We start from the raw sequence: 72,089 nt of genomic DNA, 5'->3' as shown, positions 1-72,089 counted from the left end.
ACATATATATTTTCTTCAGACATAATCATGGATTTAATGAGTCAATGTGATGTTAAACTCATCAGATTTACGGCTAGAACTAGAGTACATAATCTCTAAAACATTAGAGATTACATAATCGCCATGAAGGACGAAGATAGTTTATGTAGAACGATTCATAGAATGATGATTATGCTTGAGGTATAGATTGCGAGGTTGAGACATGGATTGTTGATGGTACTGGTGCTGTTATTGATGGTACTGTTGGTGCCGGTGATATTGCTGAAACTGGTAATTTTTGCACCATATTCTCCAAATTGATTACTCGAGCGCGAAGCTCGTTGACTTCTCCCATTATTCCGGAATAATTGTCGGTCGGAACGAGCGGATGAATAAGATTTAGAATTATGGATAGAATATAATCGTGGCGAGATACTCTGTAATGATTGTGAAAATGGTGTTTCGAATGCGTTCGCCGGTAAGTGCTTCAGGTTCTTTGCCAAGAGGTGAATTCGGTTGATGGAAAGGATCGCCTTCTTCGCGTCTCCATTGATTAAGTCGACTACGAACACATAAGATGAATTTATGATGATCGATTGGTCGATCCATTCCGGTTATACTACTTTCGGAGCTCAAGTGTGTTTCCATATCGGAATAACTGTCGGAATAACTATCGGAATAGCTATTGAAATCTGAGGGACTCGAACTGGTTGAGGGATTCATCTCGTACGATCAGATGAAGGATTTTCGATAAGAAATAGATTATAGGATGTAGATTAGTACCCTGCAATACATGATTTACATATGCATATATAATACTAAAATCCCATAAATTACGGAGGAATCTACGGAAGCTGTCAGACAAAGGTAACAATAACAGATACGCTAAGATATGAATTTATCTATACACTATTCATGCAATCAATGCAGTAATATGTGTCTAGACTAGGAATGATAAGTAGGTAATTTCCTAAGGATGATAAGTGGATGATTTTCGACACGAAATGATAAGCAAAACTTTTGACATGCAGACACGGTCGAAGTCCAGACTCACTAATGCATCTAAACAACTATCAGTTAGACACAATAATGCAAGACCTGGTTCGCTAAGACCACCGCGCTGATACCAGATCTAACGACCCGTCCTAATCCATCTGGACGAATACATTACATTTGGTTACATTGCGAGGTACTTGACCTCTATATGATACATTTTACAAACATTGCATTCGTATTGAAAAGACATGGTTACATTGCGAGGTACTTGACCTCTATATGATACATTTTACAAATATTGCATTCGTATTGAAAAGACAAACTTTCCTTACATCGAAAGTTGACGATATGCATACCATTTCATAATACATCCAACTATAATTGACTTAATAATAATCTTGATAAACTCAACGACTCGAACGCAACGTCTTTTGAAATATGTCATGAATGACTCCAAGTAATATCTCTAAAATGAGCAAATGCGCAGCGGAAGATTTCTTTAATACCTGAGAATAAACATGCTTTCAAGTGTCAACCAAAAGGTTGGTGAGTTCATAGGTTAATCATAAAACAAAAAAAATTCATCATTTTGATAGACCACAAGATTTAAATGCTGCATGGTACAAATGGGCCCGAATCCTATACCCACCTATAATGTACATGCGATATCTTTTAAATACAGTACACCTTTCTCGTGTACGAAATCATCTTTCATAAATCTTAGTAACCGTACACATATCTCATGCACAAAAATAACATACACATAACCTGTGTATAAAATCATTCTCTCGATACATAACATTCACTTTTCATTGCTTTCATAGCTTGGCTTGGTAACCAACCTTAACATATAATGCGCATAATAATATCCCCAAAACAGAACATCTCGTCTGTATAATAATCATATAAACTTCGAAGTACTAAACACCACGCCCACTAGCCCTTTCGTCTAGTGAACATTCTGGGTGGGGGTGTTAAACTCGGTAGCTACCTTTAGGATTCGCGTCAATTAGGCGTGCACTAATTCTCAAAATTAGTGATGTTCCCTAATTCTTAGGTTACCAAGCAATAATAATCAGGGGAAAAATATTCATATCAATTGTGGCAATTATCACGTCCACATAATTCAATGGTGGCAATTATCACGTCCACATAATTCATTCGAGGAATTTTTTGCTTGTGTCTATCTCGTCAAACATTTATAAAAGCATTTCATGTATTCGCAGTTCAAAATGTATTTCAAAAGTATTTAATAAAGCAGTTGTAAAAGTAGCATATGTATTCTCAGTCCCAAAAATGTAGAGTAAAAGGGAATCAAACGAACTCGCCATATTGTATTTTGTAGTAAAAATACATATGACAACATTGAACAAAATGTAGGGTTGGCCTTGGATTCACGAACCTATATCATTTGTATATTTATTAATTTACATGGTTGTAATCGAACAAATTTATATATATATTTATTAATTATTACATCTTTATATTACTAACATATATATTTCATTATTTAATTAACTATATTCATTTTATATATTTTAAATGAATAAATGTATTAGTATAGTTGAGTTATGTATATTAAATATATTTTTACATAACTAATTTTTATGGTATTAATAATAGTAATTTTAATAGTAATAATATATTTATAATAATAATAATAATAATAATAATAATAATAATAATAATAATAATAATGTTAGTAGTAAAAATGATAATAATAATAATACCGTTAAAAATAATATTAATGTTAAAATTAATAATAATAATAATGATAATAAAAATAATACTGATAAAAATAATGATAATTCTAATAATAATAAATATAATAATAGTTTTAATGATAACAAAATAATAATTTTTGTAAAAAGGATAATTTTAATAATAATGATACCTTTAATAAAATGATAATTTTAATAATAATAATAATAATAATAATAATAATAATAATAATAATAATAATAATAAAGAGTTTCATATATTTATATTTAATATTCTTAATGATCATGACCATAATCACAATTATCCTAGTATCTTAACAATATTATTATATTGTCATTTTTATTATAATAGCTATAGCCATATTATATCGTTCTAAATTTTATGTCCTTAATCCATTTTGTAATATACTTATCATGTTATTGTATTAGTAAGCATATTAACCATAATTTTAATACTTTGATAATATTTAATCATAATAATAATAATAATTAATAATAAGAATAATAATAATTATAGTAATATAAATAATACTACCTTTAAAGTGATAATCACCAAAAAAGTATGTCGTTGCCCAGGGTCGAACCCGAGACCTCTCGCCTAACGCCAAACACCCTTAACCATTGCTCTACTGTTTCTCTTCTGTTTTAAATGATACTTAATTTCTTTTAACCCACTATCCGTCCGTTTTCATTTTCTAATTCAATCACCATAACTATTTTATCATTTCATGTATATCAATTATCGAAATTCCCGTACGTCCTCCTCTTATTTCTCTTGGGTCTCGTTTCATTCAGCCCAACATACAATTAAATCTTGGCCCAATCGACTTTTTATTTCAGCCCACAAGAATACCTAAGTTGAATTCGTGGCCCATCAGTTTCTATTGTTAAAAATAAAAAGTTGTTGCCTAGTTTCGAACCTAGGACCTCTCGCTCTCACACTCTTACTCTTATCCACTGCTCTGCTTAACAATTTCTGTTTTCCTACTAAATTAAAACCATATAAACCATCATTTTTAACATCCTCATCATACCAACATCATCATCATCACCGATTACAACATCATCATCATCATCATCATATTATTAAATATCATTTTTATAGGAAACATTATCATTGAGAATCATCCTAATTTTCCATCATTCATCATCATTAAAAACGTTCATCGTCACGAAACACCTCATCATCATTTAACTCGTTCATCCTCGTAACTACCGTTCACCATTATCGTTGTTAGCTAGAAATGGAAACAGAAACGTAAATGCAGCAGCACAAGGGTGTGTTGTTTTCAATATTACTCAACAGAAAAATAAAGATATAACACGGGTTGTAGTAGCTGTTATGGGTGCGTGTGGTGGTGTTGAAGTGGGGTTAGGGTGGCGGTTTAGCTAATGATGTTTGCAGGGTTTGAAGTGTGGCGGTTTTTGGTGATGTTATGGAGGTGGTGATGGTTGAAGATGATGACTGATGGTGTTGAGGGTGATGGAAGGATCGAACAAAAAATATAGAAGGATGGTGGTTTTGAATTAAAGGGTTGAAGTAGGAGTATAGTAGTGTTTCGGGTCATAGTGATGGTTGGCGTTTGTACAGGGTGGTGTCCGGTGGTGGCAGGTGGCGGTGGACTATGGTGGTGGTGGAGAAGATAGAAGGAAGGAGATTAGAGGTGAGGTTCATCAAGTTTTATACAAGTGTATGTAAATATATATCTTATATATATATATATATATATATATATATATATATATATATATATATATATATATATATATATATTACTTAATAATAATTATTAATATTATGTAATAATGATTCAACAATCATTCATGACTACACAGTAATTCAAATAGGACACCAGCTATGATTTTAATTTCTTATGCCGACACTTACATATTTTAGATTCGCGGAGTGCTATATCGTACCCTGTTGTTAATTAATGGCGGATAAAAGTTCTCAGCAAAATTCCAAAATTTTAATTCAAGTACCTTTAATTATTTTGGTCATTATGGTATAAAATTTAATCATTAATTTAATAAATAAAAATTACATCAACTGTCCCTCTCATTTATGGGAGAAATATAAAAAAATGTTAAAAATTATCAATTAGTTCCTAAATACATTTTTAGTAAGCCTAAGATTTATAGAAATCATTTTCGGATCACCGTTTATTTTAAAATTATATAAGTTTGAGTTTAACTTGCTTAACATCAATCGAATGACAATTGAGCGTTACCATCGTTTACTAAATAACTTCAAATTTACAAAATATATATTTAATATACTTTATTTATATATATAGATATGTTTTAAATAATTTTTATTATAATATCCTATTTTTATTTTGTATTTTTTTATTATTTTTTTTAATAACAACAACATATAATACTTCAAATTATATTTCGAATTATTATTTATATATACATATTTATTTACCCTTAATTGTTCGTGAATCGTCGAGCACGGTCAAAGGGTAAATGAATACATAACCATAGTTCAAAGTTTTTTTTTTTTTTGAGATTTCAACATTACAGATTTTGCTTATCGCGTTGGAAACATATAAAGATCAAGTTTACATTTGGTCGGAAATTTCCGGGTTGTCACATTTCGGGAAGAAATTTCTTTAACGGGTAGGTACTGTGACGACCCGGAAATTTCTGAACAAATTTAAACTTAATTCCTATTTGATTTTGACACGATAAACAAAGTCTGTAATGTTGAGTCTCAAAAATTTTCGAACTATTTTCATGAACTCATTAAACATTTGACGATTCCGACGACTCACGATACGATTGCTTGTAAATAGATATGCATATATTTAATATATGTATATAATAATATGAAATATTATATATTGTAATTGTTATAATTAATTATGTAAAATAATAATAATATATAATAATTATTATTTACAAGTATCTATATATATAAATAAAGTATATATATATATATATATATATATATATATATATATATATATATATATATATATATATATATATATATGATTACGAATTTATTTAGAAAACGATAGTAACACCCAGTTATCATTCGAACGATATTACACGAATTAAAAAGGAACTTATGTGTTTTTAAAATAAACCGTGATACGAAAATGAGTTATATAAATTATAGGCTTATTAAAAATATATTTAGGAACTATTTGTTGTATTTTAAAATTTTTATATTTTACTTGGGGTTGGGAGTGAATAATTAATGTAATTTTTATTTAATAGTTAATGACCGAATTTTATACCATAATGACTGAAATAAATAAAGATATTTAATATAAAAATTTGAGATTTTTCCGAAGAATTTTTTTCTTACACTAATTACAACGGAATACGAAATCCAGTCCGTAAATGGTGACGACTAAACTTATGACATGTTTTTATTATTTTCATTTTTAAATGTATTAGTGGAATGCCACTTTACTGATTGATTACCATTTTAGTTTATGTAATTGGAAATAACGGAACCCACTTGTTCTCAATTTAACTTATCCGGAAATTGAATGAGATTAGTGTTGTTTGCTTTTGCTTTTTCATTTCACCATTTATCTATCTATCTACTATTTTCTCTGTATATGACATACATATACATATACACATATTAATCTATCTCTATACTTATTCTTCTTCACCTACAACAACCCATCACCTACGAGCCACCACCACTTAAAACATCACCACGATTGCTGCTATGTTGGTGTCTGTTTCTACTGCTGTAAATACAGCTTCTATTCTTTTAAATTAAAAGAAAAGCACCCATCCAATTTATCAATGTAACGGTTGCTATACTTCTCTGTTAACCACCGAAACCATCACCTATCAACCACCTTTGCTCACCATCTTAAACTCGAACAATTTTCTAAGCTGCTGCTCGTCCCTTTTGTTTTTAATTTTCGTTTCTGTTTGATGTCATAAGCACCACTTAACCACCACACTCACTGGCTGCCACTATTCATCACCACACCACTATCATCAACTTTTAAAACGTACGCCTCAATTACATCAAAGCATGCATCAAAGAGGCCTTTAGGCTACATCCTTTTGTACCTTCCAGTGCACCTCACGTATCAGTTGAGAACACTACTGCTGCTGGTTAATTTATACCCGAGGGTAGTTGTAGTAACCCGAACTTTTTCATGTTTATATATATATATATTAAATGAAATTGTTATTTACATGATTAAGTGTTTCCAACATATTAACCAATCAAACTTGTTAAGACTTGATTAATTGAAATAGGTTTCATATAGACAATTGACCATCCAAGTTGACCGGTGATTCACGAACGTTAAAACTTGTAAAAACTATATGATGACATATATATGGTTATATATATAGTTAACATGATATTATGATAAGTAAAAATATCATTAAGTATATTAATAATGAACTACATATGTAAAAACAAGACTACTAACTTAATGATTTTGAAACGAGACATATATGTAACGATTATCGTTGTAACGACATTTAATGTATATATATCATATTAAGAGATATTCGTACATCATAATATCATGATAATATAATAATTTAAAATCTCATTTGATATTATAAACATTGGGTTAACAACATTTACCGAGATCGTTAACCTAAAGGTTTCAAAACAACACTTACATGTAACGACTAACGATGACTTAACGACTCAATTAAAATGTATATACATGTAGTGTTTTAATATGTATTCATACACTTTTGAAAGACTTCAAGACACTTATCAAAATACTTCTACTTAACAAAAATGCTTACAATTACATCCTCGTTCAGTTTCATCAACAATTCTACTCGTATGCACCCATATTCGTACTCGTACAATACACAGCTTTTAGATGTATGTACTATTGGAATATACACTCCAATGATCAGCTCTTAGCAGCCCATGTGAGTCACCTAACACATTTGGGAACCATCATTTGGCAACTAGCATGAAATATCTCATAAAATTACAAAAATATGAGTAATCATTCATGACTTATTTACATGAAAACAAAATTACATATCCTTTATATCTAATCCATACACCAACGACCAAAAACACCTACAAACACTTTCATTCTTCAATTTTCTTTATCTAATTGATCTCTCTCAAGTTCTATCTTCAAGTTCTAAGTGTTCTTCATAAATTCTACAAGTTCTAGTTTCATAAAATCAAGAATACTTCCAAGTTTGCTAGCTTACTTCCAATCTTGTAGAGTGATCATCCAACCTCAAGAAATCTTTCTTATTTACAGTAAGATATCTTTCTAATACAAGGTAATACTCATATTCAAACTTTGATTCAATTTCTATAACTATAACAATCTTATTTCGAGTGAAAATCTTACTTGAACTGTTTTCATGTCATGATTCTGCTTCAAGAACTTTCAAACCATCCAAGGATCCTTTGAAGCTAGATCCATTTTTCTCATTTCCAGTAGCTTTATACAGAAAACTTTAGGTAGTAATGATGTTCATAACATCATTCGATTCATACATATAAAGCTATCTTATTCGAAGGTTTAAACTTGTAATCACTAGAACATAGTTTAGTTAATTCTAAACTTGTTCACAAACAAAAGTTAATCCTTCTAACTTAACTTTTAAAATCAACTAAACACATGTTCTATATCTATATGATATGCTAACTTAATGATTTAAAACCTGGAAACACGAAAAATACCGTAAAACCGGATTTACGCTGTCGTAGTAACACCGCGGGCTGTTTTGGGTTAGTTAATTAAAAACTATGATAAACTTTGATTTAAAATTTGTTCTTCTGGGAAAATGATTTTTCTTATGAACATGAAACTATATCCAAAAATAATGGTTAAACTCAAAGTGGAAGTATGTTTTCTAAAATGGTCATCTAGACGACGTTCTTTCGACTGAAATGACTACCTTTACAAAAATAACTTGTAACTTATATTTCCGACTATAAAACTATACATTTTCTGTTTAGATTCATAAAATAGAGTTCAATATGAAACCATAGCAATTTGATTCACTCAAAACGGATTTAAAATGAAGAAGTTATGGGTAAAACAAGATTGGATAATTTTTCTTGTTGTAGCAACGTGAAAATTGGTAACAAATCTATATTAATCATATCCTAGCTAACTTATATTGTATTATACATGTATTCTAATATATTATGTAATTTTGGGATACCATAGACACGTATGCAAATGTTTTGACATATCATATCGACCCATGTGTATATATTATTTGGAACAACCATAGACACTCTATATGCAGTAATGTGGGAGTTAGCTATACAGGGTTGAGGTTGATTCCAAAAATATATATACTTTGAGTTGTGATCTAGCCTGAGACGTGTATACACCGGGTCGTGGATTGATTCAAGATAATATATATCAATTTTTTTCTGTACATCTAACGTTGGACAACTAGTTGTAGGTTACTAACGAGGACAGCTGACTTAATAAACTTAAAACATCAAAATGTATTAAAAGTGTTGTAAATATATTTTGAATATACTTTGATATATATGTACATATTTGTTATAGGTTCGTGAATCGACCAGTGGCCAAGTCTTACTTCCCGACGAAGTAAAAATCTGTGAAAGTGAGTTATAGTCCCACTTTTAAAATCTAATATTTTTGGGATGAGAATACATGCAGGTTTTATAAATGATTTACAAAATAGACACAAGTACGTGAAACTACATTCTATGGTTGAATTATCGAAATCGAATATGCCCCTTTTTATTAAGTCTGGTAATCTAAGAATTAGGGAACAGACACCCTAATTGACGCGAATCCTAAAGATATATCTATTGGGCTTAACAAACCCCATCCAAAGTACCGGATGCTTTAGTACTTCGAAATTTATACCATATCCGAAGGTTGTCCCGGAATGATGGGGATATTCTTATATATGCATCTTGTTAATGTCGGTTACCAGGTGTTCACCATATGAATGATTTTTATCTCTATGTATGGGATGTATATTGAAATATGAAATCTTGTGGTCTATTGTTACGATTTGATATATATAGGTTAAACCTATAACTCACCAACATTTTTGTTGACGTTTAAAGCATGTTTATTCTCAGGTGAATATTAAGAGCTTCCGCTGTTGCATACTAAAATAAGAACAAGATTTGGAGTCCATGTTTGTATGATATTATGTAAAAACTGCATTCAAGAAACATATGTCGATGTAATATATTTCTATTGTAAACCATTATGTAATGGTCGTGTGTAAACAGTATATTTTAGATTATCATTATTTGATAATCTACGTAATGCTTTTGAAACCTTTATTGATAAAATAAAGATTATGGTTGTTTTAAAAATGAATGCAGTCTTTGAAAAACGTCTCATATAGAGGTCAAAACCTCGCAACGAAATCAATTAATATGGAACGTTTATAATCAATATGAACGGGACATTTCAGTTGGTATCCGAGCGTTGGTCTTAGAGAACCAAAATTTTGCATTAGTGTATCTTATCGAGTTTGTTAGGATGCATTAGTGAGTCTGGACTTCGACCGTGTTTACTTGAAAAATGATTGCTTAACAAATTTTGTTGGAAACTATATATTTTTAACATGTGAATATTATGTGATATATTAATCTCTTAACGCGTTTGATATTATGTGATAGATGTCTACCTCTAGAACAGGTCCCATTGACTCACCTAATAATAATGAAGAGTCAAATGTAAATTGGAATGATTCGTGGACTGATTCACAAGTTCCCGAAGAGGAACCGGAAGAAGAGTCGGAACTGGAAGAAGAATCGGAACCGGAAGAAGAATCGGAACCGGAAGAAGAAATAGAACCAGTGGGGGAAATAATAAAACGGTTAAGTAGAAGAAAATCCTCAACCAACCGACCAAAGTTAATTATGGTCAATGGTGTTTCTGCCAGGGAAGCAAAGTATTGGGAGGATTACCAATTCTCCGATGAATCGGATCCCGACAAGGATTCCGATGATGTTATAGAAATTACCCCAACACAATTTAATAAGGCAAAAGAGAACAATAAGGGAAAGGGCATAAAAATAGAGAAATTTGATTCCAAACCCGATGAACTTTATATGTATCGTCAACACCCGTATTTCTTAAGTTGTGACAATAACCCGGGAACCTCTAAACCACCAGGTTTTTCTAAACCAATGTGGAAAATGACGGCTCGTATTAGGGGAACATCATATATCCCTAGAAACTTGGCAAAACGAACCAAAACCGAAGAAGAAGAAACGAGCGAGTCGGAATAAGATAGTTGTATTCGTGTGGTGTAATATATGTAATATAGTGTGCTTATGCTTTATGATATATGTAAAAATTGCTTGTATTAATAAGTATTTTTTTTATGAATCTAACTCTTGTCTATTTTACAGTATAAAAACACAAAATGGATAGACAACCCAATATTTTAAGAGACCTACCCGGAGACATGATTGATGAAATCTTGTCTAGAGTCGGTCAGAATTCCTCGACACAACTATTTAAGGCGAGATCAGTTTGTAAGACATTCGAAGAACGTTCCAAGAATGCCTTGATTTATAAAAGGCTTTCGTTCGAAAGATGGGGGATATCACATTGGAAAATCCATAAGTTACGATGTGTTTACTTTGACGCATATATTGAGTGGAACCCAAATGCTATTTTACGCAACGGGTTAAGAAATTATTTTGACTCAATATATCCAAATATAGGACTTCGTGATTTAGAAAAAGCGGCTAACATGCAACATAAAGAAGCATGTTATGCTTACGGGTTAGTAATGTTCGCTTCTCGCCAAAGTGAGAACAAGAACATCGGGCTACAACTATTAAACAAAACGTTCCCACAAGTGACGGAGTCGGTAATTGGGGTAAGAAATGAGGTTTTTAGGTTATTACGAGACTGTTGGTCACTACGTAACCTTCATACTTTTGACGACGTTACAACACATTGTCTTACTATCGGTCACAACGGTTATGTTCCACAAAACCAAGGATGGGAAGTGGTATTAGTAAAACCAGAATGTATGACTTGTTTCTGGACGTATGAATTACGTGTCTTTATTGCCTTTGCTGAACGCCTTATTTATTAACTAGAATTATCTTCGCAACTACTTTGTATCAAAGTTTTATGTGCTATATTTCATGCTATATGTAAAAAAAAAGCGGTATTGTAAGTTTGCAAGTTATTGTATAAAGGTTTGAATATGATATTTTTTTTTGTGATTAGTTTTTCATATAGAATTGTAGTAGTTAAAATGGTATGTTAACTACTAAGTATGAACTTAACGGGTAGGTACTACCCGAATTAAAGAGTATAAAACGCTAATATGAAGAAAGAGCTTTTATAAATAAGTTCATATTACGCTACGAAATACTATTGACTACTCTTGATATTCTATATGATTAACTCGTTTCATTTGACTATTTTGAAGGAAATGGCACCGACTACTCGACACACCTTGAATATGAGCGAAGAGGAATTTCATGCCCTTCTTGCTTCAAACATAGCCGCAGTACAGGCTGCGCTACATACCAACAATAACCTTGGATCTAGCAGTACAGGAAATCGTGTAGGATGCACCTACAAAGAATTCACTGCCTGCAAACCTTTGGAATTTGATGGAACCGAAGGACCGATCGGATTGAAACGATGGACCGAGAAGGTCGAATCGGTGTTTGCCATAAGTAAGTGTACTGAAGAGGACAAAGTGAAGTACGCTACGCATACCTTCACAGGTTCTGCGTTAACATGGTGGAATACCTATCTAGAGCAAGTGGGACAAGATGATGCTTACGCACTACCGTGGTCAGCATTCAAGCACTTGATGAACGAGAAGTACCGTCCCAGAACCGAGGTCAATAAGCTCAAGACAGAACTTAGAGGGTTACGAACCGAAGGATTTGATATTACCACGTATGAAAGATGATTCACAGAATTATGCCTATTATGTTCGGGAGCGTTCGAAGATGAGGAAGAGAAGATCGATGCATTTGTGAAAGGATTACCGGAAAGAATCCAAGAAGATATAAGTTCACACGAGCCAGCCTCCATACAACAGGCATGTAGAATGGCTCACAAACTAGTGAACCAGATTGAAGAAAGAATTAAAGAACAGACTGCTGAATAGGCCAATGTGAAGCAAGTCAAAAGAAAGTGGGAGGAAAACGGTGATAAGAATCACCAATACAACAACAACAACAATTACAAGAATAATCGCAACAACTATCCCAACAATCGCAACATCAATCGCAACAACAACAAACGGCCCAACAACAACAACAACAACAACAACAACAACAACAACAACAACAACAACAACAACAACAACAACAACAACAACAACAAACGGCCCAACAACAACAACAACAACAACAACAACAACAACAACAACAACAACAACAACAACAACAACAACAACAACAACAACAACAACAACAACAACAACAACAACAACAACAACAACAACAACAACAACAACAACAACAACAACAACAACAACAACAACAACAACAACAACAACAACAACAACAACAACAACAACAACAACAACAACAACAACAACAACAACAACAACAACAACAACAACAACAACAACAACAACAACAACAACAACAACAACAACAACAACAACAACAACAACAACAACAACAACAACAACAACAACAACAACAACAACAACAACAACAACAACAACAACAACAACAACAACAACAACAACAACAACAACAACAACAACAACAACAACAACAACAACAACAACAACAACAACAACAACAACAACAACAACAACAACAACAACAACAACAACAACAACAACAACAACAACAACAACAACAACAACAACAACAACAACAACAACAACAACAACAACAACAACAACAACAACAACAACAACAACAACAACAACAACAACAACAACAACAACAACAACAACAACAACAACAACAACAACAACAACAACAACAACAACAACAACAACAACAACAACAACAACAACAACAACAACAACAACAACAACAACAACAACAACAACAACAACAACAACAACAACAACAACAACAACAACAACAACAACAACAACAACAACAACAACAACAACAACAACAACAACAACAACAACAACAACAACAACAACAACAACAACAACAACAACAACAACAACAACAACAACAACAACAACAACAACAACAACAACAACAACAACAACAACAACAACAACAACAACAACAACAACAACAACAACAACAACAACAACAACAACAACAACAACAACAACAACAACAACAACAACAACAACAACAACAACAACAACAACAACAACAACAACAACAACAACAACAACAACAACAACAACAACAACAACAACAACAACAACAACAACAACAACAACAACAACAACAACAACAACAACAACAACAACAACAACAACAACAACAACAACAACAACAACAACAACAACAACAACAACAACAACAACAACAACAACAACAACAACAACAACAACAACAACAACAACAACAACAACAACAACAACAACAACAACAACAACAACAACAACAACAACAACAACAACAACAACAACAACAACAACAACAACAACAACAACAACAACAACAACAACAACAACAACAACAACAACAACAACAACAACAACAACAACAACAACAACAACAACAACAACAACAACAACAACAACAACAACAACAACAACAACAACAACAACAACAACAACAACAACAACAACAACAACAACAACAACAACAACAACAACAACAACAACAACAACAACAACAACAACAACAACAACAACAACAACAACAACAACAACAACAACAACAACAACAACAACAACAACAACAACAACAACAACAACAACAACAACAACAACAACAACAACAACAACAACAACAACAACAACAACAACAACAACAACAACAACAACAACAACAACAACAACAACAACAACAACAACAACAACAACAACAACAACAACAACAACAACAACAACAACAACAACAACAACAACAACAACAACAACAACAACAACAACAACAACAACAACAACAACAACAACAACAACAACAACAACAACAACAACAACAACAACAACAACAACAACAACAACAACAACAACAACAACAACAACAACAACAACAACAACAACAACAACAACAACAACAACAACAACAACAACAACAACAACAACAACAACAACAACAACAACAACAACAACAACAACAACAACAACAACAACAACAACAACAACAACAACAACAACAACAACAACAACAACAACAACAACAACAACAACAACAACAACAACAACAACAACAACAACAACAACAACAACAACAACAACAACAACAACAACAACAACAACAACAACAACAACAACAACAACAACCACAACAACAACAACAACAACAACAACAACAACAACCACAACAACAACAACAACAACAATCAGAAGCAGCTATGCCAAAGGTGTGAAAAGTATCACTCGGGGTTCTGCACCAAATTTTGCAACAAGTGTAAAAGAAATGGTCATAGCGCGGCGAAGTGTGAGGTCTACGGACCAGGGGTTAACAGAACGAAAGGAACAAATGGTGTCGGAACGAGTAATGGCGGAGCAAGTAGTGTAGGAGCAAGTTATGCCAATGTAGTCTGTTATAAATGTGGAAAACCAGGCCACATTATTAGAAATTGCCCGAACCAGGAGAACACGAATGGACAAGGCCGCGGAAGAGTTTTCAATATTAATGCGGCAGAGGCACAGGAAGAACCGGAGCTTGTTACGGGTACGTTTCTTATTGACAATAAATCTGCTTACATTTTATTTGATTTGGGTGCGGATAGAAGCTATATGAGTAGAGATTTTTGTGCTAAATTAAGTTGTCCATTGACGCCTTTGGATAGTAAATTTTTACTCGAATTAGCAAATGGTAAATTAATTTCAGCAGATAATATATGTCGGAATCGAGAAATTAAACTGGTTAGCAAAACATTTAAGATTGACTTGATACCAGTAGAGTTAGGGAGTTTTGATGTGATAATCGGTATGGACTGGTTGAAAGAAGTGAAAGCAGAGATCGTTTGTTACAAAAATGCAATTCGCATTATACGAGAAAAAGGAAAACCCTTAATGGTGTATGGAGAAAAGGGCAACACGAAGCTACATCTTATTAGTAATTTGAAGGCACAAAAACTAATAAGAAAAGGTTGCTATGCTGTTCTAGCACACGTCGAGAAAGTAAAAACTGAAGAAAAGAGCATCAATGATGTTCCCGTCGCAAAAGAATTTCCCGATGTATTTCCGAAAGAATTACCGGGATTACCCCCACATCGATCCGTTGAATTTCAAATAGATCTTGTACCAGGAGCTGCACCAATAGCTCGTGCTCCTTACAGACTCGTACCCAGCGAGATGAAAGAACTGCAAAGCCAATTACAAGAACTTTTAGAGCGTGGTTTCATTCGACCAAGCACATCACCGTGGGGAGCTCCTGTTTTGGTTGTCAAGAAGAAAGATGGTACATTCAGGTTGTGTATCGACTACCGAGAGTTGAACAAACTTACCATCAAGAACCGCTACCCACTACGGAGAATCGACGACTTATTTGATCAACTACAAGGCTCGTCTGTTTATTCAAAGATTGACTTACGTTCCGGGTATCATCAAATGCGGGTGAAAGAAGATGATATTCCAAAGACTGCTTTCAGAACACGTTACGGTCATTACGAGTTTATGGTCATGCCGTTTGGTTTAACTAATGCACCAGCTATGTTCATGGACCTTATGAACCGAGTGTGTAGACCATACCTTGACAAGTTTGTCATTGTTTTCATTGATGACATACTTATTTACTCAAAGAATGACCAAGAACACGGTGAACATTTGAGAAAGGTGTTAGAAGTATTGAGGAAGGAAGAATTGTACGCTAAGTTTTCAAAGTGTGCATTTTGGTTGGAAGAAGTTCAATTCCTCAGTCACATAGTGAACAAAGAAGGTATTAAGGTGGATCCGGCAAAGATAGAAACTGTTGAAAAGTGGAAAACCCCGAAAACTCCGAAACACATACGCCAGTTTTTAGGACTAGCTGGTTACTACAGAAGGTTCATCTAAGACTTTTCCAGAATAGCAAAACCCTTGACTGCATTAACGCATAAAGGGAAGAAATTTGAATGGAAGGATGAACAAGAGAAAGCGTTTCAGTTATTGAAGAAAAAGCTAACTACGGCACCTATATTGTCATTGCCTAAAGGGAATGATGATTTTGTGATTTATTGTGACGCATCAAAGCAAGGTCTCGGTTGTGTATTAATGCAACGAACGAAGGTGATTGCTTATGCGTCTAGACAATTGAAGATTCACGAACAAAATTATATGACGCATGATTTGGAATTAGGCGCGGTTGTTTTTGCATTAAAGACTTGGAGGCACTACTTATATGGGGTCAAAAGTATTATATATACCGACCACAAAAGTCTTCAACACATATTTAATCAGAAACAACTGAATATGAGGCAGCGTAGGTGGATTGAATTGTTGAATGATTACGACTTTGAGATTCGTTACCACCCGGGGAAGGCAAATGTGGTAGCCGACGCCTTGAGCAGGAAGGACAGAGAACCCATTCGAGTAAAATCTATGAATATAATGATTCACAATAACCTTACTACTCAAATAAAGGAGGCGCAACAAGGAGTTTTAAAAGAGGGAAATTTAAAGGATGAAATACCCAAAGGATCGGAGAAGCATCTTAATATTCGGGAAGACGGAACCCTATAGGGCTGAAAGGATTTGGGTACCAAAATTTGAAGATATGAGAGAAATGGTACTTAGAGAAGCTCATAAAACCAGATACTCAATACATCCTGGAACGGGGAAGATGTACAAGGATCTCAAGAAACATTTTTGGTGGCCAGGTATGAAAGCCGATGTTGCTAAATATGTAGGAGAATGTTTGACGTTTTCTAAGGTCAAAGCTGAGCATCAGAAACCAACAGGTCTACTTCAACAACCCGAAATCCCGGAATGGAAATGGGAAAACATTACCATGGATTTCATCACTAAATTGCCAAGGACTGCAAGTGGTTTTGATACTATTTGGGTAATAGTTGATCGTCTCACCAAATCAGCACACTTCCTGCCAATAAGAGAAGATGACAAGATGGAGAAGTTAGCACGACTGTATTTGAAGGAAGTCGTCTCCAGACATGGAATACCAATCTCTATTATCTCTGATAGGGATGGCAGATTTATTTCAAGATTCTGGCAGACATTACAGCAAGCATTAGGAACTCGTCTAGACATGAGTACTGCCTATCATCCACAAACTAATAGGCAGAGCGAAAGGACGATACAAACGCTTGAAGACATGCTACGAGCATGTGTTATTGATTTCAGAAACAGTTGGGATCGACATCTACTGTTAGCAGAATTTTCCTACAACAACAGCTACCATTCAAGCATTGAGATGACGCCGTTTGAAGCACTTTATGGTAGAAAGTGCAGGTCTCCGATTTGTTGGAGTGAAGTGGGGGATAGACAGATTACGGGTCCGGAGATAATACAAGAAACTACCGAGAAGATCATCCAAATTCAACAACGGTTGAAAACCGCCCAAAGTCGACAAAAGAGCTACGCTGACATTAAAAGAAAAGATATAGAATTTGAAATTGGAGAGATGGTCATGCTTAAAGTTGCACCTTGGAAAGGTTTTGTTCGATTTGGTAAACGAGGTAAATTAAATCCAAGGTATATCGGACCATTCAAGATTATTGATCGTGTCGGACCAGTAGCTTACCGACTTGAGTTACCTCAACAACTCGCGGCTGTACATAATACTTTCCACGTCTCGAATTTGAAGAAATGTTTTGCTAAAGAAGGTCTCACTATTCCGTTAGATGAAATCCAAATCAACGAAAAACTTCAATTCATCGAAGAACCCGTCGAAATAATGGATCGTGAGGTTAAAAGACTTAAGCAAAACAAGATACCAATTGTTAAGGTTCGATGGAATGCTCGTAGAGGACCCGAGTTCACCTGGGAACGAGAAGATCAGATGAAGAAGAAATACCCGCATTTATTTCCAGAAGATACGTCAACACCTCCAACTGCTTAAAATTTCGGGACGAAATTTATTTAACTGGTAGGTACTGTAGTGACCCGAACTTTTCCATGTTTATATATATATTAAATGAAATTGTTATTTACATGATTAAGTGTTTCCAACATATTAAGCAATCAAACTTTTTAAGACTTGATTAATTGAAATAGGTTTCATATAGACAATTGACCACCCAAGTTGACCGGTGATTCACGAACGTTAAAACTTGTAAAAACTATATGATGACATATATATGGTTATATATATAGTTAACATGATATTATGATAATTAAAAATATCATTAAGTATATTAATAATGAACTACATATGTAAAAACAAGACTACTAACTTAATGATTTTGAAACGAGACATATATGTAACGATTATCGTTGTAACGACATTTAATGTATATATATCATATTAAGAGATATTCGTACATCATAATATCATGATAATATAATAATTTAAAATCTCATTTGATATTATAAACATTGGGTTAACAACATTTAACAAGATCGTTAACCTAAAGGTTTCAAAACAACACTTACATGTAACGACTAACGATGACTTAACGACTCAGTTAAAATGTATATACATGTAGTGTTTTAATATGTATTCATACACTTTTGAAAGACTTCAAGACACTTATCAAAATACTTCTACTTAACAAAAATGCTTACAATTACATCCTCGTTCAGTTTCATCAACAATTCTACTCGTATGCACCCGTATTCGTACTCGTACAATACACAGCTTTTAGATGTATGTATTATTCGTATATACACTCCAATGATCAGCTCTTAGCAGCCCATGTGAGTCACCTAACACATGTGGGAACCATCATTTGGCAACTAGCATGAAATATCTCATAAAATTACAAAAATATGAGTAATCATTCATGACTTATTTACATAAAAACAAAATTACATATCCTTTATATCTAATCCATACACCAACGACCAAAAACACCTACAAACACTTTCATTCTTCAATTTTCTTCATCTAATTGATCTCTCTCAAGTTCTATCTTCAAGTTCTAAGTGTTTTTCATAAATTCTACAAGTTCTAGTTTCATAAAATCAAGAATACTTCCAAGTTTGCTAGCTTACTTCCAATCTTGTAGAGTGATCATCCAACCTCAAGAAATCTTTCTTATTTACAGTAAGATATCTTTCTAATACAAGGTAATACTCATATTCAAACTTTGCTTCAATTTCTATAACTATAACAATCTTATTTCGAGTGAAAATCTTACTTGAACTGTTTTCATGTCATGATTCTGCTTCAAGAACTTTCAAGCCATCCAAGGATCCTTTGAAGCTAGATCCATTTTTCTTATTTCCAGTAGCTTTATACAGAAAACTTTAGGTAGTAATGATGTTCATAACATCATTCGATTCATACATATAAAGCTATCTTATTCGAAGGTTTAAACTTGTAATCACTAGAACATAGTTTAGTTAATTCTAAACTTGTTCGCAAACAAAAGTTAATCCTTATAACTTGACTTTTAAAATCAACTAAACACATGTTCTATATCTATATTATATGCTAACTTAATGATTTAAAACCTGGAAACACGAAAAACACCGTAAAATCGGATTTACGCCGTCGTAGTAACACCGCGGGCTGTTTTGGGTTAGTTAATTAAAAACTATGATAAACTTTGATTTAAAAGTTGTTCTTATGGGTAAATGATTTTTCTTATGAACATGAAACTATATCCAAAAATAATGGTTAAACTCAAAGTGGAAGTATGTTTTCTAAAACGGTCATCTAGACGTCGTTCTTTCGACTGAAATGACTACCTTTACAAAAATGACTTGTAACTTATATTTCCGACTATAAACCTATACTTTTTCTGTTTAGATTCATAAAATAGAGTTTAATATGAAACCATAGCAATTTGATTCACTCAAAACGGATTTAAAATGAAGAAGTTATGGGTAAAACAAGATTGGATAATTTTTCTTGTTGTAGCAACGTGAAAATTGGTAACAAATCTATATTAATCATATCATTGCTAACTTATATTGTATTATACATGTATTCTAATATATTATGTAATCTTGGGATACCATAGACAAGTATGCAAATGTTTTGACATATCATATCGACCCATGTGTATATATTATTTGGAACAACCATAGACACTCTATATACAGTAATGTGGGAGTTAGCTATAAAGGGTTGAGGTTGATTCCAAAAATATATATACTTTGAGTTGTGATCTAGCCTGAGACGTGTATACACTGGGTCGTGAATTGATTCAAGATAATATATATCAATTTTTTTCTGTACATCTAACGTTGGACAACTAGTTGTAGGTTACTAACGAGGACAGCTGACTTAATAAACTTAAAACATCAAAATGTATTAAAAGTGTTGTAAATATATTTTGAATATACTTTGATATATATGTACATATTTGTTATAGGTTCGTGAATCGACCAGTGGCCAAGTCTTACTTTCCGACGAAGTAAAAATCTGTGAAAGTGAGTTATAGTCCCACTTTTAAAATCTAATATTTTTGGGATGAGAATACATGCAGGTTTTATAAATGATTTACAAAATAGACACAAGTACGTGAAACTACATTCTATGGTTGAATTATCAAAATCGAATATGCCCCTTTTTATTAAGTCTGGTAATCTAAGAATTAGGGAACAGACACCCTAATTGACGCGAATCCTAAAGATAGATCTATTGGGCTTAACAAACCCCATCCAAAGTACCGGATGCTTTAGTACTTCGAAAGTTATATCATATCCGAAGGGTGTCCCGGAATGATGGGGATATTCTTATATATGCATCTTGTTAATGTTGGTTACCAGGTGTTCACCATATGAATGATTTTTATCTCTATGTATGGGATGTATATTGAAATATGAAATCTTGTGGTCTATTGTTACGATTTGATATATATAGGTTAAACCTATAACTCACCAACATTTTTGTTGACGTTTAAAGCATGTTTATTCTCAGGTGAATATTAAGAGCTTCCGCTGTTGCATACTAAAATAAGGACAAGATTTGGAGTCCATGTTTGTATGATATTATGTAAAAACTGCATTCAAGAAACATATGTCGATGTAATATATTTCTATTGTAAACCATTATGTAATGGTCGTGTGTAAACAGTATATTTTAGATTATCATTATTTGATAATCTACGTAATGCTTTTGAAACCTTTATTGATAAAATAAAGGTTATGGTTGTTTTAAAAATGAATGCAGTCTTTGAAAAACGTCTAATATAGAGGTCAAAACCTCGCAACGAACTCAATTAATATGGAACGTTTATAATCAATATGAACGGGACATTTCAGTAGTCACGTGTTCCTTAGCCGACGTGGCTTAGGAAGGAACCCTGATGTATGGAATAAACCAACGCGATTTGACACCGAAAGACATTTAGAAGGAAACGAAGAAGTGGTTCTTTATGATGATGAATGATTAACTCATAATAAAGTGAAGGAAAATGTTAATGGTTGTCGGGTTAGACCAAAATAAAGATGGAAACTATGCACACCATTTTTGGGCCGTATACCTTTTAATTGTATTTATTGGGCCGCCATTTGTTTGTTGGGCCGAAATAAAAGATGGGCCAGATTCATAAAGCTGATGTTATACAAATTAATACCATTGGCTCGTGTAACTGCTAATGCTTCGCTTTCCTTGTTGTTTTAAAAACGATTATGATGATGCCATGGAGATGATAATTAGGAATGATGATAATAATTTGAAAAGGATATCACGATGATGAAGAAGGTATACGGTTTTGAGGGTGATGATAATCGAAAATGAGATGATAGAAGATGATGATGATAAAGAATGTATGATGATGTTGTGATGATGACTGTGATGATAATTACAACGATGAGTTATGATTACATGATGATGGTCACTGGGATTCGATGATGATAATAAAAATCAAATTTTGATGATGAAGTTGTAACTGGGTTTTGTATGAGAGGAAGAAGGAAATATAAATACGGGATATATAGTTTTAGTTAGGAGTTAAAACAGATAATAAGAAACAGAGGGATGGTATGAGGTGTTTGTGTGTAGCGAGAGGTTGCGGGTTCGAGCCCGGTCTCGGGCAATTTTTTTTTTAAAAAGAAGAGGAAGGATGCACAAGTAAAGGTTAAAAACAATTTAAGTTGGGTGTTATTTCAGAATTGAAACACATAGCATAATGGTTAAGGATGTTATCGGGTTAGCGGGACGTCGCGGGTTCAAACCCGGACTTGGACATATTTTTTTAAGGGCTACTTCTTTGAGGTAGTATTACTATTACCATTATTATTATTATTATTATTATTATTATTATTATTATTATTATTATTATTATTATTATTATTATTATTATTATTATTATTATTATTATTATTATTACTATTATTATTATTATTATTATTATTATTATTATTATTATTATTATTATTATTATTATTACTATTATTATATTCATTATTATTATTATTGTTGTTGTTATTATTATTATTATTATTATTATTATTATTATTATTATTATTATTATTATTATAAGTATTACTATTAGTATTATCATTAGGTTATTATTAGTAGTATTATTAGGATTAAAATCATTATCATTAATATTAACAATTATTATTATAGTTATTATCATTATTAGTATTATTATCAAAACTATTAATATCAATATCACTACTAAATCTAATTATTTTTAGTATTATTATTATCATAAAAAGATAAAAAAATTTATTTTTATTATTAATATTATTTAACCAAATAAATATTAGGTACATGAAAATATATGTAATACATATAACGTAACAAAATTAATATTTTTATTTATTTAAAATATATAAAATGAATATATGAGACATATACGTTATTAATATAAAAATGATATAACTAATATATATATATATATATATATATATATATATATATATATAAATTTATTCGATTGCAATTATACGTGTTAATATATATAAATGATATAGGTTCGTGAATCCGAGGCCAACCATGCATTGTTCAGTTCCGTCGTATGCATATTTTTACTACAAAATATCGTATAGTGAGTTCATTTGCTCCCTTTTTACTCATTACATTTTTGAACTGTGAATTCATGCAAGTTTTAATAATTGTTTTACAATATTTATATGCGTGAATTTCATTTGCTCCCTTTTTAAATGCTTTTGCAATATATTTTTGGGACTGAGAATACATGCGCTGCTTTTATAAATGTTTTACGAAATAGACACAAGTAATCGAAACTACATTCTATGGTTAGATTATCAAATCGAATATGCCCCTTTTTAGTCTGGTAATCTAAGAATTAGGGAACAGAAACCCTAATTGACGTGAATCCTAAAGATAGATCTATCGGGCCCAACGAGCCCCATCCGGGTTACAGATGCTTTAGTACTTCGAATTTATCATGTCCGATGAGAGTCCCGGAATGATGGGGATATTCTATATGCATCTAGTTAAGGTCGGTTACCAGGTGTTCACCATATGAATGATTTTTAATTCGCGGGTTACGCGTATTATTTTGTACTCGGGTTACGTGTACAATTAAATATCTGAAAAGCTTGTGGTCTATTAAAATTATGGAAATGATTGATTACGATAAACCTATGAACTCACCAACCTTTTGGTTGACATTTTAAAGCATGTTTATTCTCAGATATGAAAGAAATCTTCCGCTGTGCATTTGCTCATATTACATGGAGTCGTTCATGGCATATTTAAGTCGGTACCTCGCAATGGGACCAAATGTTGAAGACTTCGTCCAGATGGATTAGGACGAGTCGCTTCATTGTGGAACCACGAGTTTTTTAAATGAATAATGATATATTTTAGGTATTGAGTGAATTTAAACGCTAAAGTCATTTAGTTTAATGACCCGGCGGATTTCAACTAAGAAACTTCTCGTTGTTTTTACAAACACATTGATGTACTTAACTTGGTCGGAATAAATGAACTACATTTATTCTCTCACCATTATCTTTCAATTTTCATCACAATTACTACTATTTTCCTTGTCATAAAAATTTGTATTAAAACATTTTATTGAGACGTGTATTTCGCATACATATATAACGTAATTAACCTCGTAAGGAGAACTCATATTTGAATTTGAATAATAATATAATAATAACTAATAATTAATGAGAGTGCATTTTTTTCCGAAAAACATGAAATGAATAAATAAGTAGGTTTAATTTAATTAGTTATTAATTAGATTAATGACATCACTTTAAGAGCTAAATTTGTTTTCTTTTTTCTTTTGATTTTTTCTTTACAAAGTAATTAATATAATAATGACATTATCATTATAGAATTTTAATAGAAACCATAGATTATAAAAGATAGATAGATTTAAGTTATAAATAGTAACTAGTTAACCCGCGATTTCGCGAGTTTTATGAAATGATAATACTCTAAGACAATTTCAACCATGATAACAAAATTAAACAATAAAATTGTAGTATCATGGGATTGCATGTTGGTTTGATGTATTTGCTAGTCTAGTTTGTTTGGGCTTCGGTGCCTCTGTTTGTATCTTTGTTGCGAGACTCATTTTTTTGATGATGAAGTTCTTGAATTTTTATAAAGTTATAGTTAAAAAAAAAGTTAGAAAACTCCTTAAAAAAGTACAATTAAACATGTCATGACTATACCATAATCTTAATAAGTAGTTCTATTACTTGTGATTACACAACAAAGCGAGTTACACTGAGTGAGGAAATCCGAAATTCCTAATTAGTAGGTAACTGCAAAATAGTTATAGAACATTGATTATACAGCTCACTTATTATTGTTTTTCAACTATGTCTTGCATATTTTGAAGTCAAAGAAGAAATATGAACACCTTGTTTATATTCGGCCTTCGACATTGTCTAATACGAGTTTCTCTTTGCCACTACAAACATATTTGGGTCAAACCATCACACCTCAACCCATTTCGACCATACCAAAACATTACCCATTTCGACCATACCAAAACATTACCCATTTCGACACAAAACAGTGGACTGCTACAAACATTTTAAAATATGATTCTCCTACTCAATATAGACTTGGATTATGGAACACTTTGAGCAATCATACAACACAATTTATAATGATACAGACTATTTGCGCAATCAGTTAAAAACGAACACAAACTTACAATGATTCTTGAGTATGAATCTCAACATGTAACATGGGCCACTTCACCACTTCATCTGGAATACTCGAAGAAGTAATAATATGGATCCTAAATAAACACTAATTAATAAAATAAAAGATAAAAGATTCCATGTAAAAAAAATATATTCACGTGAAGATCAAAAAATTGAATATTAACAATTAGTCATTTGGGAGGTTCTGCTCATGTAAATGAAGATAAGTTCTTACCTATTTGACCATTCCCTTTAGAGCCAACTTTTGTTTTCTACCTTCAAATGGTTAGAAATAAATCATAACCCGATTTGACCATATTCAAGTAATTTGGCCAACACCCATCTAAATCCAAACAAACTTTGTTACATGACTGAATAGCAAGATCCCATACTTTTGTCAGTGTTTCAATTGCATTACAATTAGGAGCATGAAGAACGATCTTTATGAATCCACAACTAATAAAGCACAACCAAGAACTCGAAAATAGTCGTTCACGTAAAATGATGTGTGCAACTACAACACAACAATATGGCATGAATGTCATGTAAATTCAGGAAAATAATCTCACATTATGCTTTTGTAAATTATTTGATTATAATGTTAACCGCACCAAGAGGAGTGACCATGTGTATTTGCATTTGTTGCAAAGCTTGTAACCTCTCCAACAATCCTTGTAACAACAAACACATCAGGTAACATGAGAAAAGGTAAAGAAAAGGTGTTTGAGTAAAAATGTGTTCCTGGTATCTCAACTTTTTACAGCCCGTCGCCTCAATAGTAATATGTGAAATAACATAACAATAAAAATCTAGTATCAACAAATTAACAACTTTTGTGATGGATAAAAAACTTCCTAATTACATATAATATGACAACGTTGATGAACATATAAATAGATGCCAAATATGATGCATGGTTGTGTAAAAGGACAATAAACTGAAATATTTTAGCTAATCGACATATTTTCAAAACCAAACATGATGCATCAAATAACAAAAAAGGCAGGGTAAATCGAATAAAGTGAGATGTATGAGCTCATTAAGGGCAAACATCTGACCATTAATTGCCATCATTAGTTGATCTTTTATATTTCACATATAAAAGTTATGACAAACTTACATAAAGCTGAATCACACATCACACATAAGTTTATAAACACATGTTATTGCTCAAAATACATATAATGATGATAAAAAGATTGAGAACAAATAACATATTTAAGCAAAGCAAATAGTCTCATTCAGTTTGAACATAAGGATCATTCCATTATTTCCTCTATAACAAATAACATATTAAGAATGGTCTTAGATGCATGAATGAATTTTGTAAACCTTAGGCAGTGTTACCAAAAATCGGCTTAACAATATGTCCTTGAGCACTCATCATAGAATTATTGACCTAGCATTAAATATTACTATAAGTTCTTTCACATAGTACAAAATGAGACCTACAAAAAGTAAGAGTAACATAGAAAATATTGTATATGCTGTAATATAAATACTCCGTACAATATACCTCCGTGATTTGTCTGCTTTTTTGGTTGCCTCTAATTAGTGTCCTCCAATCTCCGGAGACCTCACCTAACAGTTGATTATGATGCTACGAACCAAGCCTAAGGAGAAATTTTTTTTCCATAGCAATCCATGTAGTCTCCAGGAAAATGGTACTACCGATGTCCAAAACACCATCGTCATCCAATACACTTGCAGTTGTACCAATCCCTGTAATAGGCAGAAAATCAAATATAGATCACAAATTTTTAGAGCATAAAATTACACCCTTTAATGTATATTGTAATCAACTATGGAACGAATGTAAGTACTTTATTAGGCTGACAAGTTCTTACCAAAAAAATAATTTCTCACATATTATATTAGCTAATCCAATCCTAAGTGACTGAAATAGCATAACAACAGAATGTTCCCAAACATAAACATATAATTAATTTTGAGTGTTATTGTTCTAGGTCTACAGATCATTAAGATGAATTAATATTCACAACGTCTTTAATTACGATGGTGGATCCAGCATTAAAACTGGAAAACAAATCTGAAACATTTAAAAGTTTGATTGAACTGCTCGAAAGACTCAAAATCATTTTGTATTCGAATTGATTCTTGATACAATATTAGTTCAAACATATTTGCAACTTTTATATACCCATTCAATCATTTAACCAAACAGTTGGTGTGCAAACAAAATTTATCATTCAATCGATAAATCCGTATTCGACAAACATACCATATTCAAAATCAAATCACAACAACAAATGTTCAAATTAAAAAGAGAATAGCCATGCTCATCCAGCCATTGATGTCCCAACAGACATTGTAAATACACCTGCAATTGAATTCTGGACAAGAAACATATGTATGGATAGGTAACAAAACTCAACAATTTTGAATGATCTGATGAAGCCCGAATGACTTTGATTTCATCCGATGGATTTTTGGATCTGAATTTGATTTATGCAGCGATGAAAAAGCCGATCGACTTTGAGATTTGACAAAAAAGCTTCAGACAATTAAGTATTCTTTGAATCCAATCTGCTTGGGTTCTTCGTTCCGTAATAATTTTTCAGTTACCCCGTATTTTCATATGGATAGAATAAAATTGTTGAATTAACTGAAAAAACATTAGAAACTTGGCATGGAGAGGCTGATTTTTACAATGGATTTGATCAGTTTGGCATCGATTGTTAAACCCTAATATTTTGGTGCCATGTAATTTTTCTGTAGCGGCTACGTATTTGGTTTGGTGTAACCTTACAAATGAATGCAACTTCATGAACCCCTGCACTGTTAATTTTCTTCCATGTGATTTAGTATTAAAGGACATTTTAGGTAGTTTAAAAGTAAAAAAGTGATTTATTAGTTAATTAAAATAAGAGATTATTTTGAATCATTAGATTAAGTGGTATGTAAGGAGTTTGAGAAATAATAATTATTACCTAATAAAAACCCTCTTTAGATGTGAGTGACGTACGTATAAAATTTGTTGGTTTTAGGTCATTTGTTAAAAACAGACCAAGTTTGGTGGTCAAAGTAATAAAAAATAGAGGTTATGGGATGTTATTGATAAGCTGCAAAATAGGAGATCACGTAGAAAGGAGGAGGAAAGAAGCGCCCTATAAAACACAAACGCTCCTTCCTCTCTCTCTTTTTCTCCCCTCTATGGTCTCTGATTTTTATACGATTCTATTCTAGTTGATCTTTGTAATATTTATTATAGACATCTAGTGTCTCTGATTGATATCTTCCTCAATTAATATTGTTTCTCTTGTGATTCTATATAGTGCGGTGAGGTATATGAGATAATTAGGGTTTTACCTGTGCGTAATTCTTAATGTCGATTGAAGTATAAAAACTGATAGAATAGAATTTGGGTAAATTTACGTTCCTACTCAGTAATAACAATAAATAATGGATATACGGTTTCCGTACTCTCCGGCTGAAGTTTCAAAAGTCCGTGTGGTTCAGTTCGGTATCCTCAGTCCCGATGAAATTGTAATAACCCCTTTTCTATCTATTGCTCTCTTTTTTTTTCCACCATCTTTAAATAGTAATAGTAATTATTAGTAATATAATAATAAAAGAAAAATGATGACTGTTTGTCTGATTGATTGTTACATAATACAGAGGCAAATGTCAGTGGTGCACATAGAGCATGGTGAAACAACAGAAAGGGGGAAACCAAAAGTAGCAGGACTTAGTGATCCCAGGCTCGGGACGATTGATAGGAAGCTCAAATGTGAGACTTGTATGGCCAATATGGCTGAGTGCCCTGGTCATTTTGGACATCTTGAGCTTGCTAAACCTATGTTTCATATTGGATTTATGAAGACCGTACTCAGTATTATGCGATGTGTTTGCTTTAATTGCTCCAAGATCCTTGCTGATGAGGTATATTACTACTATACATCCACACAATCTTGGATTTGATTTATCTATATGCATTTGGCTACTAGTGTCTTCTTGCCTGAGTGCAATCGCATCTGTATGTCAATATCACTATGTGTACCGCAGAGTCGGAATTGGGAATGTCATCAAGTATATATCTGAAATATAAACCATAACTGTCATGGACCAAATTCATATTCATACTAGTAGTATCTATGTAAAGTGATGTTGTGGGGTTGTAGTAACAAATCTCTTCTGCATAATTAATTTTGTTCTATATCGGAAGCTTAAACATACATTTGACACGCTCATCTTATACAGTATTTGTTGTGTGGTTTAATTAACAAGTCTCTTGCCGTGTTGACTGTTCAAGGGTGTGTTACTAGTGTTGTCATCTCTGATGATTTTCAACATATTCTGTTACATTCATGACTATGTGTCCTATCAATTATTACTTCCATATTTGTAATATATTTGTCCTTTTATTCCTTAAAGAATATTTCCATATCTATTTGTTGGAATGGAATTATGCCTATTCTCGTGGATAACACGGCAAGAGACTTGTTAATTAAGCCACACAAACAAATAGTCTGTTACATTCATGACTATGTGTCCTATCAATTATTTCATCCATATTTGTGATATATTTGTCCTTTTATTTCTTAAAGAATATTTTCATTTCTGTTTGTTTGAGTTATGCCTATTCTGGTGGATTTGAAGGAAGTGGATAAACATTTGAAGTCAAGATTTGTTTTGTTTTTTTTTTTTTTTTTTTGTGTGTGTGTGTAATTGGATCTATACAGTCTTCTTGGTTATCAGTCTTTCTACGTGTGCTTGCTTGTATTCTAGACAATATTATGTTTTACGTGATCCCTCTTTGTTTTTGCTTCCACAGGAAGATCATAAGTTCAAGCAAGCACAGAAAATAAGAAACCCAAAAAACAGGCTTAAAAAAATCTTAGATGCATGCAAGAGCAAAACTAAATGTGACGGTGGTGATGAGATTGATTCTCAAAACCAAGATGGTGATGAGCCGGTCAAAAAGAGCCGAGGGGGTTGTGGGGCCCAGCAGCCGAAGATTACTATTGAAGGTATGAAAATGGTTGCAGAATACAAGCTTCAGAAGAAGAAAAGTGACGACTCAGAGCAGCTTCCTGAGCCAGCTGAAAGAAAGCAGCAACTTTCTGCAGAAAGAGTATCATTTTGGAACTCTAATTTCATCGTGTATATATATATATATATATATATATATATATATATATACCTGTTGTGTTTCTTATATTGAAATGCTCATAATAATTAATGTTTTTAGGTCCTGAGTGTGTTAAAAAGAGTAAGTGATGAAGATTGCTTGTTGTTGGGCTTGAACCCCAAATATGCTCGCCCAGATTGGATGATCTTGCAGGTCCTTCCAATACCACCGCCTCCAGTCCGACCATCTGTCATGATGGATACCTCAGCTAGAAGTGAGGCAAGTTGTCTGATTATGTGCTTTGGCCCTGCTCATGTGGACTCTTCTTGACCCACATGATTTAACATCTGTTCCCCAAAAACGAAATTTTGTTTGTGCTTGTCCAAATAATGTTCTAAACATAATGTTTAATATTGAGACACGTGACATGTCTGGTTGGAAGTTGGAACTGAGACACTTCCGGTTCAATTTATTACAAGAATTCGGGTCAAATATTATTTCAGAAAAATGATTACAATAATGAAATAAAAATACGATTCAGGTGACTTTAGACGCGACCCCTTATTTTACGCCCGTTTAACTCATTTGACGTCAGCTGTAACTCAAGTTGACCCTTTAAATTATAAACCATCACAAGACAGCCGAGTGTTTGGGGCCTGAGTAATCCTTGCAAGAGGTCTTAGGTTCGAATCCTGTCTAGGACGAATATTTAGTGGTGGCCAGGGATGGGTTGGAAGAGTAATCATGCTGGTTGCGTACATCAGAGTATGGGGAAACCTTTTACCATTCTTTGTAACTCGAGTTGACCCTTTAAATAATAAATTGGTTAAAAATCTCACCTCTAGTTCAGAATCTCAAAGGGGCTTAACTCGAAAACGCCTTGCAGGATTTCTTCTCATTTCTGTTATCTTGTATTTATTTGTGTAATAGGACGACTTAACCCATCAGCTGGCCATGATAATCAGACACAATGAGAATCTGAGGAGGCAAGAAAGGAATGGAGCTCCTGCTCACATTATCTCCGAGTTTGCTCAGCTACTGCAGTTTCATGTTGCCACATATTTCGACAATGAGCTCCCGGGTCAGCCCAGGGTATGTATAAATATGGCATCGTTCATGTCATGTACTCATGTTATTCACCGATTAAAGAGTAATTACATTTCCACAATATGGAATTCTTGTCATCCCGCAGGCTACACAACGGTCAGGTCGTCCTATCAAATCCATATGCAGTAGGCTCAAGGCCAAGGAAGGTCGGATTAGAGGCAACCTGATGGGAAAGCGTGTTGACTTTTCAGCACGTACTGTCATCACCCCAGATCCAACCATTAACATAGATCAACTGGGAGTACCATGGAGTATTGCTCTTAATCTTACTTATCCCGAAACAGTTACTCCTTATAACATAGAAAGGTCTACTCCTTTTCTTCTAACTCATTATCTTTTTTATATTCTTTGTTCTGTTTTGACTTGGGCTGATGGTATTGTTCTCCTAAATTTTAATAGGCTGAAGGAGCTTGTTGAGTACGGTCCCCATCCTCCCCCTGGTAAAACTGGAGCCAAATATATCATCAGGGAAGATGGTCAAAGGCTTGATCTTCGTTACTTGAAGAAAAGCAGCGATCATCATCTGGAGTTTGGATACAAGGCATGTACCTTCTTTGTATTTTTTTTTCTTGGTCTTGATAGAGTCCTGTTCTTTTAATATACGCTTCTGTTTTATGGGACATTTAGATTTATTTTTTGTTTGAAACTGATTACTTTCTTGTCGTGACTTTTAAGTTGTGATATTTGTTTAACCTGTGGATTACCTGCTACTGCTTTTGATTATCTAAATTAACTATGTTACATAATCAGTTTCATTTAGCTTCAAAAGAACATATCATCAAAGGGTAAAATTAGATTCAGCTGATTATGTCCTTCTTGTAACCTAATTTGATGAACATCTCCCTTTATTTTTATTAAAGCACGTTCGTTTTGGTCATATTATCTGAATGTTAGTTATTCAAAATCACACAATCACTTTTGTTCCATCCGCTGTCCTCTCCCGTATTTAAAGAGTTATTGGTTTGATTATATACAGGTGGAGCGACACTTGAATGATGGAGATTTTGTACTTTTCAATCGACAACCGAGTCTGCATAAGATGTCCATAATGGGGCATAGGATCAAAATCATGCCATACTCCACCTTCCGGTTAAATCTGTCAGTCACTTCACCATATAATGCTGATTTTGACGGAGATGAAATGAACATGCACGTACCTCAGTCATTTGAAACAAGAGCAGAGGTTCTTGAGTTGATGATGGTGCCTAAATGCATTGTCTCGCCTCAAGCAAATAGGCCTGTTATGGGTATTGTGCAAGATACACTTTTAGGCTGTCGTAAAGTCACCAAGAGGGATACATTCATTGAGAAGGTGCTTATCACAACCAATGAGAGATATAGTTTCTTGCTGTCTGTTTTTTTATTGCGTTTTTTTTTTTCTTTCTGTCATTCGTTGCCGATATCATGTTATACTCTGTGAGTTAACAACCTTGTATATCTGTGCAGGACGTTTTCATGAATATATTGATGTGGTGGGAAGATTTTGATGGAAAAGTTCCAACACCCACCATTTTGAAACCAAGACCTCTGTGGACGGGGAAACAGGTGTTCAATCTCATTATCCCAAAGCAGATTAATCTCATCAGAACAGCAGCTTGGCATTCAGAAACTGAAACCGGGCATCTAACGCCTGGTGACACTCAAGTTCGAATAGAGAAGGGAGAGGTGATCACTGGTACTCTTTGTAAGAAAACGCTCGGTGCATCCACTGGAAGTCTTATACACGTCATATGGTGTGTTCTTTTCTACTCCTACCATCCATATCTATATCTATATCTATATACTTTATGGTAAGGTAATTTGTAGGCATGCATGAATGCAGTTGATAGTTGATAATTATTATTATATTACAGGGAGGAGGTTGGTCCAGATGCTGCTCGTAAGTTTCTTGGACATACGCAGTGGCTTGTGAACTACTGGCTTTTGCAACAAGGGTTCAGCATTGGGATTGGAGACACAATTGCTGATGCATCCACTATGGAAACCATCAACGAAACTATTTCCAAAGCCAAAAATGAGGTGAAAGAACTTATTAGGGCTGCTCAAGATAAACAGCTGGAAGCAGAGCCTGGTCGTACCATGATGGAGTCATTCGAAAATAGAGTTAATCAGGTACATGGATATGCTCAATGCTCCTCAAGATTGGAACTGCTTGCATATATAGATGATAGTGTTGCTAGCTTCAACCCCCATCGTAAAGGGTTGATTTGCCCGCGTGCATATCTCAAATGGGCCAGACGAGTGAAATAAAAATGGCAATGGTCAAACAAGTTGCAAGTTGCCAAAAGTTTAAATTTTTATGCATATAGCCTCATTTAATATATTTTTAAGCAGATTTCGAAATGTGTGCAGACAAGTGTTCTTAGCAAAATGTCAAAATGTTTTTTCACAAGTCCAAACTGACCCCCCCTTGTTAAAGTGGCCGGTTTTAAGTCCCAAACTGTTAGTCTATTACCTTACACGCCCAACCCTTCTCATCTTGCATTATCTAATAGATATATGTATTAACGATGCTGCTACTGCTGTTTTCAGGTGTTAAACAAGGCTCGTGATGATGCAGGAAGTAGTGCCCAAAAAAGTTTATCAGAAAGCAACAATCTTAAGGCAATGGTGACGGCAGGTTCAAAAGGAAGTTTCATCAATATATCACAGATGACTGCTTGTGTGGGGCAGCAAAACGTTGAGGGTAAGAGAATTCCATATGGTTTCATAGACCGGACTCTTCCTCATTTCACAAAAGATGATTATGGGCCTGAAAGCCGTGGGTTTGTGGAGAACTCGTATCTTCGAGGATTAACACCGCAAGAATTCTTTTTTCACGCCATGGGTGGTAGAGAAGGTCTAATTGACACTGCTGTCAAAACATCTGAAACTGGTTATATTCAAAGGCGGTTAGTAAAAGCCATGGAAGATATTATGGTCAAGTACGACGGTACAGTCAGGAATTCTCTGGGAGATGTTATTCAGTTTCTATATGGTGAAGATGGTATGGATGCAGTTTGGATTGAAAGTCAGAAACTTGATTCATTAAAAATCAAGAAAAAGGAGTTTGACCGGCTTTTCAGATATGAGATTGATGATGAAAACTGGAATCCAAGTTATATGCTTCCAGAACATGTCGAGGATTTAAAAACTATTCGGGAATTCCGCAATGTGTTTGATGCTGAAGTTCAAAAACTCGAAGCCGATCGAGTCCAACTTGGAACCGAGATCGCTACTACTGGTGATAACTCGTGGCCAATGCCCGTGAATCTTAAACGACTGATATGGAATGCGCAAAAGACTTTTAAGGTTGATTTGAGGCGGCCTTCGGATATGCACCCCATGGAAATCGTGGAAGCTGTTGATAAGCTTCAAGAACGCTTGCGAGTTGTTCCCGGTGATGATTTGTTGAGTATTGAAGCTCAAAAGAATGCAACTCTGTTCTTCAACATTCTCCTGCGTAGCACGTTTGCTAGCAAACGAGTGTTGAGTGAGTACAGACTTACACGTGAGGCATTTGAGTGGGTTATTGGTGAGATAGAGTCGAGGTTCTTACAGTCACTTGTTGCACCTGGAGAAATGATTGGGTGTGTTGCAGCGCAGTCAATTGGTGAGCCTGCAACCCAAATGACTCTAAACACCTTTCATTATGCTGGTGTGAGTGCAAAGAATGTGACTCTCGGTGTTCCCCGATTGAGAGAGATTATCAATGTTGCTAAGAAGATCAAAACCCCTTCGTTGTCTGTGTATTTGAAGCCAGATGTTAGCAAGACAAAGGATCGGGCCAAGAATGTTCAATGTGCGTTGGAATACACGACACTTCGCAGTGTGACTCAAGCTACTGAAGTATGGTATGACCCGGATCCCATGAGTACCCTTATTGAAGAGGATGTTGACTTTGTTAAGTCATACTACGAAATGCCGGATGAAGAAATCGACCCCGAAAAAATATCTCCATGGCTGCTCCGTATCGAGTTGAATCGTGAAATGATGGTTGATAAAAAGTTGAGCATGGCAGATATTGCTGAGAAGATTAATCTCGAGTTTGATGATGATTTGACTTGTATATTCAATGATGACAATGCTGAGAAGTTGATTCTACGTATACGTATCATGAATGATGAAGCTCCGAAAGGTGAGTTGCAAGATGAATCAGCTGAAGATGATGTTTTTCTCAAGAAGATTGAGAGTAATATGCTGACCGAAATGGCTCTACGAGGGATTCCTGATATTAACAAGGTGTTTATAAAATCGGGAAAAGTGAACAAGTTTGACGAAAATGAAGGATTTAAGCCGGAAGTTGAATGGATGCTAGATACTGAAGGTGTAAATCTGTTGGCTGTTATGACTCATGAAGATGTGGATGCCTTACGGACGACTAGTAATCATTTGATTGAAGTGATTGAAGTACTAGGGATCGAAGCGGTTCGAAGGTCGTTATTGGACGAGCTTCGTGTGGTTATTTCTTTTGATGGATCCTATGTCAATTATCGGCATTTGGCTATATTGTGTGATACTATGACTTATCGTGGTCATCTTATGGCTATAACACGTCACGGGATCAATAGGAATGATACCGGACCCATGATGCGATGTTCATTTGAAGAAACAGTTGATATCCTCCTTGATGCCGCTGTGTATGCTGAAACCGATTACCTTCGGGGAGTTACTGAAAATATAATGTTGGGCCAACTTGCTCCTATAGGGACAGGAGATTGTTCTTTGTTGTTAAATGAGCAGATGCTACAACAAGCCATAGATGTTCAGCTCCCCAGTTATATGGACGGTCTTGATATTGGAATGACACCTGGCAGATCACCAATTACTCCTTTCCATGACGGCTCAATGTCGCCTACCAATTACCTTCTGAGCCCAAATCTACGATTGTCACCGATTAACGATGCACAGTTTTCACCTTATGTTGGTGGGATGGGCTTTTCTCCCACATCTTCACCCGGATACAGTCCATCCTCCCCTGGTTACAGCCCGTCATCTCCTGGCTATAGCCCAACTTCACCTGGCTATAGCCCTACCTCACCTGGTTATAGCCCTACTTCACCTGGCTATAGTCCTACTTCACCGACATACAGTCCAAGTTCACCTGGTTATAGCCCTACCAGTCCAACTTACTCCCCCACCTCACCTAGCTATTCCCCTACCTCACCTAGTTACTCACCCACCTCACCCAGTTACTCCCCAACCTCACCCAGTTACTCACCGACATCACCTAGTTACAGCCCGACATCTCCTGCTTACAGCCCGACATCACCTGCATACAGCCCAACATCGCCAGCATACAGCCCGACCTCTCCATCATACAGCCCGACCTCACCATCCTACAGTCCAACTTCACCATCATACAGCCCGACCTCACCGTCCTACAGCCCGACCTCTCCGTCGTACAGTCCTACCTCTCCATCTTATAGCCCAACGTCACCTGCCTACAGTCCTACTTCCCCTGGATATAGCCCGACTTCGCCAAGTTATAGCCCTACTTCACCTAGCTATAGTCCAACCTCACCAAGTTACAATCCTTCATCAGCCAAGTACAGCCCCTCTCTGGCTTATTCCCCTAGCAGTCCAAGGCCTTCAAGTCCATATAGCCCTACATCTCCCAATTACAGGTGCCACTCTCAGTGCCAATCTCTCTATCTTTTCTGATCATCACATGCTCTATAAATATGAAGCTGCTTTTAAATCTCTCTTTATTAGTATCGATTTTGTATTTTGTTACTGTTATTTGACAAACATACCTGAATAGGTAGGTCATCACAAGTGGTTTTTACTTGACTATGATTGGTAAATGTGTTGAATTTTGTTATTGCAGTCCCACTTCACCATCATATTCTCCAACCTCTCCATCTTACTCACCTTCAAGCCCAACATACAGTCCTAGCAGGTACGTACATTCATATCTCTTGAAACTCAAAATAGAGAAGTTTAGCAATTTGCCTTGTGTGATGTTTCAATTTTTTTATATTTGTGTTTCTGCATGCAGTCCTTATGGCTCCGGTGTTGGTCCTGACTACAGCCCAAGCTCACCGCAATACAGGTATATTCCAATCTCACATTTTTATTTTGATTTAGTTTGCTGGCTCTAAAAAATAACACCTCTTTAAAAAGTGGACAGTTTCGTGTATATAGAGCCATTATAGAATATACATTAGTAATTGTTTTGATTTACGAGCTATGTAGTCTGTACTAATAATCCATTACAACAACAATACTCAATCCGGCCATTGACGGGGGGTATGGGGAGGTGAGATGTAAATAGTCATATCTCTACCCGAAGGTAGACGTAGAGGAGAGACTGCTTCTAGTATGTATGGATATAGTATTTATATTTGGGAGTGCAATTAAAAGTGTAGACAACTACACGAGTTGATTATATTACTATTGATCTACTATCAAAGGGTAACTTCAGGTATTCGGTCTCTCTAATCATGATCTATTGTAATATTCGTGTGTGTATGTTGGTTCATGTTGCTATCGGATTTTGTTAAATTAATGGTATTTGGGTTTTATTTCAGTCCCAGTGCTGGGTACTCACCGAGTGCACCTGGATATTCACCATCGTCGACCAGCCAGTATACTCCTCAAACTAGCAACAAGGACGATGGGTCGAGGCCTTAGTATGACTGTTGGACATTTCTTTGGAAATAAATTCTGCTTTTTGTATCGCATGACGCATCTATGTGTAACATCATAATGTTAGATGGTGTATGACAGGATTCTGGGAGTAGTTGAACTTCAACTCGTTTGCTATGAAACTGAAACGATACTAGTGTGTTGTTTTGAATACTTTTTGGAATGCTGCGTTTGTTGCTCCAAAGAGCAAGTAAAACAAACTAGGGTTGTCTGTTATTTGTTGTGTCAATTAGCATGTAGATTCCTAAATCTGCTTAATGGACATTTACATCCAGATGTTTCTAATAAACGTTGTTAGAAGTTTGAGTCTTGTTGAGCTCATAGTCTATTTAGATTCTCAATTGGATGACACATTCTAGATCCCCGTTCATACTATGCAAGTACGTTTCTCAAGTTCCTTTAAGCACTTTTGCTGTGATCATCTCGGCATATCTAACAGAATGTCATGAATGGTATGTGGTTTTCACTGCATACCAAGGTTATTATTGACACCAAGGGTTGGGTCACATTTGACAGTTGGCCCTTGTAATAGGTTGTGAGGGTTAGATTTAGTTTGTGTGTATGGTTGCGCCCGGATGTTTAGTATGTTGATTTTGAGGCTTCAACTTTTGGATGAAGTTTCCCGTTTAATTATTGAGTTTAAAATCCTTTTTCACCGAAAAGAAAAAAAATGTCAGTTGGGTTGAGGGTCTATTGTTTGCAAGGTCAAGGCTCTTTGTTTAGACAAAAATGCTGAAATTGAATCAGATCTTTATTCATGAAGTAAAATTTTAATGTTTCCCAACTAAAATTCTAGCCATACACTCATACGTGAATTTCTTTCACGTAATTATTGTGTTAAGCCGTTAAGGTTATAATAAAGAGACGATAACAGCAAAACCTACTCATTAAGAAGGGAAGATGTAGGGCATATATATTTACCCGAGTATATATCTTCTAAAAAGTAATAGCTTGTTTGAGTGTATGACTAGAATTTGCCATTAATTTTTTTACCTATTGAACTAGCCTCACACATACAAACTGATGGTAAAGAAACTTATACACCAAAATAAATACAACTGCTGAAAAAACTAAACGACACACAACTATTGAAACCAAACGATCTCTAATGAGATCCCACAACAGAGTCGAAGATGCCGCATGCACAATTCAACTTATGATGCCAAACATAGTACTAGGTGAAACCACCGAATACTCGTTGCCTGTGAATGGATCGGAGAGGAGAGAGGAGGTGACTATTCCTGAGACTATCCATTGAAACTCATACTTCAACCCGAAGTTCAGAAAACTATCGAAAACATTTAATTAAACATCTTGACGCAAAAACCAAAGAAATTGACCCCCCAGGAAGCACAACCAATCCCAAAACCAACTTGGGACCTAGGGTTGTGCAGATGACAGGGAGAACCAAAATATACCGAAGACCTTGATGACTAAGTTTATTGATGGCTTGTACACAGAGATGTATAGCCTAAGTTTATTGATGGCTTGTACACACGTGTAGAGTCTACGATTATTGATGACTTGTACACAGGTGTAGAGTCTACGATTATTTACTGTGGATTGTGGATATTGATACTTAAATTTTTATATATATTGAGTTTAAACCATCAGTATTAGAAATTAAGTTTAACCTATCACAATTCAATATTAAATTTAATTTATAATTTAAAATTCATTAATCTAATATTAATTTTTTTAACAAAATTAATATAGTATAATTTTAAATATATATATCTATCTATATATTATATTCGTAACAAAAGAGATATTAGCAAAGCAATTTTTTAAGAAGTTGATATGTCGAAATTATAACCTTTGGATTTAAAAGTAATACAGTAATGATTAAGAACCATTGGATTAAATTAGAAAACAATATTGGCACATAGTATTAATCTATTTGAGGTAAGAATGCCCTAAAATAAATTTACGATTTAAGCTATTTTATTAATCTATATAATTTTGTAATACTCCGTAATACGCAATACATTTCTACCTGCTTCAACTATACTCTAGATCCTTCTCCATTTATAATTTTTTGCTTCAAATCGTCAAAATAGCCTTCAGTACAGGTGGATGTACTGGATCCGTGCTCACGGCCCACGGGTATAATCCCTAATTTCAACTACGTTTGTACATTCATTCATATACGCTTATTAACAACAACAACATAACCCAATCCCACATAAGTGGAGTATGGGGAGGTAAGATGTAGACAATTCTTCCACAAAGAGAAGTCATTTCTACATATAGAGTGAAACATCCAAGAGTAGAGAGTCTTCCCTCTCAATGTTCTATGGATAGAGAGATTGATTTCGAATGGACCTTCGGCCAATAAGTAAGTTAAAAAAAGTGTGAGACGCTATGAAAATAGTAGAATTAAATTTACATAGGTTTTAAACATGTCTGAAGTTCAATTTAGGCTTTAAGTGACAGTCAAGTCGTCAATAAATCAATGATTGCTGTCTGATTCGATTGACAAAGCCATCATATACGTTTATTAACCTATAACCAATTTTATATTAAATAATGTTTAATCTAGCTAACATAATTAGGAATTTACTAACGACACACAAGAAGTGCCGTCAATACGTATAAAACATTTGTACAATCAAATAACCGTCACCATAAAATTAAGTTAATAACCAATTGATGTTTTAAACGTGTTAATGACAATCTTTAATAACAAAATCCAATTAACATGGAGAACTTTAATTAAAAAGTCAAATTTAATGTGCATTTCTGATTGGAGAATCTAACATGACGCGACCATAGCTACCAAAACCAACCTGTTGAATAAACTAGATTTAATTTAGTGTAATAATTAAAAAGGTGGGCGATGGATGTCACAAACCAAGTATCCATATTATCCATCCATATATAATAATTAAATATTAATTAATAATAATTTAATAATTTTAGTTATAGTTGTATAATACACAAAATATATGTGTATATATTTACACTACAGAGAATATAACATCTTCCTAAGGTTTCTAAATCCAACTATACCAATCAATCTGTTTGTTCCAATCCATGCTCCAACTCCAACCACAAGGATCCAAGTTCCTTCTATCTGTCTCTGTCCGTCTGTTTTCACACAATCAGAATGAATGCCCTGAGGATTTTAACTTTTCATAAGAAATATATATATATTTCTTTTTAAGGGACTTCTCATCAAATACTACCAATTATTAGTCACATCCTTAGGATGGGAAAATCAATCAATCAATCAATCGGCTTATATCGATAACAAATGGAGTATTATATATTGATATTGATATTATTATATTATTGTTTTAATTTTATATATATATGCCAAAAAAACTGATCACCGGAAAAACATTCCTCCATCCATCACCCACTCAACAAATTCATCAGGGTACTCCTCCCCTCCTCTCAGCTTTCCAACAGCTTCATCATCTTCTCCCTATAAAAAAGTAGTATATTCATTTTCATTATCAATTATCAAATCAAATCAAATTATTATATGCAACTACAAGTAATCATCAACAGCAGGTTATATGACCTATAGACTAAAAACAGATAACATTATTTATTACTGTAGTAATACTACTACTACTACTACTACTAAAGCAACAACACTCTAACCTTTGGATGCAGACACAATTCAGAATCGCATGGTACAGGGCCCCCATTAACCACATTCTCAGATGATTGACCACCAAAAGGGGAGAGAGACCTGCAATATTACTTACTAGTCAGTCTTGCTGCTTATGTTGGCACTCTATATATACACTGAACTGAATGGATAATAAAAGGATAATGCATAGATAAGCTACATGTGTCACCACCCACCCACCTTTCATATGCTTCTCCTTCGCATGAATTCCCAGATGATGATATCCAGTCAACATCAATGAAATTTGAGCAGTTGAACGAATCCGAACGTTTGTTGTTGTAGTAGAATATGCAATCACTGTTTGGATAATCTTCAGCATGAGTATCTAGGTAAAGATGCCGCCTACGAGACATTGCAGCAGGCATGACGTACCTACACATGCACAAATTTCAACCCTCAAAACCCAACTTTCACTCTCGTTGACATAATAAAAAAAAAGAAAAAAAAAAAAGAAACAACAATCTGACAAGTTAATTCATTCACATAAGGCACATTCAATGTGTAAGGATGAGAGCAAACCTGTACCTTGGATAAGATGAATCTCTTTCGCAAGTTGAGATTTCAGGTGATGATTCTGATAACCCCCCATTTCTACTATCTTCTTGTGCTGCTTCTCCTTCCCTACTATATGAGTTCTCACACTCTCCTTCGTTCCTGTGCCCAATATCAATTTCTGCCCTGCCGTCACTCATAATATTACCGTCTGACAATGACCTTGAAAATGGTACCCCCCTGAACACGCACCAAACCAGATTCTTCATCTCAAACTACCAAATTTATTTTTGCTTGGTTTTTTTATAAAAAAAAATACCAACTGGAATATATATATTGTATACAAAAATATAATATTATAAAAAAGGAGTATCACGTGTAATAACAACCTACCTAGTATTTTCCTCATATGAATTTAAACCCCTGCTTCCAACATAGTAATGCCGGTTAGAGTCCAATTCCCATAATGCAGGTGTACCATGACGTGGCCGATAATGACCCAGGAACCTGATCAATTAAAAATCACAAACCAAACCAAACCAAACCTAACTTTTCAGAAAGGTAGAAGAAAAGAAATTCTAGTACAAAACACCTTTGACATCAATCAATCCACCCTTGGATAAATTTCATCCAGGAGTACATAGAAAGATGCAGGAAACGTGTGACTGATAACAGTCACAATTCCCAAAGATAGGCAAAGGAATGAAGTTGAGAGCATTTATATTTATTGTTGATCAAACTTACAAATTAATGGCATCCTGTTTTTGAGCGTCCATGTATGCATTACTGTAGTAGCGCTGTAGAGTTCTAAAAAACTCCTGGGACTGAGTTGCTGCTTTCCATTGCCCTCTTCTCTGGCTAAATATCTGTGTGTATGTGTGTGTAGCAACAATTAATGAACATGTAACCCTAAGTCACTAATATGCTAGTATAAGTTTTCTACATATGCAGCAGGTCATGACACAATGAGACACCCATACTTGAGTTAACAACAATTAACGTAATCACAGATAGTATAGTGATATTAAACGGGTCAGGCTGGGTCGGTTTGGGTAACGGGTCAAAATGGTTTTGGGTTGAAATGGGTCATGGGTCAAACAGGTAAAAAATTTTAACGGGTCAGGTTGGATCGGTTTGGGTAAGAGGTTGACAGGGGTAATGGGTCAAATGGGTCAAAACGGGTCATATACTTACACTTATTATATTGTTTTAGATAAAAATTTATTATATATATCATGGGTCAAACAGGTAAAAAATTTTAACGGGTCAGGTTGGATCGGTTTGGGTAAGAGGTTGACAGGGGTAATGGGTCAAATGGGTCCAAACGGGTCATATACTTACACTTATTATATTGTTTTAGATAAAAATTTATTATATATATAAGAAAATATTAATATACATAATAATTAATATAACCATTAATGCGTTAATGATTTGACGGATGAAACTTGTAATGCTCGACCCATTTGACCCATTCATAAGACCCATTAGACCTGTCACTATTTATTGAACTTTAGGATTTGATACCCATTTGATTCGTTCTTTTATATATTCTATAAGACCCAATAGGTTAGAGAAAAATTCATTGAACCTTTTTTTAAGTTTGGTTTGCATTGCTAGGCCTAATTATTTTCAAGACCCAATTGACCCGAAAGCTTGACCAATTTGACCCACACTTGAGAGTATGGGTCTCAATTGGCAGGTATAGCTTATATAAATCTAATAATAATACCTTATTGTGAGCAGCAGATCCACCATACTGTAGTGCAAGTGTGTCACCCATTCTCTCATAAACGCTCATCAAATCATCTGCTAGTGAAGAATCCAGCTCAATACTTGGAGTATCGATGTATCCTAAAGCATGCAGTTGATGGCCAAGTGCAGCCCAACCATACGCATACTGAGCAACATTTGTCCGATCCAAACAATCTATACAGTTTGTTCTCAACACCCCTGTCTGATATTGAGGAGCCTTCATACCACCGCCTTTACTACTTTCAACACAACAGCTGCTATCATGAGTAAGTATGTCATTAAAGACGCCGCCATCACTCTTCTCAGAAGCATGGTTCTGCAGACAATGATCACCGCCACTTTTGTCCCTGCATCAATGGTTAAAATGAGAGTTGATGGTCTTAATCAACAAAAACGCGAATTAACAGTAATGACATTGCACATAACATTCTGCACTAACATATTATTTTCAGAAAAAAAAATCTAGATAAATAGAAAGTGGAGATCGAGGGGAAATCATAATTAAGACCGTGAAGACAATTAATCTACGTTAGAATAGAAATATGTCTAGAGTCAACTTACACAACATGATCCATCAACTCTTGAGACTTTGACCTTGAGGTAACTTGGCAGTAGAAGAAGCCAGTTAGGTTCAACGCATAAGTAGCCACTTTTCCCAAAAGAACCAACACATCTGAAGATCTACTAAAAAATAGAAACAAAAAAAAAAAAAAAAGTTAACAAAGAATGCGTGTAAAAAAAAAAAAGAAGACCATGAATTTGTAAAAGAGATGATGATGATGATGATGATGATGATGATGATGATGATGATGATGATGATGATGATGATGATGATGATGATGATGATGATGATGATGATGATGATGATGATGATGATGATGATGATGATGATGATGATGATGATGATGATGATGATGATGATGATGATGATGATGATGATGATGATGATGATGATGATGATGATGATGATGATGATGATGACTGAAAGAAAAGTACTTTCTGGAATGTTTGTTTAGATCCCAGTGCAGAAACTTCAACTGGCTTTCTCGAGGTAAACCTTTATTAATTGACTCTATAGCATTAGCAAATTCCACTCGGAGAATGGATTCCCTAGGCTTTTTTTCTGTGGTCTGGAAAAACATGGTAATGAATATTACTCTGGTCAAAATCGCATGTCAGGCCCAAATTGAATGTAACTGTTAAAAAGGTAGTCTTTTCTAACCTTAACTAAATTCAATATAATAATTGGATTTCCATATCTCTCGTACAGATTCTGGAAATGGAGCCTGGTGGCTTCATAATTATTGTCTTGTTTTGACACTATACAAACAAACAAATAAATAAATATTAGAACACTAGACAGTAAGTAGATACCAACTAACTAGACAGTCTGAGTGTTGTGTATTCATTCATTCTTACAGATGATATCAGGCTTCATATTCAATCGTGAAGTTTCCTGTGACCAGAAGAGGGGTATTGATCCCCGATTTTGAACAATGGAACTTATTTGCACAGGATATCCTTCTGGAACATTATCTTCAAACACTAACTGTTCTGTTTCAACATCATTGGCTACGCACCCATCCTCATTAACCCCTCTTTTCAAGTATCTACACCATATATACATACACAAAATGTAGAAAGGGGATGATAAGAAAAAAGAATGAAGCAATATACGATATTGCAACATCCAAAGGTCACTCTACTACAATTATTATAAAGACACAAGCGATGTCTTAAAACTTTTACAATTTCAAGAGAAGCCAATGAAAGACTGCAACCTACTTCTGCATGCCATACTGCAAAGGGCTATACATATGGGAGAATAGAGCATATAACAAATGGCAACTATGTGGTTTATTGTCAACAAACTCAGATTAACAGTAGCCATTTCACTTGCAGTGAAAAAAATAATAATAATGAATAAACGGATACAAAAGTTGATAGTAATTAAACCTGGTTCCGGCGTAATGACGAGATCGCCTAGCAATGATAGTCAACATGAATTCCTTTTCAGATAATAAAAGTTTGACCTGATTTTACAAAAGAAAGATGAATGTTATATAAATAGCTATTTAATCATCAGTAAGTAAATACACTGTTAGAGAGGTATATAAGCACATAAGTGTCTTTCAAATTCAATAGCACTTCAGGAACAAAGAAAGAAAGAAAAAAAACATATTATACAGTTACATAGCCACATGGATGCTATATTTCAGCATAAGAGTATGAACAGAGAAGCATATATTCTAAATTATAGAGAATGATCCAATGATTACTTGATTGAATGTAATAAGTTCATATAAAACAAAATTTCATTAGTTTGGGGTATTTAACAGCATACTTCTTGTAATTATTTGCTTTATGTTTCTCACTCTACATTATATGTTATGGGATATTTGATTCATAAAGCTACCTGCTTGAAGTGGCCATAAACTAGTGGCACTGTCCAAAGGTTATTGTTCAACTGATTGCGAATTGCAGATGTCAAAAACTCGTTCCAGACAAACATTGTTTCATAAATATCCTGGCCTGCTTCTCGAGTAGACAAGTTCTTTTGAAGACTATGCATCACATGATATGTGTAACTGAAATAGAAGTCCTTTCTGAGATCCACCGAGCGGAGGAGCTTCAAGTATCTATTCAAATAAAAACAAAACAAAAAAACATGAAAAGCAAGGTAAATGTCACCAAGTCCGGTTGAATGTTAGAAATAATTAAAACTAAAAATACAAAAACGCTGACTTAAATGAGGTAGATGTAATTATATAGCAAAAAAACGCTGTTTTTTTTTTTCCCTGTGAAACCTGCTGATACCTTCTCTCTTAACAGTTTAAACTAACATCACAACATCATTGGACTTCACTCCTGTAATTTGCAGGAAATAAACTGGATAAAATGGCCCCTATAAAATGACAGTGACTAGAGGCGAGTCGAAATACAAAAGGATAACTGAAACACTCAGTATCAGCAAAGGTTTACTCCATAACATTAAATACATGTAATATTAACAAATAAGGTGATCAGGCCGTTTATATAAAACTATCAGAATACTAATAGCACATGGTAAGGTAATGTAACGTTAGAACATCCCATATCTTGGATACAGCATTGAGGGGCCATAAGAAAGGAAAAGACATATCATGTTAGTGAATAAGAAAGGAAAGAAATAAAATAAAAAACAATCAAGTCGATGTTTTCCGATACAATTGTTAACTAGAAGTTCCCGACTGCTATTAGCGTTGTGTTTCATGAAAGATACTCATGTACATTTTACATTTACATGCAGAATTGATAAAAGACCTGTTCTCGTTCTTAGAATAATCCATATTGGGTGCAACAGTAGAATTGGAAATTGGGAAGATCTCGCTTTCCATAATCGCATATACTGCATGCCCGCAAATTACACCAATTTTCTTTCTTTTAGTAATCAGCAGCATGTAATAAGGTCCCAAAAACTTTATGAACCCTGAAAATTAAAAAATAGACCATTGAGAGCCTCGATAATATTGATAAATACCCTTTTAACAAAAAATACTCTTTTAAGTTAACAGCCATTGGCATGCAGCATACCGACAACGCCATAACAGACGGTTTTCGACTTAAATCCCCCTGTGGACTTATTCCCATAATCAATACGACGTATCAATTCGTTGGATTCCCTTTCTGTGTACACGGTAGAATCTTCGGTAATGTTTAGCTCGGCAGCTTCTGATCTGTCGATCTTTAAAACTCTATAAATTGATCTATTCTTATTGTGTCCAATCATATAATAGTTCTGTTGAAAACAAAATGTCAGAATATTATTTAGCGACTTCAAGTCTTTTCAACAAATATAAATTGTAAAATTGGTATTGCGAACAAGATAGTTCCAAAACCGTAAACTATCAGATAAAAAGCCAGAATCTACCACGATTACCAAAAACAACTATCAAGAAAAAGGAAGCTAACTTGATAAATCCAAAAATGGTTCTTAATCATAAATGACAAATGGTATCCCCAGTACATAATTATGGTATCCCTTACACGTGCATAACTAAAAAAATATAAAAAAATTTAAAAATAGCAGCACATTTATATTAAAACTAGCAAAATGTTCAGTGTTTGATCGGAAAAAAAAAAACTTGGCAACCATTAATCTCTAAGTCAAAAATGGCAAATTATCAGCTACGTGCATCAAGTTAAAAGGCTCAAACGCGAGCTCCAAGTTATGGAGGTGTAAATCTTCAAGCCAATGATTCTTAAAAGCGAACGACAGTGAAAGTGGCACTTTGTCTCAAGCCATTGAAGCAATGGCACACAGCAAGGATATATGAAGACCATGAGTTAGTAAGTGCAGGGAATGGTTGACTAGGAAATGGTATTAGCACCGCGTAAACATCATACAACATTATAAAATATTGTATATACGAACACATACATGATCAAATTATAGCTTCTAAAACTTGTTGAATCAGGCAACCATGGACATAAATGATGTCTCTGATGTAGTTTTAGTGACTTCAGATGATTAAATAGACGCAACATGAAATCAAATAAAAATAAAAAGAACCCTAGGCAAGCAGAATATCGAGGAGAATTATTAATCAAAATCAAAATCAAAATAATTAATACAGTAGTAATTAATTAGAGAGTAGGAGAGAAATAATTAATACCGACCGAGATAGTCTCGTAAAGTTTGAATTTGTGGAGATAGGCATTCTCAAGTTTAGGCATATCTCTGATCCACGCTGAAGCAGCCGCCATGTTTGTTTTTCAGAACAAGCCCGAGCCTCTCAAGCCCGGGCTCTATCAGTTAAAACAAGCAGATCGCCGGTCAACTCTACCGCCGGAAACCTAACATTCACGCGATTCACATCGTGATATTCAGTTTTTGTTATAACATCTATCTATCTATAACTAAACTAGACTAGACTAGACTAGACTAGATGCATATAATTTAGCAGACAAAATATAAAAAATAATTGATGATACCTGAAATCCTGAACAAGTTCAAATTGACAACTTTTGATTATTTTGTTTAGAAAGTAAGCAAGTTTAGGTGGTCGTAGATCAGAGGGCGGTGATGAAGATGATCCGGTGAAGATGGATACAAAAACAAAAACAAAATTAATTAATAAAAATTTCAGAGATGTCCCGCGACTGTATCCGTATTCTGTATCTGTATGTATCCAAAAGAACGAAGAAATAAATAAAAAAAATCTTGGGAGGTATTTTTGGTAAATTTATAATCCATATTTAAATGTTATATTTATTTATATTTTTTAGATAATAATAATAACTATTAATAATTAATAGAGTAATGTGTAATAATGATAGAAAATTTTTAATGACATTTTAGAGCAATAGTTAATTAAAGCAAGGATTTTTAACCTTAACCCTATATTAATCTATATGGTGTGAATTTAATTTGGATATATATATGCTGACTTGTTTTTCTAATACGGTAATTATCATTCCATAAATAAAATATTCTCATTTCACTCCAATCATTACCATTTATGTTTTATGTCTATGATTTAGTTGTTTAATCTTGTTTATTTATCACCATATTTATCTTATAAGATTTATTATAGTATATTAATATTAATATTAATATTAATATTAATATTAAATTAAATTAAATTAAATTAGTATTTGTACGGGTATATTAGAAACTAGTTTATATCAATCAGGTCACATGTTGTATGTGAAAGATAAAAAGCACATGTTTCTCATAAAGTGAATGATTAAAAGTAACATGTAAATAATGGATAAATAAATGTAAACAACAATTTTTTTTATCAATTTATTATTATTTTGTAAAATATACCAATATCCAAAAAACGTGAAATACATCAAGGAATCACATGTAGATGTATATGTACTTTCTTAAAGTCGACTCCTTGATAGTTATTATTTATTATATCTCCTAAATCAAAATCAAATATCCAAAGTAAAAAACTCTACTTCTACTTCAAAATAAAATTTTGACATATTATAGATTATGTTGATATGTTGATTTGAACTATTTTTTATATATATACTTTTCTTTTATAACAATTATAATAATAAAAAAATAATTATTATTATACGTGTGTATTGGGATGGGGTGGGTGAGTCTCAAGTTCGACTCCCTCCCCTTAAAAATATTCGTGTAATTTATTTTCTTGAAAGCTGGATTGCCCCGAGGAGGTTTTACCGACCCGTATTCGGGACTCAGGTCTGACCCGTCTACCCCTTGAGATGGTTTAAGGTTCGGATCCCTGTAATGCAGTTTTTCGGTTCGGGTTTCAGCCCGAAAGCGCGTGCATGCATAGCAAATAAGAGTATTCAATGCAAACAACTTGCGTTTCAAAAAAATTAATAATATTAAAGTAACTATTTACGCTATGTTTGAAATACGTTATATTATTATGAAAACTACTTTCCAAATAAAATCACTTCTTTTATGCAATATATTTTCTTAAACATAACTCATAAATCAACTTTAACAAAATTCTAAATTAACTAAACGATATACATACATTACATACACTCTATAATTTTATAACAAATTTTGTTCAAAGTACAACTGTAATAGCTACAAAAATACCAAATTAACTTCAAATAAAATCTAAAAAACAATTGTTAAATTTAACCTATTTAAACTTAACAATGTTGGACTAATACAATTAAGCATTTGCATACACTCACATGCGTTGCCTACACACTTTGTTTGAAACCTGCAAATATCAAACTAACTTTTAGTTTCCTTTACAATCTAAAAAGGATGAAAAAACATAAGAATAATTTTAACTTACCACTCAAAAGTAGGTATTACTACCGGCACGAAGTGGATGATCTGAAGGCTAATACTTAAATCGAAAATCCCAACTAAGTAATGGAATCGAATAAGGTACCACATCTAAAAAAAGGCACCACATCTGTCACACTTATTTGGGTATAATGATAGGGAAGTGATATTTCCAACATCATTTTTTACTTCTTCCACCACATTTTTCAGTAATTTCCTAAAATACCCTCAATGTTATATGTACTTCTTCCACCACATTCTAACACTTGCGTTATTATTCTTCTCTCTCACTTTACTCTTCATTTTGCCTCTTCAGATTTTCTCTCACTGCACTTAATTTTCTCTCTAACTATGATTAATTTTAGCTCCCCAGAAATTAAAAGTCATCACCACCACGAAACTTGAAATCATTTTACAAACATGACTAATATATTTTCACTGTCATTTGATATTTGACGCATAGACGAGCACAAGGCCGGAATAATACTTTCCGGCAACCTCGGTTTTTGTTACTCCGGAAAAATAAAAGAGATCTGATTCGTTGTCTGATGTATGTAGAAGAAGAAAGCAAGTGTCGGCTTGGTGATTGATGGGGAAGATCGTGCTAGTTAGTGGTTGTTTAAGTAGATCCGGCGATGGAGTGGGATGGCCGTCGAGCACCGGCGGCGGAATGGGTAAGCCACACTAGAAATTGATGGAAATGAGTGGTGTAAGGTTTAATATTACAGAGTAATTAATATGCATATGGAGGAAGAATGGGGTATAGGTTGAATATTTATTATACTCTAATCTATCTTGTTACTCATTTTTAATTATACTGTAAAATTTTAATACATTTTCTTTTACAAGTACCATATAATTAGTATGCTGGCCATGTTGTTTGCACTGTTTAAGAACATCAAAATGATGTGAATGTTGTATAATCGACAATGAGAAGTTGTTACCAGTTGGTAAATAGAACTCTCTCTAAAATCTTTTCTCCTCCTTCTCTCTAAAACAAACAACTGCCGTCACTTTTATATTCCTAGATCTAGTTTGGTTCTCATCACAATCTTCGTAGATTCCTCCTCCATCGCTATTGACGGTTTGCATCTCCCGGTTACAAGGTAAGTTCCGACCACCGGCATCTCGCCGGTGGTTCGGATTTTTTTTGTCTTTTTGTTTGAATAAGCACGACCGCCTTCCTTTTTCTTCAAACAACGTGTGTTCTAAGCACCAACTCCGGTCTCAGATCCGGTGAACAGACGGCAATTCCAGGCGTTTTGGCTCGGGATCTGTTAACTGGGTGTGGGTTGAGGTTTTGTGCCTTGGTCCTTCGTTTTCCGTTCGTAGGGAAGGTGGGTCCAGCGGTTCCTGACTTTTATGCCTCTGTGCTGGATTCCCGTTTCTGGGTGGATGTAGGTGGCGAGTTCCGGCAGGAGCTCTATACACATTTAGGTCATTTTCGGTACTTAGGTTGAAGTTTTGATTTGCTGGACCGGTGGTTTGTGGTGTTTTTATGTGTTGAAACCCGTAAGTTACTGTGGTTTTCTGTTGACGGCTGCTGGCGGTCGCCGGCGGGAGCTGGCTGCTAGTTTCTGGCTTCTGGTGGTTGCGGGTTTGTAAATGTCTTCTGAAAATTCGGCGTTGATGGCCTGGTCTCTATTGGTTTGACTTCGTGTTTTGCTCTTGTTCAGTTGTTGTTCCGCTGTAGTGTTCATACCTTTCCCGTAGTCGAGTCTATTCGGGTGATCTCGATGTCGTTGCCGACGTGTGTTGATTTAGTTGACCTCGAAAAGTTGATGTATTTTGAAGTAGTTCTCTCGGGGTCCTTTTTTCGCTCGAATAGGGGTTTGATCTTATTCGACGGGCTTGTGGTTCTCTGGTTTCGGAGTTCTTAGAGGTTTTTCGGTACGAGAGGTTACTTTAATTTGCAGGCCTCGGGTTAGGTGCTGCTGGAGTGTCCGACGTTCATTTTAGTGTACGGCTTTTGAGTAGTGGTAATTGCGGCGATAGATACGAGCCCGGTTTTATGTATTGTTAGATTTAGGTTTGGTGGGTTGTACGAAAGTATTGTTTCTTTCAATTTCATTTTCAATCATTTTCAATGTGCTCGCTCTCCGTCAATGTTAACGTCCAATGTTTTGGACGTTCAGAGCGAGACCTTCCAATTGTAATCGTTTGTGTACTCCACCGAATCTTTACGATCTTTATATATATATATATATATATATATATATATATATATATATATATATATATATATATATATTAATATTTTCACCAAAAAAAAAGTTGGTGAATAGAAAAAATGGAAGAGAAGAAACTAAAAAAATAGCGAGACGGAAGAAAGAAAAAGGGAGAAAAATCATAATAAAGGTGTCAGAATGTGGTAGTTGTGATGACCCGGGAATTTCCGACCAAATTTAAACTTAATCTTTATATGATTTCGACAAGATAAGCAAAGTCTGTATTGTTGAGTCTCAAAACTTTAAAACTATTTACATGGTTTCAGATAACCTTTGATTATTCCCGACGATTCACGAACATTTGTGTGTAAATAAATATGTGAATATATACATATACGAATATATATATATATATATATATATATATATATATATATATATATATGTATATAAATATATATAAACAAAAGTATATATAATAATAAGATATACTTTAATCACTAGAATTGAATATGCAAAATAATATACAAGGTAATAAAATAAAACTATACATAACGGTATATGATTTCTATAAATAATTATTTTGATATGTATATTGGAATGTATATAAATTAACTATTATATGTTATAATTATTAAAATATAAATAATTACTAATATGTAATAGTAATATATTATATGCAAGTTGAAAATATAGCTGTTATAGCAAAATTATTAGTACTTTTATTATTACTATACAAATTAATATCAATATTAGTTTTATGTATATATTTGCAATTTAAATATTATCAATTATTATTATGGTTATTATTAAGTACCGGTATTATAATTATTGTTAGTATAATTATTAGTAAGAATTATAAATATAATGATTAATATTATAGTTACCATTGTTAGTATTATTATTATTAAAATTAGTAATTATAATTTTAGTCAATATGATAAATATTAGTATTATTAGTAAATATTATTATTGAGAATTATTATTATAAATTATTATCATTATGATTATTATAGTTGTTAGGAAATAATACAATTTATTATTATTAATAATAATATTATTAAAAATCATTTTTTTAATAATGATAACATTAATATTATTATTATTAATTTTATTATTAATATTAATAGAAGTTTAATTACTCTTAATTATAATCATTAATCCTTAATTATTAATAGATATAATATTATACGTACCATTTTGGATTTGGGATCTGTTACATGTATCTTTCATACTGTAATGGATTTGTTTCTGTCTCCAATCCATTAGCCATCAATCTCAGTCCACAAAGAAAACAAATTTCGATCAACGTCAATTGCAGCTTTTAATTTTTTTAAATTTTTTTCAGTACTGAAGGAATATTTAGCGTCCCAATTCTGTTAGATGTCGATAAGAATCAATTTTCAAATCAGGTTAACTGTTAAATTAAGTGTTCACTCACATTATATATTTACACTTATGCAATTCGATAATTAAAAACACACAGAAAACTTTTCATATTATTTTTACTCCCTGTTCTTCAACTTTTAGGCCATGTCACGATTTTGTAGCGTATTTAAAAATCTGTAAATGAAGGATTGTTAGAAATCTTTTGTTCAATCTATCTGGAAATTTTCAAACTTCAATTTATTGTATCATGTTCTAATTTTTGAGTCAAAATCTTTGAATTAAAAAGTCAAAGTGTTGTTCATCAGCAAAATTAGTGTTTCCTGTTTCAATCTGAGTTAAATTAATGATTTCAGAAGTTTTTATGGATGATTTACAAACCATTTCATGTTATAAATATAATGTGAAACCTCCTTGAATTCGAAATCAAACATTGAGTTAATATTTTTTTTTTTCTCCTTCGATAACAGCTTCAGCTGTTCTGAGTTATTTAATTTTTTTTTTGTTATGAGTCCGTTAATTACAATTACGGATTATTAGTAATTAGGTTTTAATGATAAATCAAACAATGATTTGATATTGGGATTTCCCTGTTCGATTAGTTGAGCTGTGAAGAAGAAAGAAGGAAAGGAAGTAAGTAATACAGGTTAAAAATAAATGGGATGCTTTTAATCTCAGAAAAACAGAAACGGATACATGGTTAAGAGTGTTAGTGTGCAGGCGAGAGGTCTCGAGTTCGAGCCCGGTCTTGGGCAATTTTTTTATAAAAGCTTTTACAAAGGGTATAATCTCTTATTTTATTTCCATTATTATTATTATTATTATTATTATTATTGTTGTTGTTGATTTGTTATTGTTAGTACTAATTATTATTGTTATAATTGTTATTGTTATTATTACTAAAATTATTATAATTACTTAATATTATTATTACTAAGTATTAGGATTAATATTATTATTATTATTATTATTATAATTATTATTATTATTATTATTATTATTATTATTATTATTATTATTATTATTATTATTATTATTATCATTATTAGGAACATAATAAAATTATCATTCAAACATTATAATTAATGACAAAATAATGCAACCTATTATATTTTTTGTAAATATTAGTAATTGTACCATTTTTTTGTACTATTATTATTATTATTATAAATATGTTTAGGATTATTATTATTGTTATTATAAAACAATATAAGTTATTATTACTCTCACTAATATTAGTATAAATAGCATTTTCGTAATTGTTAGTTTTACTATTATTAATATTATTATTAACATAAGTATCAATTTTAACCATATCGTTATTAATATTAGTATTATCAATATTAAGAAAGTCATTATTATTAGTAAATCATTATTAGCAAAACTATCATTTTCGTTACAAATAAATATTTTGTACCTAAACTATACTTAATACATATATTATAATCATATTAATAGTTTATATATCACATATCAAATATAATAACATTATTTATATAAATGCTTATATATAACGAATTAAGAATATTTTCATATAATATTAACCATATATATATATATAGAGATAATTAATATAACAAAATATATAGATATTAAACATTATAATTAAATACACAAACTAAATAAGTATAATATATAATTCAAGTTATAATATATAAACTTGTTCGAATACGATTATACATTAATATATATACAAATGATATAGGTTCGTGAATCCGAGGCCAACCCTGCATTGTTCAGTTGTTCAATGTCGTCATATGTATTTTTACTACAAAATACAGTACTGTGAGTTTCATTTGCCCTTTTTACTCTTTACGTTTTTGGGCTGAGAATACATGCAAATGCTTTATTAACTGTTTTACAATATTTATATGCGTGAGTTTCATTATTCCCTTTTTATTTATATTTTTGGGCTGAGAATACATGCGTTGATTTTATAAATATTTTACGAAATAGACACAAGTATCGAAACTACATTCTATGGCTGAATTATTAAATCGAATATGCCCCTTTTTAGTCTGGTAATCTAAGAATTAGGGAACAGACACCCTAATTGACGAGAACTTTAAAGATAGATCTATCGGGCCCAACAAGCCCCATCCAAAGTACCGGATGCTTTAGTACTTCAAAATTTATATCATGTCCGATGGAGGATCCCGGAATGATGGGGATATTCTTATATGCATATTGTGAATGTCGGTTACCAGGTGTTCAATCCATATGAATGATATTTTGTCTCTATGCATGGGACGTATGTTTATGAGAAATGGAAATATGAAATCTTGTGGTCTATTAAAATTATGAAATGATTATTTATGTTAAAATAATGAACTCACCAACCTTTTGGTTGACACTTTAAATCATGTTTATTCTCAGGTACGAAAGAAATATTCCGCTGTGAATTTGCTCATATTAGAGATATTACTTGGAGTCATTCATAATATATTTCAAAAGATGTTGCATTCGAGTCGTTGAGTTCATCAAGATTATTATTAATTCAATTATATTTGGATATATTATGAAATGGTATGCATGTCTGCCAACTGTCGATGTAAATAAAAGTTTGTCTTTTAAAAACGAATGCAATGTTTGTAAAATGTATCATATAGAGGTCAAGTACCTCGCGATGTAATCAACTGTTAGGAATCGTTTATAATCGATATAGACTCCGTCCGGATGGATTAGGACGGGTCTTCACAGTTGGTATCAGAGCGGTGGTCTTAGTGAACCAAGTCTGCATTAGTGTGTCTAACTGATAAGTCGTTAGGATGCATTAGTGAGTCTGGACTTCGACCGTGTCTGCATGTCAAAAGTTTTGCTTATCATTTTTGTCGGAAATCATCTGCTTATCATCCTTAGGAAATTACCTGCTCATTATTCTTAGTCTAGACACATCTTATTACATTGACTGCATGAAAATTGTATAGACAAAATTCATATCTTAGCGTATTTGCTAATTCATATCTTAGCGTATCTGTTATTGTTATCTTTGCCTGACAGCTTCCGTAGATTCCTCCGTAACTTATGAGATTTTAGTATTATAAATGTATATGTAAATTATGTATTGCAGGATACTAATCTACATCCTATAATCTATTTCTTATCGAAAATCCTTCATCCGATCGTATGAGATGAATCCCTCAACTAGATCGAGTCCCTCAGATTCCGACAGCTATTTCGATAGTTATCCCGACAGTTATTCAGAATGGATAGTCATATAAGCTCCGAAAGCAACGACACCAGAATGAATCAACCAATCATCCATCCCCAATTCATCTGATGGATTCATAGTCGACTTAATCAATGGAGACGCGCAGAAGGCGATCCCATCCACTAACCGAATTCACATTTTGGCGAAGAACCTGAAGCACTTACCGGCGAACCTGTTCGTAACACCATTTCACTCTCATTTCCCAAATATCTAGCCACGACTATATCATAACTCAGATTCTAAACCTTATTCATCCGCTCGTTCCGACCGACAATCATCCTGGGGTAATCGAAGAAGTCAACGAGCTTCGCGCCGAGTAATCAATTTGGAGAACATGGTGCAAAACTTACCAGCTTCAGCAACATCACCGGCATCAACAAAACCATTAGTAACAACACCAGTACCATCAACAATCCATACCTCGACATCTCATTCTGTACCTCGAATATAATTATTGTTCTACGAATCGTTCTACATCATTTATCTTCGTCCGACATGGTGATTATGTAATCTCTAATATGTTAGAGATTATATATTCTTGTTCTAACGATAAATCAAATGAGTTTAATATCATATTGACTTATTAAATCCATGATTACATCTGAAGAAAATATATATGTATATATGTTTTCAAAAAGATTGTAATTAAAAATTCTTTTGCACAAACTGTTAATGGTGAAAATATTTTAACGGGTAGGTAATACCTGAGGAATATTTAAATTTCACATTAAAAAGTTACACTGTATATTCTTCGAATCTGATTCAACAATTATTCACTATCCTATTTACAGCCACCAGGATACTTATCCATCCACCAAAGAATAACTATTTTCATTCAAATTCAATTTCATATTTGGATTTTGACCTATCAGAATCCAACAAGTGGCATAATGAAGAAATAATGGACACAATAAAAATTGATTAGAAACAGAATAATTAACAATATTAAATTTTATTAAGAAACCACGCTAACAAAATCCTAGCTAACTGTTCCTAGCTAACTGTTAATTCCGTATTACATTTTATTTATCGCAATTTATTTATCGCAATTTATTTTATAGCAATTTATATTCTCGCAATTTTATTTATTGTCATTTAATTTCTGTTATTTACTTTACGCACTTTATTTATCGTCATTTAATTTCTGTTATTTATTTTACGCACTTTAAATATCGGGACACGTATACAAGGTTTTGACATATCATATCGACACATCTATATATATTATTTGGAATCACCATAGACACTCTATATGCAGTAATGATCGAGTTCTCTATACAGGGTTGAGGTTGATTCTATAATAATATATATACTTTGAGTTGTGATCGAGTCTGAGACATGTACATGGGTAACGATACGTATTAATTAATTCAAATATTATATAATAAACTATATATGAATTATTGGACTATTATTAGTGGACTATTGACTGTGGATTAATAACATTGGACAATTAAAATGAATTAAAATATTGATTATAACATATGAAACTAAACAATTCTTCAAGTTTGTCACTTGATTTCATCTTAAACGCCATTTTTATCTTGACAATTCTAATCTGCGTTCAAACCTTTCATAATTCTTGAAAACACCTCAATCGAGAGGATGAACCAACTGCACCTCATTTACGGGGGAAAAGATTGATGCATATAGTTATGCACCTTAAAACACTCGGAACCTGAGTAAACGTTTAACACGTAGCTGTGCTAATTCCTTTAGCGTTATTATTACCGAAAATAACTTTGCATCTGCTGTTCGAGATAGCCAGTTTTGTCACAGCTCCAGCAAGACAACTTCGACTTTTCGTACGAAACAACCTTATTATAACGTTGATATATACGCGTGCTCTTTTATTGTTACCGGGGAACCTTTTATATTCTACCATATTACCGTCAGTGTTTAATCATTTAAAAACACAATTCTCTTAAAAATCACCTCGGATCGATAACCAATGATTCAGATATAGTAGAAGTAAATGTAGAGGAATCAGCAATCAATATTTCGAATCTCGTAGCAATTTTACATCAATAGTTATATGTATACATATAACAATTATCTCCTAGAATTACGATCTTCAATTTTGAAATTTTGAAAAGGCACCCAGTTTACGAATCGATACTCTGAATGTTGAAAAAAAAAAGCTGAATGAAGCAGCAGAAACTGTAGGCAACCGTAAACGACCTTAATCATCGGAAGTTTGATGATAAAGAATAGTATGTTGGAAAAGCTCAGAAAAGTTGAAACTGGAAAACAGATTGAGCTAACCACGAAGGAGACCAAGGACAAATACAAGGACCATACCATATATTCAAAGAATCCAGGTGATTCTGGATCCGATGAAACCTTCAAAGAATATCTTGCTCCGAAGTCATGTTAAAATCTTGCGGAAAATCTTTCTCCATCAATCATCGAACTTAAAAATTCCAAAATATCATCATCAATATCTTCTATATTTCTGAGGATATTTTCATAAATATTTTTGTCCGAAATTATATACCTCTTCGTGCTTCCTGTGTATCATTATATTGAAAGCACTCAATAGAAAATTTAGTACCGAAAAGCGGATTATGCGAAACTATGAAGGAAGCCGTGGACAAATAACAAAGAATAAATTTGACTTCAAAGAATCCAAATGAATCAATGTCTGCTGAAGTCTTAAGTGAATATCTTGCTCCTTACTCTAAACCCTTGCGGACAATATTCTTCATCATCCTCTGATCTTAGAAATTTCAAGATATCATCGTATCTTTCATTATAAATATCCTCCATATTTCTGAAGATATTTTCGTAACTATTCTTATCTGAAATCATTAATCTATTAGTGCTATTAATGTTACATCATATAGAAACTGTTAGTTTCTATATTCTGTAAACTTTCGAGCTTAAAAATATGAATGTTATTGAAGTAATGTTGGGAACTGATGCATGAGTTAGTATAATATAATGACACTTGATCAACGTGATTATATTATAGTAAGTCATGCTGAGTTTCTAAATGGGACATGATGATTCACAGATTATAACGTCATCATGTGCCATGTTACACGACTCTTACATCTTATCTGATATATAAACATATCAAGAAAATATTTTTCTTGATAGTTCTATCTTTTCCGTGATATTCTGGTAACTTAACAAGTCAAGATCGTACCATTACAATTTCCTTCTTAAAACATTAACTATGATCATTCCGAAATTCATATCTATGAATTCTGGACCGTTGCTCGCTTTACTAGAGTTCGAGAGGATAATAATAAGGCAAAGAGATCCAAAATATAAGAGGAAATATAAAGCCCAATGACAACACCAAAAATTACAAACAGTGGATATCAGTACGTATGGCAATATAAAGACACGGGAGGATTATAAATACAATAATCCCTAGAGCATAGTAGAAATAAACAGATTCTTCTGGTGGGAGTAGGAAAAGAAGAACGATCATTGCGATAGTCAGAATAAGAACAAGGATTAGAATCGGATTAAGCATTATTATAATCTTTTGGATATATGAACTGAGAAAGAAGGTATAGAAGTGGTGGAAACTAATGGAACGAAAAAGGTAAATTTATAATGGAAATACCAGACAAAGAAATCAAGGCAGATTTTCGCATTAATTATAGAGAACTTAATTTCCCTATTCGCCAAAGAATCAAATCTTTTAGATTTCGAAGATTTTCTTTAAATCCCTAGAATTCCGGAAATCAATCGCGACTACGTCAAAAGTTATGGAAAATCTCCATTTCTTCATCTCGATCTTTTGTGATAACTTCATTCATACGCTTCGATTAATCGAATCATTTTATCCATATTACTCAATGATAATAAAACTCTATTTATCAACTCGTATTCATCATGAAAACATTTTTATTGTTAACCATGACCACCTCACTCAAATTTCGGGACGAAATTTCTTTAACGGGTAGGTACTGTGATGACCCGGGAATTTCTGACCAAATTTAAACTTAATCTTTATATGATTTCGACAAGATAAGCAAAGTCTGTATTGTTGAGTCTCAAAACTTTAAAACTATTTACATGGTTTCAGATAACCTTTGATTACGATTCACGAACATTTGTGTGTAAATAAATATGTGAATATATACATATACGAATATATATATATATATATATATATATATATATATATATATATATATATATATATATATATATATATATATATATATATATATATATATATATATGTATGTATATGTATATAAATATATATAAACAAAAGTATATATAATAATAAGATATACTTTAATCACTAGAATTGAATATGCAAAATAATATACAAGGTAATAAAATAAAACTATACATAACGGTATATGATTTCTATAAATAATTATTTTGATATGTATATTGGAATGTATATAAATTAACTATTATATGTTATAATTATTAAAATATAAATAATTACTAATATGTAATAGTAATATATTATATGCAAGTTGAAAATATAGCTGTTATAGCAAAATTATTAGTACTTTTATTATTACTATACAAATTAATATCAATATTAGTTTTATGTATATATTTGCAATTTAAATATTATCAATTATTATTATGGTTATTATTAAGTACCGGTATTATAATTATTGTTAGTATAATTATTAGTAAGAATTATAAATATAATGATTAATATTATAGTTACCATTGTTAGTATTATTATTATTAAAATTAGTAATTATAATTTTAGTCAATATGATAAATATTAGTATTATTAGTAAATATTATTATTGAGAATTATTATTATAAATTATTATCATTATGATTATTATAGTTGTTAGGAAATAATACAATTTCTTATTATTAATAATAGTATTATTAAAAATCATTTTTTTAATAATGATAACATTAATATTATTATTATTAATTTTATTATTAATATTAATAGAAGTTTAATTACTCTTAATTATAATCATTAATCCTTAATTATTAATAGATATAATATTATACGTACCATTTTGGATTTGGGATCTGTTACATGTATCTTTCATACTGTAATGGATTTGTTTCTATCTCCAATCCATTAGCCATCAATCTCAGTCCACAAAGAAAACAAATTTCGATCAACGTCAATTGCAGCTTTTAATTTTTTTTAAATTTTTTTTGGTACTAAAGGAATATTTAGGGTCCCAATTCTGTTAGATGTCGATAAGAATCAATTTTCAAATCAGGTTAACTGTTAAATTAAGTGTTCACTCACATTATATATTTACACTTATGCAATTCGATAATTAAAAACACACAGAAAACTTTTCATATTATTTTTACTCCCTGTTCTTCAACTTTTAGGCCATGTCACGATTTTGTAGCGTATTTAAAAATCTGTAAATGAAGGATTGTTAGAAATCTTTTGTTCAATCTATCTGGAAATTTTCAAACTTCAATTTATTGTATCAAGTTCTAATTTTTGAGTCAAAATCTTTGAATTAAAAAGTCAAAGTGTTGTTCATCAGCAAAATTAGAGTTTCCTGTTTCAATCTGAGTTAAATTAATGATTTCAGAAGTTTTTATGGATGATTTACAAACCATTTCATGTTATAAATATAATGTGAAACCTCCTTGAATTCGAAATCAAACATTGAGTTAATATTTTTTTTTCTCCTTCGATAACAGCTTCAGCTGTTCTGAGTTATTTAATTTTTTTTTTGTTATGAGTCCGTTAATTACAATTACGGATTATTAGTAATTAGGTTTTAATGATAAATCAAACAATGAATTGATATTGGGATTTTCCCTGTTCGATTAGTTGAGCCGTGAAGAAGAAAGAAGGAAAGGAAGTAAGTAATACAGGTTAAAAATAAATGGGATGCTTTTAATCTCAGAAAAACAGAAACGGATACATGGTTAAGAGTGTTAGTGTGCAGGCGAGAGGTCTCGGGTTCGAGCCTGGTCTTGGGCAATTTTTTTATAAAAGCTTTTACAAAGGGTATAATCTCTTATTTTATTTCCATTATTATTATTATTATTATTGTTGTTGATTTGTTATTGTTAGTACTAATTATTATTGTTATAATTGTTATTGTTATTATTACTAAAATTATTATAATTACTTAATATTATTATTACTAAGTATTAGGATTATTAGTATTATTATTATTATTATTATTATTATCATTATTATTATTATTATTATTATTATTATTATTATTATTATTATTATTATTATTATTATTATTATTATTATTATTATCATTATTAGGAACATAATAAAATTATCATTCAAACATTATAATTAATGACAAAATAATGCAACTTATTATATTTTTTGTAAATATTAGTAATTGTACCATTTTTTTTTTGTACTATTATTATTATTATTATAAATATGTTTAGGATTATTATTATTGTTATTATAAAACAATACAAGTTATTATTACTCTCACTAATATTAGTATAAATAGCATTTTCGTAATTGTTAGTTTTACTATTATTAATATTATTAACATAAGTATCAATTTTAACCATATCGTTATTAATATTAGTATTATCAATATTAAGAAAGTCATTATTATTAGTAAATCATTATTAGCAAAACTATCATTTTCGTTACAAATAAATATTTTGTACCTAAACTATACTTAATACATATATTACAATCATATTAATAGTTTATATATCACATATCAAATATAATAACATTATTTATATAAATGCTTATATGTAACGAATTAAGAATATTTTCATATAATATTAACCATATATATATATATAGAGATATATTAATATAACAAAATATATAGATATTAAACATTATAATTAAATACACAAACTAAATAAGTATAATATATAATTCAAGTTATAATATATAAACTTGTTCGAATACGATTATACATTAATATATATACAAATGATATAGGTTCGTGAATCCGAGGCCAACCCTGCATTGTTCAGTTGTTCAATGTCGTCATATGTATTTTTACTACAAAATACAGTACTGTGAGTTTCATTTGCCCTTTTTACTCTTTACGTTTTTGGGCTGAGAATACATGCAAATGCTTTATTAACTGTTTTACAATATTTATATGCGTGAGTTTCATTATTCCCTTTTTATTTATATTTTTGGGCTGAGAATACATGCGTTGATTTTATAAATGTTTTACGAAATAGACACAAGTATCGAAACTACATTCTATGGCTGAATTATTAAATCGAATATGCCCCTTTTTAGTCTGGTAATCTAAGAATTAGGGAACAGACACCCTAATTGACGTGAATTCTAAAGATAGATCTATCGGGCCCAACAAGCCCCATCCAAAGTACCGGATGCTTTAGTACTTCAAAATTTATTTCATGTCCGATGGAGGATCCCGGAATGATGGGGATATTCTTATATGCATATTGTGAATGTTGGTTACCAGGTGTTCAATCCATATGAATGATATTTTGTCTCTATGCATGGGACGTATGTTTATGAGAAATGGAAATATGAAATCTTGTGGTTTATTAAAATTATGAAATGATTATTTATGTTAAACTAATGAACTCACCAACCTTTTGGTTGACACTTTAAATCATGTTTATTCTCAGGTACGAAAGAAATATTCCGCTATGAATTTGCTCATATTAGAGATATTATTTGGAGTCATTCATAATATATTTCAAAAGATGTTGCATTCGAGTCGTTGAGTTCATCAAGATTATTATTAATTCAATTATATTTGGATATATTATGAAATGGTATGCATGTCTGCCAACTGTCGATGTAAATAAAAGTTTGTCTTTTAAAAACGAATGCAATGTTTGTAAAATGTATCATATAGAGGTCAAGTACCTCGCGATGTAATCAACTATTGGGAATCGTTTATAATCAATATGGACTCCGTCCGGATGGATTAGGACGGGTCTTCACAGTAGTAGAAGAAGTGGATATAACATTGGGGATATTTTGGGAAATGACTTAAAAATGTGGTGGAAGAAGTAAAAAGAATGTTGAAAATATCAACTCCCATAATGATAATATAAAGAACAGCTAAATATGAACTATTTTTCCATATTTCCCGATGCTATCTTAAAAAATGCGAAGGGGCTTGTGATACTTATCTTTATATGTACTAAACAAAATTCATCGGATAAATGAAGATGGAAACGATACCCTTTCATCCAAAATAATTATATAAATTTTGAAAGTTGTCTTCCAAAGTCTCCAGATATGAAACTTTAACTTCAAAGTAGAAGAATTCCAACAAAAAAAAAAGGCATTCCAATATAAGTGACAACACGCGTGCAGATGCCTGTATGTACAAAGAGCAACAACTGATCTTAACTAACCAAAAACAAAATAAAACCTAAGCTAAACTTGATGGATCGTGTTATAAAACCTATCATTATAATCAATAATCACCTAGTTATGAGAAATAAAGAAAACAGTAGCAGTACCGTTACTATTACTCCATTACCAAATCTATCCAAAGTGCAAACCCATGGCACAAACCTTATGAAATCAACCTCCAACAGGTTATACATTATAATTAATGTAAATGGCCTTCTGTATGGGGCAGCTGAGACAAATGAGGCAAAATACTAAGTTGCTACCTTAGATTTCCCATGGTATGGACTCAACTGCTTTATACAAATAAACTCCATAAAAGTGAATGTGCCAATGAGTTACTGAAACAATTCCAACTTGGTTATATCAACAGGTTTAAGAATTTCAAGTCTTTGAACATAGACTTTCTACCAACATGTGTATACAAAGAAAAGAATAGTGTTTTAAGAATTTGTTAATCATTTTGTTTGGTAAGCCTTTTTGAAGTGTTCAAAATTTTTTATCACCATGGATGCAATATATATATATATATATATATATATATATATATATATATATATATATATATATATATATATATATAAAGATAAAGCACATATTTTATTACCCGGATTACATGCCATGCCGAGGAAGCATAGCCTAGCACCGAAGTAAAATGGCTCTGATGTTAAGAGATCAACCTGTAGATTAGAAAACAATAATGCAAGATGCATAGGAATACAATTTGTTGCATTAATGGAAGAACCTCAATCTAGTAATTTAAAGTAATATAAGATTTAAGATAAAGCACACGTCTTAACTAAACTAATAATGAATGTTATAAGTTATTCCACTCGACAGAAAATCATATTTTTATGAGTATCATTCATCGTCAATTGTTCATAGTATTTAAAGTCGACCACATAAAACAACTATTCTTGTTATCTTTTGAAATCAATCACATACATGCTTTCTTGTATAATCATCATTCATCTCTGCACTTATCATTCAAGGACTATAAATTCTTTCTCTTGTTGCTATTTATACCCCTTAATACATTCAGCAAAAATTATTCACAATTTGGCTAAAATTAGTCAAAGATAACTCGTTACCATATGAACCAAATTAAATTAATATCATTTTATTATTTCAATAATTGACCTCTTGTTTTTCCTATATATCAGCTATATTACCATGAATTCTAAGTGACTTTACAATAAATAATAAAATGTCAAAAATTCCCATAAACACGAAAGTTTTAAAAAGGTCATAGTTGCATCTCTAAACCATTATATATTACATCATCACATTACAAAAGCCCTAACTTATTAATTTTCATTAATCATCATAGGGTCAAATTGAACAACCATCGATTAAGGATAGTTATAAAGACAGGAAATAAAATACATGTTGTAGTAGGACTGCTTCCTGAAGGCAAGTAGGATATTGCATCAAACCAACCCTAACCATTGAAAGACCTTAGTATGACTTCTCGAATCATTGCAGTCTGCATTAAATCTATTCATATGGTAGTAATCACTTCCATAAACATTTGACTGAATTTAATCGAACCTAATACTCTGTATAAACTATCTAGTAAAGAGTAATATTTATATGATAATAATTGTAACATAAATCATACCATGCTTCTCTACTTCTCTAAGGCATTTCACCCAACATCTTTCATTCACTTATATTGGTTATGGCTTTTGGATTTTGAGTTCCATAACCTGTGGCCTATATTTCACATAAGACAAACATCAACAATTGCAAAAGTGGCTATCGATTATGATGAAGCTAAACCAATAATTAGTTACCTTGGTGAAATTATGATGAAGCTCAATTTTGCATATGCCTATTTAAATTGCACATATCTTTATATATTAGAGGGATGCTAAAATCCATCATGCTAATAATCATATTATTCTATGTCATTTTATCGAACACCTTGAGTTCGTTCAACATGCATATCTTACCTCAAGTCAAAAATTCAAATACATAGAAGATTACAAAAGCATATTGTATGTAACATCCCGCATTTTTTCGCTAATTCATTTTAACGCCCGTCTTTTCTTTTTTAAATAATTTTTCATCATCTATATTCGTATCCCCCGTTAATAAGTGTTTCCAATATTTTCGTTATTTAATTATAACATCTCTCGTTTACTCTAGCATTTTTTTTAAAATAATTCGTTTGGTTAATTCACGCACCCGCTTTAAACTCGAGGGACCAAAGTTGTCTAGTGGGCAAACTAGTTGACTAGGTCAACTAGTCAACCCACCATCTCCACCATTCATTATCCACCTCTTTCTTTTTCTTTTTTCTTAATACTTCCACCATTTCTCTCAAACTCATCATACAAAGAACCATCATCTAAATCATTTCAAGGAAGCAAACAAAAAAACAAATCGTACTTTTGGAATCCTCTCTTCATCCTCTACAACTTGATACTAATTTCATCTCATTTGGGTAACTTTCTAAAAACTCTAGATTCCATGTTCTTAGTGTTTTTGACTTGAAATGGTGTTAATTAGTGTCTATGGGTCATTGTGAGGTCGTGTATGTAATTTGTATGCTCGATCTTGTTATTTAGTGTAACTAGCATGAACACTTGAAATGGGTTAGTTTAATCTTTGATTTTGATTGATTTAATGTTGTTAGATGTTAAACCTATTGTGTTAAATATGTTACTAGCATCATTAGCTTCAATTTGATATGTTGGTTGGCTTTGTAAGACCTCATTAACATGATTATTGATTTCATGATTCTTGGTTAGGGTTTGATAGATTTTAAAACAAACTTTTGATGCACCAAATGCTTTGCAATGTTGTTGGTAAGTGTTTAGTTGCATTGTATGTATAATTTCCTTTGAAACGGCATATCGTATGTGTAAATTGGATTCCCAAATCAACTTATGCGTTTTACGAACTTGAAACTTTGATTATGAACTTTTAACGATCATTCGACGAGGTTTTTGTTGTTGTAAATGATTAACTTGATTGATGATTTGTGTTTAGTTGTATTCCTTGTCAAAATACCTTTCCAACGATATAAGATACATGTCTTAAGTGCTTTCGGTTCATAAATTGCGTTTGATTGAAGTTTGGCTCGACACTTAGAAAATTCTCAGCATTCAGCAACCCAGGTGTTTTGGAAGCCGTCCCATCCCTTGGACACCGTCCCACCCTTCACTGCTGGGCGCCGTCCAGCCATTCTGGATGCCGTCCAGATGATCTATCAAGGGCTGTCCAAAATTGTCATTTTTTGTTTAATTCTAACTATGCTACGCACCTCCGATTAACATGAAACTTGGCCAACATGCTCACATATGATTATATAACTTAGAAAAATTGTCAAATACCCGACCCGACCCCGTTGACTTTGACCAAGTTTGACTTTTAGTCAAACTTAACCAAAAACTTATGCAATCGTTTTAATCCTCTTTTATACTTGATTCTTGCATGAAACTTGACAACTTGATTCACATGCTATATAATCGAGTCGTAACGAGCCATAGGACTAATTGAACACATTTCTCCCAACCTTGTATCATAACCGGTAATTGATACGACTTATTTGTTTAGGTCAAGGCTAAGCAACTTTCATTTGCACAACGTTTAATTTCAAGTACTTTGGCATGCAACTACGGTGAGATCATAGTCCCACCTTTTCAACAACTTTTACTCTTTAAACATGGGATGAGAAACATATACGTATCATACTTTTATGCTTTGAACACAAGTACAAAAACAAACATTCCACAGTGAGTTAGAACAAAAAGCCTCAATTCAATTATCATTAGTTACACTTGCAGGGTGTAAACGTGAACTTATGTTATGTGATCACATGGGCTTGACGAGCCCTCATTCGGACGGTTCGCTACCGTTAGCGGATGAAATATATTTTCGAGTATAGCGTATGTTCTAACACTACGTAACAGGGTACAAAACAGTTAAGTTTGATAATTGGGTGCTCGCGAACATACTTTTGGAATGCAAACGATTCAGATAATCAACGTTATGGAAATACAAAATCTTGTGGTTCAAAACAAAGTTTACAAACACACCTATGATTTCACCAACGTTTTTTGTTGACAGTTTTCTATATGTTTCTCAGGTTCATACTTGGCTACTTGATACATGCTTCCGCACAATTTGTGTGACGACCCAGAAATTTCCGACCAAATTTAAACTTAATCTTTATATGATTTCGACACGATAAGCAAAGTCTATTAACCGAGTCTCAAAATTCTTGAACTGTTTACATGGAAAACATTTAACCTTCGATTGTTCCCGAGGATTCACGAACAAGTGTTGTAAATAAATATGTATATATATATATATATATATATATATATATATATATATATATATATATATATATATATATATATAAATGTAAGTCTTTATAATAAATTGAAATTCTATAATATAATTTGAACACTAGAATTAAATATGTAAAATAATAATCAGAATAATTAAGTTATTATTAAAACGAATATATATATATATATATATATATATATATATATATATATATATATACACACACATAATATTATTATGAACCTACATAGATAAATATACATAAATGATTTCTATTAATTATTAGATTGTAACAGTTATAAAACATATAAACATTAAATATTCAATAGATGTATTTATATAATATATAATATAATTATTAAGTATTACAAAATTAATAAATTTTAATATTAATATATAAGATGTAATTAAAAGTTTAATTCTAGTTGTTATAATATTATTACATTCATTATTATTTAATATCAGTACTATTAAAATTATTGAAAAGTATAATATGAAAATTTATGCATTTGACTTGTATGTTATTATTATTATTACTATTATTATAGTTATTATTGTTAACATCATTATTAATATAACTATTAATAAGATTTTAGTTAGTATTAGTATTATTATGAGATGTTATTATTATCATTATCATTAATTATTATTATTATTATTATAAATTATTAGTAATATTATTTATTTAGTATTAATTGATAATATTAAGATCATTATTATAAAAATCGTATATTTAGATTTAGAAGCAGAATCTGTTTTACGTTGCCATAACACTGTATTTCATTTTGTTTATATCTCTAAAATCATTTCATAAGCAGTATTAATCGTACAAATTAGTTGGAATTACCTACTGCTTTATTATTTTATTCTCCTGATTGATTTTCCTGTCTGTCCATCGATCTCATTTCACTATAACAGAACCAAATACAGTTGAAGGTCACGATCTTTGTTATTTGATTTTATTCAATTTTTCTTCTAATTTATTTGATTCTGTCAGAAGATTGTTATACATCCAAATCAATTCAATACAAACAAAAATCAATTATATCATCTGTACTGACTTCCATTATACACTTCCTATCTATCCACTACTGCATTTAAAGAATCAAAACAGAAAAATAAAAATTTAAACTTTCAAAGAACATCACTACAACCCAATGCTTTTCCTTCTTATTCTTTGTGATTGATCAAATGAAACCATCATCATCTTCAAACCATGACCATCTTCAACACAAAACCTTTTCTATCTATCGAAGTCTTCTTGATCACACTATCAACGAACCTCACTTACATATTATATACATAATACATATGTAAGAAACATA

The 72,089-nt window shown here is 32.5% G+C and overlaps 2 protein-coding genes and 1 long non-coding RNA gene across 8 annotated transcripts; 1 reads left to right on the top strand and 2 right to left on the bottom strand.

The window, feature by feature from the left end:
- Window positions 1-25,322: 25,322 nt before the first annotated feature.
- Window positions 25,323-28,675, bottom strand: LOC139843275 (uncharacterized). 3 transcript variants are annotated; one of them, XR_011757493.1, is made up of 5 exons: window positions 28,218-28,675; window positions 27,439-27,644; window positions 27,255-27,321; window positions 26,158-26,593; window positions 25,323-26,017 (listed from the first exon to the last, which is right to left on the bottom strand). It is a non-coding gene; the product is annotated as an uncharacterized lncRNA (long non-coding RNA). The 3 variants fall into 3 exon arrangements; XR_011757494.1 differs by having other exon boundaries at window positions 25,323-25,985; XR_011757492.1 differs by having other exon boundaries at window positions 25,323-26,593.
- A 388-nt stretch (window positions 28,676-29,063) lies between these two features.
- LOC139839816 (DNA-directed RNA polymerase II subunit RPB1-like) lies at window positions 29,064-39,060 on the top strand. Its single transcript, XM_071829982.1, has 14 exons — window positions 29,064-29,429; window positions 29,562-29,825; window positions 30,718-31,017; window positions 31,135-31,293; window positions 31,945-32,106; window positions 32,207-32,427; window positions 32,521-32,662; window positions 33,098-33,433; window positions 33,568-33,854; window positions 33,975-34,233; window positions 34,654-37,727; window positions 37,931-38,002; window positions 38,102-38,155; window positions 38,634-39,060. Exons 1-14 carry the CDS (start codon window positions 29,346-29,348, stop codon window positions 38,734-38,736), a joined length of 5,517 nt encoding a protein of 1,838 aa, XP_071686083.1. The 5' UTR covers window positions 29,064-29,345; the 3' UTR covers window positions 38,737-39,060.
- A 2,570-nt stretch (window positions 39,061-41,630) lies between these two features.
- LOC139839814 (phosphoinositide phosphatase SAC2-like) lies at window positions 41,631-49,824 on the bottom strand. 4 transcript variants are annotated; one of them, XM_071829977.1, is made up of 18 exons: window positions 49,616-49,824; window positions 49,301-49,477; window positions 48,215-48,419; window positions 47,945-48,110; window positions 47,058-47,280; window positions 46,598-46,674; window positions 46,061-46,251; window positions 45,864-45,961; window positions 45,638-45,771; window positions 45,203-45,325; window positions 44,619-44,988; window positions 43,631-43,752; window positions 43,280-43,393; window positions 42,914-43,126; window positions 42,575-42,766; window positions 42,364-42,454; window positions 42,087-42,181; window positions 41,631-41,841 (listed from the first exon to the last, which is right to left on the bottom strand). In XM_071829977.1, exons 2-18 carry the CDS (start codon window positions 49,385-49,387, stop codon window positions 41,748-41,750), a joined length of 2,595 nt encoding a protein of 864 aa, XP_071686078.1. In that variant the 5' UTR covers window positions 49,388-49,477; window positions 49,616-49,824; the 3' UTR covers window positions 41,631-41,747. The 4 variants fall into 4 exon arrangements, with proteins under 4 accessions (XP_071686078.1, XP_071686079.1, XP_071686081.1 ...); XM_071829978.1 differs by having other exon boundaries at window positions 45,203-45,322; XM_071829980.1 differs by having other exon boundaries at window positions 42,920-43,126; window positions 49,616-49,823.
- Between the last annotated feature and the right edge of the window lie 22,265 nt (window positions 49,825-72,089).

Source organism: Rutidosis leptorrhynchoides, chromosome 4 (assembly GCF_046630445.1).
Source record: "Rutidosis leptorrhynchoides isolate AG116_Rl617_1_P2 chromosome 4, CSIRO_AGI_Rlap_v1, whole genome shotgun sequence".
NCBI classification, from domain to species: domain Eukaryota; kingdom Viridiplantae; phylum Streptophyta; class Magnoliopsida; order Asterales; family Asteraceae; genus Rutidosis; species Rutidosis leptorrhynchoides.
Note: the sequence above shows the minus strand (reverse complement) of the source record. Positions and strands in the feature narration are given on the sequence as shown.

Coding starts and splice junctions, on each gene's coding strand:
- LOC139839816 (XM_071829982.1), top strand. CDS start 29,346: ATGGATATACGGTTTCCGTACTCTCCGGCTGAAGTTTCAAAAGTCCGT. Junction 29,826..30,717: donor CCAAGATCCTTGCTGATGAG/GTATATTACTAC, acceptor TTGCTTCCACAG/GAAGATCATAAGTTCAAGCA. Junction 33,855..33,974: donor AGTCTTATACACGTCATATG/GTGTGTTCTTTT, acceptor ATTATATTACAG/GGAGGAGGTTGGTCCAGATG.
- LOC139839814 (XM_071829977.1), bottom strand. CDS start 49,387: ATGGCGGCTGCTTCAGCGTGGATCAGAGATATGCCTAAACTTGAGAAT. Junction 43,394..43,630: donor AAACAGGATGCCATTAATTT/GTAAGTTTGATC, acceptor TTAATTGATCAG/GTTCCTGGGTCATTATCGGC. Junction 42,455..42,574: donor GAAGGAGAAGCATATGAAAG/GTGGGTGGGTGG, acceptor GTAATATTGCAG/GTCTCTCTCCCCTTTTGGTG.